This window comes from Lissotriton helveticus, chromosome 8, assembly GCF_964261635.1.
Source record: "Lissotriton helveticus chromosome 8, aLisHel1.1, whole genome shotgun sequence".
Lineage (NCBI taxonomy): Eukaryota > Metazoa > Chordata > Amphibia > Caudata > Salamandridae > Lissotriton > Lissotriton helveticus.
In genome coordinates this window covers 1,577,220,194-1,577,292,282 of record NC_136069.1, presented here as the reverse complement: position 1 = coordinate 1,577,292,282, position 72,089 = coordinate 1,577,220,194, and the positions used below count along the sequence as shown (strand labels likewise).

The window sequence follows — 72,089 nt, the reverse complement described above, 5'->3', positions numbered from 1 at the left end:
CAAAGCCATCGTCATGGCATTTAAAATCCTTAAAACCGGGAGACTGGTTTTACTGCGCCCACTGTTGACCTGGTACCTTCCCCGCCGTAGCTTGCGCTCATTGGGGCAGCACCTGGTGATGGTACCACGAACCAAACTATGCCGCATGGGAGGTCGCTCCTTCCGGGTGTTAGCGGCTAAATTATGGAACTCCTTGCCGGTCCACAACCGTGGAATGGAGAACCTGTTGGCTTTTCGGAAAGCCATTAAAACCATCCTTTTCTCACTTTCATAGGCTCTCGTCATTGCCTGGCTATCCTCGAGTACCTGTCTCTTTGATTTAGCAGCGCCGGGACGCCTCTTTGCTGGGGCAGCTGTTGCGCTCTACCAAACCCCTAACATAACATAACATAACCTGTACACGTTTTGAGCTGGAGGAGTGGCAGTTGGCAGTTGGAGCTCTGCTTGGAGGGACTGGAGCATTGTGTTTGTCTGCAGTTGAAGGGGAAATGGCCTCAGAGAATGCTGGAGAAGACCTGCAGGCCAGGAAAAGAAAAATTTAATTTAGTGACCAGGAGCTGGAAATAGTGATTGAGGAGGTCACCATGAGGCAGGACCAGCTTTTTGGGAAGCTGTCTTGAAGGTGCCTGAGGCAGTGAAGAGGAAGCTGTGGCTTGCTATACAAGCCAAGGTGAATGCTGTGGGGGTGGCCCACCGTGACATTAATAATTTGCAAAAAAGGTGGTATGACCTGCGCAGTCGAGCAAAGGAAAGAATTGCAAACCGGATCAAGGCTGCAAAAAAGACTGGTGGTGGAACCCCCATGGATAGACCAAATACTCCCCTTGAGGACATGGTGGAAGGAACCCTTGCAACTGAAGCAGTAATTGGAGTAATATAAATTGACACCTCAGAGCAAGCTGGCCCATCTAAAGGTAAGCTTTCATACATGTGTTTGTTTTTAGAATGTGAGTGAAAGAGACCCCTAATGATGTCCAAGCTACTTAAATAAAAGCCCTCTCATGTAGTACTTTGAAATTTGAATGTAGCAGTACATATAAACACTTTTAATGAAAGAAGCAATGCATCATGGGACTTGTAGTCCATGCATCATTGCAGTTTGAAATAGTTAGACAATGAGAAGTAAAATGAAAATAACACATCAAAACTGTTATATTAGGAGACTAGCCATGCTACATCTGCTTTTCATTGTAAATGTGTTTTAATATATGCAGCAAAAAGTGCAAAATATAATAGTAACATACTGCTTGCACTATTTTATTCATAGATGCAGAACAGGACATTTTTACAAATGAATGGTCCGAGTCACAAACTCAGGAACTACAAAACACAAATGATTCAAATTCAGTCACTTCATCACCCACTATTCAGTCAAGAAGTCAAAGGAACAGAGTGCGCCAACTCCAGCACAGTGATAAAGAAGCAAATGCCAATGTCCAAGACCAACAGACTGCTCAAATACCAGCAACCCTTAATACAAATCAGAACAGTTTTATAGGCGCAGGGCACGTGCTTCACAAAGTAGGCTAGCAGTAGAAGATGACAGCAACGCCAGTGTTGTAGAGTTAAAGCTCCTGAAAGTGCAGCGTCTACAAGGCAGAGATATACGTGTTATGAAAGGCAAACTTGGTCACATTAGTCATGATATCAGTGCTATCCACAACAGTCTGAAGCACATGACAAATGTAATTGAGAAAGCTCAAACAGCCTCATCTGAGAAGCTTGACCGTATTGCTACAGCAATGGAAACAATGTGTTTAGCAATGCATGATCAGCAAGTAGGAAGTGCCAGTAGGCATAATAGGGCAATGATCATTATGCAGGGGTACACAAGGGCAATGAATCGTCTTTCCAGCAGTACTGCTCTACTAACCAAGCACACATTTTCCATGCAAAAGGAGATGACACAATGTTGTGGAGAAATTGCAAAAGGAATGATGACACTCAAGACTGTTGTTGATATTAGTCAAAATGATAAAGCAACTGGAAGCCAACTGCATGTTGTGAGTAGTGATGGAAGTTCTAATGACAGTAGCCTCCTGGCACCAGCAGTACCTGGAGGACGCCGTAGCTCCAGAAAGCAAGACATTGAAAGCAGCATAACCAAGGGCGATGGAAGAGTGTCATCCAAAGCATTAGGGGTGCGAGGTCGCAGGAAATAGTATGTAACTCCTGAAAGCACATAGCTGAGATTTGACGGATGTCTGAAGATAAAAGCATTGCTATGAGAGACAAATGTGATTGTCAAATTGATTACTCTTAGAGAAATGCATGCAGAAAGATGATCTGAGTGCCCTGAGTCCATGAACAAGAATGAAAAATAAATTGATTACAGTTATGCACAAGAATGTGTTGTGTGCTTCTTACCTCTATTAAAAGTAATGTTGAGTTATCTCTGCCCTTCTTCTCCTTCCCTCTGCTGCGTCTGGTCCATGTAATCTTGGTTTGGGTTGTTGAGGATGGTTGTCAATGTGAGGTAGTACATCCTCAACCTCCAGTTCTAGGCTTCTTCTAGTGGCTAAGTTGTGCAACATGGCACATGCTGCAACTATTTTACAGCAAATATCTGGACGATATTGTAATGCTCCGCCTGTCTTATGTAATATGCGAAACCTAGATTTCATAACACCAAATGTTCTCTCTATTACATTGCGGGTTGCTATGTGCGCATGGTTGTACTGCTGTTCTTTACGGGTTGCTGGATTAAGATAGGGTGTGAGGATGAATGACCTCACAGCGTATGCACTATCACCTATGGAATGGGTGATTGGAAGATAAAAATATTTAGTAAAATGGGGCAGCATGGTACAGAGATTAGTAGCAATGGAATAAAATATATTTACCAAGCAAATATCCATCTCCAAAGTCTCCAGCAAGCAGTCTTGTGTGGATGGCACTATGTCTAAAAATATAGGAATCATTGGCACATGCAGAATAACTTGCAACTAAGTCAGTGATGATAGTCTTTGAATTGCAAATAGCTTGAATGTTCAGAGAATGGTAACATTTCCTGTTGCGGTAAATGTACTCATTTTCAGAGGGGGGACAAATGGGAACATGTGTGCCATGTACACAGCCAATCACATGGGGAAAATGTGCCATGTTGTGGAAATCTAACTTTGTTTGTAGCAATTCCTGATGAGTGCTTGGAAATGTAATGTGATGCCTTATCCTTTGCAATATGGCATTAAGGAAAGCATTAAAAAAGGGAAAGTGAACTCTGGGACACTCCACCAGCAATGGCTATGACACCCTGGAAGGACCCTGAAGCAAGGAGGTGTAGGGAACACAATTCCTGTACATGTGTAGGTATGGCTTGTGTCCTGTGTGTCTGTCTTTGCAAGATAGGGTCCAATTCATCTATCAAATCTAAAATTGAGTCAGCATTTAGCCAATACTTATCATAGATTTCTGCCTCTGTCTGCCCTAGTAAGGTGACGCGCACTCTGAAGATTCTCTCCTGTACCATCCTTCTCCTCCTTGCTGCTGCTCTCAACCTCAACCTACGGGCCATGACAAACATTGCTGCCATTGTGGAACAGTCCTTGATGCATTCTGGAGCCCCTTAAATGCACTCATAATGAGTTTCACCTGCATTGAATTTTTTGAAAAAATGTACCACCTGGTCTGACTTCTTCTAAAAATAAGAATTCCAAATAGCGATTTTTTAAGGATTCGCTAATTGCGAATTTTCTTGCATGCTATTTTTTTCCATTTTTCAGCGATTCCTTAAATTTGCGATTTTTTTAAGGAATCGCAAAACGGTTTGCGATTCCTTATATTGCGAAAAAAACACTTTTCCATGATGCATCCCAGAAATTGAAATTGCATTCGCAAATTGCCAAAAATTGCGATTCGCACCGTTTGCGAATGCAATTTCCTTTGCATGTGCCCATAAATGTATAAATGATGTCTTAATATATCTGCTCATTTCTCTCAAAGCATGTTTGTCTTTTGTTGGCATCTTTTCCTTTTTATCATCTCCTCTAGATGTGATGTAGTAGTCAAGATGTATGCTATGAAACTGGGAGATCTGCATTTTAATGCTAGCTGTCTGACATGTGCAAAAGTGTGATACTTGGCAAATAGGTCACATTTATAAAATATGCCAAAATGGCTAGATGCAATTGAGAGTACAGCGCGTGCTAGTGCAATCATTCTCTCAGTACTCATAATGGCCATGGATTCTTTTCTTTACCAACATTTGGGCACAAACACTGCATCTTTCTTTAAATCCTTCCTTTTCTCCCTGATCTGCAATTGTCAAGGGTGCACATTCGACCTGGAGTGGTACCACTGAACCGATGCTGGCGGTTGCATTTGCATTACTCGCGAGACTACTAGGATGTGTTTGGGTTGTTTGCCTTACTACCAGGATCTACTATGTTCTACCCATGCCAAGTTCACCGTGCCTTCCCCAGGCCAGTGTCTTTGTGGGGGCTGTCTCAGAGCTACCGGCATTCCAGAGGCAATGTTCCTTTGGACTGTCACATACTTGTCTATAAATTTCACCCTCATCCATTCTGCCCATTTGAAGTCTCCCTTCCACAGGCCGTGCCAGTAGAAGACTGGCCCAGGAGTTACCGTCAGTATTGAAGTGACACACAGAGTATCACATCATTCTATTTCTTCTTTTAGAGTGCCATGGGGGAAACACCTACCCTAGACACGGTTACCCATCAGAGTCACTGCATGGTGCCTTACTCACATGAAGCACTTGCCATGTCCTTTGTGAACAAATATGCCTCCTTCTAACAGCGCTGTTACTACTTCTCGTTTCAAACTTCTAAACAACATTGTGAAATGATGGTGCCAGTTGCTCATTATCACATGCTGTCCTTGATGTTCATTGGTTTCTGACTATACCAGAATTCTGCATATTCGTCAACAATTCACAAGCAGCACTGACTTGGAGTTCCACCATTACAGGCACTGCACCCGAGGTCACATAACAGGAGCATGAAGCTCTTTAGGACCTCGAACAACATCCCAAAGCACTAACCAATGGGGCATGAGAAACTAAAGAAGAAGAGGTATAGGGTGCAACTGAACTCTTAGCACCCTCCAACATACACCTCTGAAACAGAACTGACCATAATGGCAAAACTAGTCAAGTTAATTTTATTAGTTGCATTAGTTGCAGAGATCATGTTGTAATATTCTGCTTTATAATTATGGTTCTGTAAACTAAAACATCAAGGACAATTAATTGATAACTATGCACATTTTGAAAATAAGGGGGAACTGTATTGAATATTTCTCATCGTTCTCATCCACAATTTAAATAGAATATACCAGAAATTGAACGTTCTCGGGAAAAGAATATTGATATCCAAGCCAGGTTACAAATTTTAATGACCAGAGATAGCCTTGACAAAATTTAAGGGGATATTTCCAAAGAAGTGGCAGAGTGAGGCGTTAACACCTCACTCCACGACTTCAGAAACGCAAGCCTGCACCATATTTACAAGGATATGGTGCAGCCTTGCATTTCCCCATGCGCTGGCGCTACACTTAGCAGTGAGACGCCAATGCAGGCACCCTTGCTCCATGGTGCAAGGATGTCTGCGTACAGAGGAAGATTGTTTATGTATAGGTAGGTCCCCTTTCCTGCACGTAAACAATCTTGAAATGCAATTTTGTCACTTCTATGTGTGCTGCTTAACACAGCACTCATGGAAGTTACAAACTTTCATTTTTTTAAAGGATTGTTTATGTGCAGTAAGGGTCACCTTCCTGAACATAAACAATCCAATGGCTTTTGCCTTTTCCATGTGTGCTGCACAAGACAGCACACATGGAAAAAGCAAAAACAAGGAGAAATAAAGCTTTTCTCCTCTTTTCGCCAAGTTAAGACCAGGTTTTCCCTAGTCTCAATTTTGGCACTACCTCCTATAAAGCTGCCCTTCTAAATAGGGGCAGTGTCTAAATGAATGGGTGTTGCTGTGGAACGCCCACTGCCCACCAAGCTAAGCATAGTGTGAAAGAGGGCCTTAATTACAAGTCAGTGTTAAGCTATGTTAAGTGACTTAAGGCTGCCTTGTAAATAAGGCGTAAATAATCCTAATTGTGTCATTACGTTGACCTGTTCAGACTGTACAGATCGTGCAATAAAAGAGTTTTGTCGGGTGGAGTCAGAGGATACATGACCCAGACTCAATACACCTTTATTAATCAGCAACACAAGTCCTTCAGTAGATATAGTCAGGTGCCTGAATCTAGGGGTTCCCCAACTATGAGACATCCTAGTCACATGTAGCTCACCATTGTGTGTTCACAGAAGATGCTCTCACCAATAAAAAGATATTCTTTTTTTTATTTTTTATTTTTTTATTGCCAACAGGAGATCAAGCAAGCAAAAAAAAGAAAGAAATACAATATACATTTCACAAAATACGATACGCGAGAAATTAAAGCCAGAAATAACAGAAACAGTTTAAATAAGCAATTAAATCCGGCCTTTTAGGTCGTTACAAGACACATATAGCTAAATCATAAATAATTCTAATTCTCTAAGTAATCTTTTAATACGCCCCATATCAATATTCCAATCCTTTTTTTCCTTGTCCCTTTTAAAGCAAATAAGTTCCATTCTAATTCAAATATGTTCAATAATTTCCTTTTCCAAAATTCAAAAGAAGGTGCTTGAGGTTGTAACCATTCAGTAGCTATACATAATCTCGCAACTATCATTGCTACAAATAAAAAATATTTATATTTAGACAAGTATGTATTTTCATTAGTATATTGAGTCCTTCCTAATAACATCAATGCCGGTGATATCTTCATAGGATAGTGAGTAATTTCTAACAAGAACTTTTCTATACTTAAGATAAAGGGACTCAATTTAGAACATTCATAGAAGATATGAAGTAAATCTGCTTCTTCTTCTCCACACCTAAAACATTTTCCATCATATTGTGACCCCCATGAAGACATTAGTTTAGGTGTGTAGTATAGTCTAAATATCGTTTTATATACTTGTGCTTTCATATTAGCTGAAATACTGATATCTTTAGTCATAAGAATGGTGTCTACAATATTCAATTCATTGTCTTCCAGCTGATTTTGCCAATATATATTATATTTATTCAAGTCATCCAGTCTGTATTCCAGCAGTATTTGATATATCTGCCCTATCTTTCTATTTTGTTGTATCGCTTCAATTAAGCTATTAGATGTCGGATTAGTTATTTTCTTTAAACAAAAATCCCTAATTTGTAGATACTTAAAGAAGCTAGAATGCTGGATGTTAAATATATTAGTTAGTTCGGAGAAAGCTTTAAAGGTTCCATCCTTCTGATATAGGTCTCCAATTCTTGCCATCCCTTGCAGACTCCATGCCTTAGTCACCTGATCCCTAAATATTGGTGGAAGGATTTTTTTCTCTGCTGAAAATGGGGTATGAAAAATGATTTTATCTAGTTTCAATATCTTTTTGACTTTCCTCCATACTTTATATGCTGCATTAATCACCTTAAACCGGGTGTGTTTATAGTAATTGCCTTCAAGTTCTTTCAGTAGACAACCCTTTGAATATTCTCCCAATAATAGATAAAATATTGAGGGGGACTCTGCCGGGTCCTCTATTCGGTCTCCTGTTAAACGAATTCGCATTCTCTGTAAGAAGCATACATAATAATAAAACAAAAAGTCCGGGATCCCCCGCCCCCCCCCCTCTCTTCCGGCAAGGTTAGCCATTTCATTGCTCTTCTGGTTTTCCTGGGTGCCCAAAAGAATTTCGTACATAGTATTTGTATTTTGTTTATGTAGTTTTGAGGAATTTCTAAAGGAATGCTGCGGTATATATATATATTATATTTTAGGTATTATATTCATCTTAATAATATTACCTCTTCCTATTATGGAAAGTTGAAGTCTCCCCCATCTGTCTAATGATTGTTTAATTTGTGATGTTATCTTAGTCAAATTAGCTGCCACTATCTCCCGAGTATGTGATTTTACAGTTATTCCTAAATATGTTACTTCTGAGACTACCCTGTTGTCATTATATTGAAGATTATCTGTACAAAGTACCTGCGTTTTTGCAGCATTAAGTTTATAACCCGAGCTATGTCCGAAATTAATAGCTAGTTGTTCAATCTCTATGATTGCTTGTCTGGGATCTATGGTAATAACAGCTATGTCGTCCGCATATGCAAATATTGAGAAAGGTATATTAGATACGATAAATGGTTTGATACATACTGACTCCTGTAACTTAATTAAAAAAGGATTAATAAACAACGCAAAAAGAAGTGGAGAGCAAGGGCATCCCTGTCGGGTACCCCTCGTGATAATTATACTATCTGATGTTTGCCCCATAACTACAATTCTCGCATTAGGTGACCGATATAGTACCTTAATGGCTGTTAAGATTTTTTTACCAAATCCCATTCTATCCATAACTTCCCATAAATAATCCCATTCTACGCGATCAAACGCCTTCTCGGCGTCCAGTAATATCAGGGCCAGATCTCTCTTCTCAGTTTCCGCAATATCAATTAAAGTGATCACTTTATTAATATGTGATACAGTTCCTCTTTTGGGAATGAAGCCATGTTGGTTTAATGATACTAAAGGTGTTATAATCTTAGGAATACGATTAGCTAGCATCTTTGAATACATTTTGCTATCACAATTTAACAATGATATAGGTCTGTATGAGGCAGGCTCTTCTGGGGGTTTCCCTTTTTTAGCAAAAATTATTATCGAGGCGTCATCCCAAGATTGTGGGGCTTTCCCTATTTGAGCTCTTCTAAATGTCTCTAACATAAGATTCTTTAGAGAATCGAAGAAGCATTTATAAACCTCGCTTGGGATGAGGTCAGGACCGGCTGCCTTACCATTGGATATATTTTTTATTGCACTTTCCAGCTCTTCCATAGTGAAAGGTTGATCTAACACATCTTTCTCTGATTGAGTAAGTTTATTAAGTGTAGCTTCCCGCAAAAACAATTCAATATCTAAATTAGGTTGTTTCGTATATTATTCTGTGTAAAATTGATAAAATATTTCCAACATCTTTTGGGGATCCTCAGAGATTAGACCATTTTTATCTTTTAATCTCGCAATTTGGCGAGAGGATTCTTTCATTTTTAATTTTAATGCCAAAGCTCTACCTACAGCTTCCCCATATTCATGCATATGACTCTTATATACTAAATATTTCCGAGCGATCTCCTGAGACCAGATTCCTGTAATGTTTGCACGACATTTAGCTATAAGGGCCTCAGATTCCTGGATTTTGGTTGTATTATTAAGTCCGTTTCTAATTTCGATGATTAGCTTTTCTTCTGCTTTGGCAAGCTGATCATAAAGATCTCTCATTTTACCCAGTTGTAGATTTTGAGCATGAAAGCCATAGCTCATTGTTTCTCCTCTGAAACATGCCTTCCATGTATCCCATATTACATCAATATCAGCCGATCCCATATTGTTCTGAATAAATTCCGTAATCCATTTCACCATAGCCTCTCTATATTGTGAGTCTAAACATAGCTTCCTGTCAAATGTGAAATTCCAAGTCTGTTTTACTTCTCCTATATAAGCGATCTCTATAAGCAATGGTGAATGATCCGATGTTACTCTCGGAAATATCTGAATTTTTATTTTAGATTGTAGACTAATTGAAGTAAAAAAATAATCCTAACGGACTAGTTTCTTATGCGGGGAGGAATAAAAAGTATATCCTGGGGCAGAAGGGTGATTCCTACACCAAGTATCAACCATTGCATGATCCTTCACTAAATTGTATAGAGCTTTAAAGACCCGAGGTTTTCTCCCCTTATAATTCTCTATACCGGCATCTAATTCGCCTGCACTCAAATTTATATTAAAATCTCCACATAGTACTAAAGGAGTTCTCCAGTTAGCCAATTCAAGATTTAAATATTCAAATATTTCTCCCTTATCCAAATTGGATCTGTAAATTGAACATATTGTTAGATACATAGTTCCTATACTTAGCATAGCTATCACCCATCTGCTCCATTTATCCGATAGGCTTCTTACCAATGTACCCAACCGTGGTTTAATCAAAATCATTACCCCTCTAATCATGCTTGTTTGACGGGATGTTACCAGTAAAGTATATCCTAACTCAGATGCAAGACCTCTTTTCTCCCATGGTAAATGTGTTTCTTGGAGACATAATATATCCGGTTTCAAAAAATGAATTTCTGCAGCAATCCTCTTTCTTTTATTTATATTATTGAGACCAGAAACATTAAAAGAACATATTTTCATTTTCTTAACCATTGTAGATTTTCCCAATCATGTTTCTAACTTCCGAAATTAGATTAAAGTATATTGTTTTGATCTTAGCATTTCCTTCAAAACTGTCTCCATTCCTCTTAATTAGTTCCAAAAAAACGTTTGACCTCCAAGTGGCTTTAAAAAAAAGATATTTAAAGATACATGTCAGGCATGCTTCTCCACACTGGTAAAAAGAGTTAGCTAGTTTGGGGCTTATTTGTGAGGGCCACATAAAATGGTACATACATGACACAGGCCTCCCATTTCAGTGTATGAAGCCATATAAAGCCACCCTGCATTGCTTTGAGATGCCTCATAACTCAAGAGTAAGGCGACACAACGCAAAGAGCTGCACCACCTTACTCTGTAGCCCAGGAGGCATTCCATGGGCATTTCGGTGGGTTTTCCCATGCAATACCCAGGGAATTTGATGCTGCTCCAGATTTACAAAGTCGTGTCAATCTGGAGAAGAACCAAATCCATCCACCTTTTCCATCACCACCCCCTTTTGTACCGCTTTGTTCGCCATAAGTTGGCAGGGTATGCTCGGACGTGAGTCCCTTGCTCACTTTGCCACTGGATTCAAGCAAGCCTGGCTGAAGACGGCTGGAATGCCAGAAACCGGTCCGAGGAAGCTTGATTCTGGTCCTGGGAAGGCATGGCTTGGCAGTTCGGGCTGGACTGTTCCCATGAGGCACAGGGTCAGACTGATTTGCATATGGCAATGTCTGAACTGGGGTGGCAGAGTGGGCTAAAGAATGGTGATGGATTAAACCCAGATCTGTTGACTGGGTGTGAGTGTTTGATTGGTTCAGATGCTACATCCATCTCCACCCCCTTTTGTACCATTTTGAGGTGAGGCATACCAAAGAGAAATATGTTAATTTCACCTTGTTTTTTCCTCTTTCTTTGTGGGCTGCATCTTGCAGTACACAAAGAAAGAGGGAAAAGCCTCTTAGGAATGGTTTCCTGCAGAAAGGTGTCCCTTTGAGCACGAAAACAATCCTGCATGCAATGGAGACACCCTCGCACCATGGTACAAGGGTGCCTACATTGTCAGTAGGCTGCCCGAAACAGCACCAGTGCAGGGAGAAGGGACAGGAATTCACTGTATTCCTTAAATAAGATGATTTCCTGCCCATTCACTTTGGCGTAATGCAGTGCAGCAAGGTGCCTTGCTACACTGTCCTAAGCCCAATTCCCATGAATAAGCCACTTGGTTTCGTTGTAATAGTGGTTGGAATAGTGTTTTAAGGGCTACACAAATGGGCCCCTGCTGACAGTTGTCTCTTTTCATACCTACTCTACTGCCATGCTGCATGAAGACATATTGAACATTTCTCCTGACCTGTTATTGTAAATTGTTCAAAAAGCAGTTGACAACATAGAACTTACAAAACAAACACATACTAACAAGGGACATGCCAACACCCCCTACTAGTTTCAACACTGCTCAGAAAGTACTCATGCCGCATTTGACAGACCGATTAAAAGGGTGACACACATCCTCACACCTGATTAGTAAGAGAGCTGATTGTAGTGGGGTGCATAGACATTGAATAGTTACCAATGTGGACATGCTATATGTACAGGCAGGAAACACATTCTCTTTTTATATGATGATGTTGAGATAGCTAATTCACAGAATAAATATGTATTCAACATTATATTTGTATTGAGAGCTATATTCATTTAAATAATGTGCACAACAAAAAATGTGCACAAGTTTCCCTCTCTGTAAAACATAACAATATCATTAATTAATTTTCATTTGATGTTCTTGCTCATCTATGTATGTTATACTTTTCAATTCTGAAGGCAGTGGCCTGGTGGCAGAATAGAATCTTTCATTGTCTATTGTAAAGTCTTGTTCACTATGATATGTGCAGAAATGAAGGTGCAGGGAATCAATCAATGCAATTCATTTTAAAGTAATTATTTTGATTGTGTGGTAAATATTATTTGAATAATGAATGCTTGCACTTGTAGACATAACATAATTTTAATTGAATGCATAATGGACAGTAAGTCAGAGAAATGTATGAAATTTGATGTAAAACCTTGTTTCCTAAGTTCATTGCTAACAGAAAGTTATGTTTTTAAAGTGCCACAACAGTTGTCTGGATAACGTGTATTGATTAGAAATTATAAAAGGGGCTTGGACTTTTTGTCAAGAGTTCTGTTACTTCTTTCTTCTCAGATTACTGTGGATCTGCAACTGTTGTTTTTATTTGAAACATTTCATTTTTGTGCATTTACTTATATATTTCGACATCTGCTTTACTATTGCTTAATATAAATTTTCTGTTGTGCCTTACAGTTTTCCTGTGTACAATGCTAATTTAACTTTAAATACATTAGCAATCAATATAATGATAAAAAATAAGGGTAGGGGCGTGGTTTTATTGCCGATCCAAGATGGTGGGACCACACTGAACTCTGACTGGGGCGCCTTTCTGCTGTTGAAGACCACCCCAGCAAATGCCGAGGGTAAATACATTAAGGCATCTCTCTCTCGTGATATGGTGAGTTGCTGGACATATGACTCCTTCTTCTGTATTTTTTTGGGCCATAACGGCCCAGGGGATTTCTCCTCACTAACAAGGTTGTGCTCACCATTTTGAACGGCCAGCTCCTTCCTTTCCTTCATGAGGTGTCTAAAATATACAGCGCTTGACTAGTATTATGCCTTAAATTTCATGGTCTTCATATTTTTTCTTCATTTCATTTTGACATGACCCTTCATAAAAAAAGTTTTACTCTTTGTGTCTCAGGAGCCTTTTCACCTCAGCAACTTGTCTCTGTGGATTATCTTTCTTCAGTGTATAACTGTTATGTTAACGGCACCCCATACATAGGCTCTAGGCACCATCTTTGAACTTTCAATTTTACTATTTGAGACGAAGGTTGATCCTGTGTTTTCTATATATTCTTATGTGCTTCCGTTTTTAGATCTGTGGTTTACTGCATTTTATTGTGTGACTGAAATTGCCTTGTGTCATTGAAGGTTCTACAATTGTTTTGCAACGTCTGCAGTAATCTACATAACCTCCTTTTCTCTTATGTGGGGAAATTAAGGAATTCTAAGCTCTCACTTTCCTCCAAACATACTACACACTCAAATTCAGACTCTATTTGCAACAACATGGAAGACCATTCTCCCCACAAATCTGAATATTTACCAGGTGCTATTCCAAAATCGCTGTTCTCAAGCAAGATGCCTGTGGGTTCCACTAAACAACCAAAAAAGATCCCCTGTCTCCAGTGTAAACCTCATCAGCTAAATGAATAAGACATTACAACACCTGGAAGACAAACGGTCTACTTTGGAATCGCAAGTTTTGATTGTGGAACAAAAAACTGAATCTTTTCGGTCTGCATGGTCTCATATTTTTTTTATGTTGACAGAAATAACTCCTCTCAAAAAGCACACTGAAGACCTGGAGTATCGAACGTGCAGGAATAACCGCCACATATACGGACTTCCTGAAAGCATGGAGGGTTCTGGCCCGACAGTCTACTTTCATAACTTTTTGCTCAAGCTTCTGGATATGTCAACTATTACCCCACTTAACATACAATGGGCTCACAGACTGGGTCCTAGAGTTTCAATAAAACCATGTGGTGTCATCTTGTTTTTCTTGCAATACACTGAACTGTTCCAATCATGTCAGCTGTGAAATCGCAAAAAACAAATCAATTGGGCTGTTCATCAACTGTTCTTTTCCCAGGATGTAGCTAAGGCCACTGCAGATCGCCGGAATCAAATCCTTGATCTCTGTCCTCGACTAAGAAATAGAAACGCCACAATTGGCCTAATACACCTTTGCCTTTTTAAGGTAACTTACAAAGAGAAGAGAACGACATATGAAGAGCCGGCTGCACTACCGAAATTTCTCCAACAACATAGAGCAGATGTCATGGATACTTCAAAGTCTACTTGATTGTTATTTTGTTATTTTCTGACTCCTTTCCTTTCTGTATAACTCACTGATGTTTGTTTCATTCTTGTTTACTCTTTGTGTTGTGCTTTCTATTTTCTTTTTCAAATTTGTATTCATATTTTCTCTCTTTTTTATAATACAGGTGTATTTTCATGCTTCCTGTTTGCTATATGGTCTCCTCTGTATGTTGATGTCCTCATTCAATGCAAGGCTGCCCTGACATTTGGTGTAGTTCAGGTGCTGTTGCCGTCGTCATCTTTTGCTGCCACCCCCCTTTTGTCTTTGTGTTCAGTAGGTATGTTCTTCAATCGTCATTTGTATGACTTGTAATGTCTCTTTGTTTCTTATTTTATTTCCCCTTTCCTGGAGTTTCCTTATGTGGTTCTTTTCTAACATTTTCTCCTACCCATTATCTATTATATCATTATTTTTTTCTTTCTTCTTCTCATCAAGCAAAAGTTCTATTTTTATTCCTTTTCCTTTCCATATTTGTTTTATCTTGATCTCAATATAGCTACTGTAGGCATATTGATTGTCCATGTTATTATTTCTGTGTTGCATTCTAGGTTAATACTTTGAATATTAAAGGGTTAGTCAACCCTATTAAAAGGCAACAGGTGTGAGCACACTTAGTTAAATTAAAAACTGATATTGCATTGCTTCAAGAATTGCATCTTTTTAATCCTGAGGCTTCCAAGCAGGCGAAATATTGGGTAGGTAATGTGTTTACTTCTCCTGCTTTAGGTAAGAAACATGGGGTCCTACTTCTTTGCCATAAAAAACTGCATGTTTCCATTGTTCATCAGGAATCTGACTCTGAAGGTTGTTGAGTTATTGTTAAACTCCTTAATGATAATGTGGGCATTAAGCAATTTTTATAATGTCTATGGTCCAGTCTCCGTTGATACGGTTTTCTGGACAAAAATATCTGATAAACTGATGATGATTACATTATGTTTGCCGGTGACTGCAATCAAAATCATGATCCCATACTAGACAGGCATTCAAATTGTTAATTGATATTTGCTGACTCTGCCACCCAGATCTTCAGGAGTATAATTTTTATGCAGCTCCACACCACTCACAATGCCGTATTGACTACCTTTTTCTGAGTCAATCCTTAAATTCTTCAATCTAAATTAAATTCTTCAATCTAAAATAGGATCAATTTTAATAATAGATCATGCTCAAGTTTAAATTGTTCTTGACCTTATACCCTTTTCAAAACAGGCTGGTAGATGGCATTTTAGTAATTCCTTTCTCTTAGACCCTAAAGTTACTAGGTGTTGTATAATTAATTTTGTTTCAGAAAAGAAAAATCTATAGATGCCCAATCTACTGAACTACTTAACAAAATTAAACAGCAAGAATATACTTACTATCACTCCAATAATGAGGCTTTCTTGAAAATCCTATTGACGCCAAACTCACTTTTAGCAGATTATCTAAGGATGCTGCATCCTCTTATTTACTGAAATGTAGTCCTCGTTACTATGGGGGTCAAAATAAAATGGGAGAATTTGTTGGCTAATTATTTAAAAATAAGAAGAGGCAGAACTAGAATAGAATCCTTACAAAGTCACGCTTGGGCTCTTCTTTTTAAAAACAACTATATTTTAAATGAATTTGTTTCTTTTTATAAACATTGATATTTTCCAGAAACATGCCCAGTGCAATCAGATTATCCACTTATAGTGAATCCATTGCTGCTCCTCCCTCCCAGCATATTGATTTTGACTTTTCGGGAGCTGATATTTCCTTAGCGGAAATTTTCTTGCTGTCTCGGTGTTACACCAAGGGAAGGCTCTGGGCCTAATGCTTTACTGTTGAATTTTATGACCATTTTGCAAACCTCCTCCTTACCAATCATTTACTTTTACGTAATTCTTTTATTATTAAAGAAACATCTTAGGCCACTTTCCAGGAAGCCATGATATGTTTAATTCCAAAAGATAATAAAGATCTTCACCCTAGGTAAGAATTATCGACAAACCTCATTAGTCAATACTGACTACAAGATCTTTGCCAATATATTGTCATTACATATTGACCCTGTCCTGCCTGATATTATAGACCCTGAACAATCCAGCTTTGTTAAGGAATGACTAGACTCTGACAGCTCTCGTGTTTTTTTTATTGTCCTCAGCAAGGCCTCTTCTTTGGATCATCCTATTGCTGCTATTGCTTTGGACGCAGAAAAAACTTTTGAAAGGATTAGATGGGATTTTATGTTTTATGCATTAAGGTGGATTGATTCTCTAACCAAACTAACTACTGTATTCCCCTATTATATTCAGGTCACAAAGCCTCAATTTTTGTTAATGGTAACATTTCAGATTACTTTATTTTTCTTAGAGGGGTATAGCAAGGGTGTCCTTTATCACCGCTTTTGTTTATAATTGCGTTGGAACACTTTTTAACCAAAATCAGACAGGATACTCATTTCAGGTTTCCAATTTGGTCCTCTTCAGGTTAAAATGTCAGTTATAGCTGATGACATTCTCCTATATTGTTCTAACCCTGTAACCTCTCTTCCTCGTTTCCTTCAAGAAGTTGCTACATTTTCTGAGTTATCTGGTTATCAGCGTAATACAGATAAGTGTGAAATATTACCTTTAAATGTTTCATGCCATAAGCATATTTTTGTTCATAAGGTTTTTCATGGAAACTCTCTAAACTAAAGTATCTGGACTTGTGGCTTTCTCCGACAAACTCTGAGACATTAAAATGAAATTTTGATCACATAAAAACATTGAATGATACTATTGCACACTATCATCCACTTTTCCGATCCTGGTGGGCCAAATTTGTCCTGTTAAAACGATTCCCTCCTCCCTGATATTATACATTATCTCCATGATTTCTGTTCACATTCCAGGGTATTATTTTAAGAAAATTGATTCTCTTTTAACAAACTTTTCTGGAAGGACGAGGCCACCCGCATAGCTTTGTCCTCTTTAAAAACTTAGTAAGCTAAAGGAGGTCTGAGGATTTTCAATGTCAATTCTTATCACTCTTCCTTTTTCCCTAATACATATTGCCCGTTGGCTCACCACTGAGCTCCCTGTGCATCCTCTATTGTGTATACAAATAGAGAAATTTCTTATTCCCCCCTTTGACTTTCAAGAAATTCTTGCTTTCACAACTACTATTTCATTTATGCGTTCTCCAATTATTTCCCACTCATGCAAACTTTTGGCTCCTCTTTTACCATCATCATATTGCTCAGTTACCTCCTATCACCAGCAACCCATTTGGGATAATAAATCACTGCAAATTAACAATCGTACTACATATTGAAAGACTTGGCGATTTGCGTTGGATATCTCAAATTTCAGTTGACCAGCAACCCTTATCATTTAGTGATATCCAAACAACATTTTCATTACCAGCTACCTTTAGTTCACAATATGGCCTTCTACGTTCCTTACTCAACCATCATCTTCTTACATTACCAAGAACTTCCAGTCCCCCTTCAAAGTGCACTACACTTTCTCTATTATTAGACACTTCTCATTCTGCATCCACTATAAAAAAATACTTACAATTGCCCTCAGATAGACTCAAATCGAAGGCTGAATTGGCCTGAGAAAAAAGACTTATTACAATGTTAATTAAGTTATGGCTTAAGCTTCACAAAACCTCATGAGCTGCAAACACTACACAGACTTTTATTTTGGTTTATCAGCATTTGTTACTTTCTCCAGTGACTTTAGTATATTTTTCATCAACTATGTCATCTACATGTTGGTCCGGTTCCAGATTTAAAACTCTTGTTATTTGAGTGCTCCCCTATGTGCCAGTTTAGCCAGTTGGTTTGGACCCAAATCAAGAAGATTTTCAGAGTTAATGTTCCTTATTCTTTAATCAATATATTCTTAGGCAAATTGTCAGCCTAGTGGCCTCAGACGGCATCACATTTTAAGGTGTTACATTTTCTGTTAGCTGTTACTTTTCACTTTATAACCTCAAACTGGAAACAAGCCGATAAAGTTACTTTTAGATCCTGGTGAAATGCTGTGTGTTTTAATCATAGATTAGACACCAAATATGTTTCTTCTATATCTCTGGTGATTAAGAGGGATCACTTGTGGCTCCAATTAACTACGTAATTATCTCTTTCTGCCTCCTCTGCTGCTAAAGGTATTACTGTATCAGATGAAGTAGGGAGCCACCTTAATTTCACCCTATTGTGTTTTCTTTAGATTATTAGAGGATATTTATGCCTTTATATGTATAACTATGTTATTTAGGTTACTTACTATTATGCTTACAGTGTTTAATCATTTACCATATGTTCTACTCTTAATATTATGAAGCAATTGTACACTGTCCCCTCCCCAGCTCATTCCATTTATCATTTTATATTTTGTATATTTTTATTTGCACACTGCATGATAGTTATAGCCTTCAGATATATGTGCTTTCCCTATAATCTTTATGTTAAGTAGGACTACTTATATTCATTGTATTGCTGTTCTTTTTCTTGTTGTTCTTAATAAACTCAAACTTAAAAGAAAAAAGACTAAGGGATGCATTATGATGTCAGTGGGACCGCTGACATCCAGGCCATCGGTCTAACCACTGTATAAAGATGCAGACGATCAGACCGCTGCGGTCTGGGGAACAGACCTTCACCTCCAACAGGATCAAGGATCCCATTGGGGTGGCAGTCAGAATCCTATCACTATTATGAGGGTGATGCCTGCACAGGCACTGCCACAGGGATTGGGATGTCGCTTTCCGACTGCCTTTTCATGGTTGTCTAACCTCCATGGAAAGGCAGCTGGAAAGGGTATTTGAGGGTCCCAAGCAGGGGCTCCGTCCTATGTGAGCCACTGATAAATGGCAGGAGGGCACATGTAGTACCTCCACACACATCCATGCACCATGTGCAAGGCACCACATGGTGCCTGGCACACGGTACATAGATGTGCACTGAGGGCCCAAATATGAGCTTGGTGGTGCGGGAGTGGACGGCCACGCCAGTGGCCTTCTCTTGCACCGCCAACCCATGTGCCCACCGCCTACCAGATTACAAGTTCCCTACTGTCTGGTTGGCCATTTTGGCTGTGCCTCTGAAAATGTGCATAACACTGGGTAAACCCAAAAAGTTCCTGCATAGAATGGACTGTAAAGTCCATGCCATGCAGGAGCGGGGGTGCATACACACAGTGGGGCACATGGTGTTCCCTCCTGTATGCAATTCCATGTGACTGGGCAACAAATGGCCCAGTCGGACCCCCTTTGTTTCAGTATCACTAGCCTTTGTATGGAGGAGCTACCTCCATGACATTGTTGGTGGTCCTGAAACTCGTAATATGTATGGTGGTGTCTAGTGGTGGTGTACACTGTCCTGAGGTACAATGTCATGAGGCATGCTGTCTTGAGATGCTGTCCTGAGGTTCTGTACTGAGGTTCACTGTTCTGTAAAGAGGTGATTCGGTTTTAGATTGGTAAGCATGAGTATATTTTGATGTGAGAGACAGAAGCGTGTCTAGCACAGTTTGGGGTTGTGTTATTGTGTTTCACATTGTTGGTTGTACTTGTAATATTATTGTAATGCTGTTGTAGTGATAATGTCATTGTTGTTACATATACGTTGACTATATATATTTTATGTGCTAAATGTTTTGGTATTGGTGAAATCGGAAGTCAAGGTACAGAGTCAAGCAATCAGGTATACTATCTGTAAAAGATTAACTGTGCAGCATGCCAAATCCCCTTGTGTTTAGTTTATGATGTCCTTAATGGCCAAGATGTGACTGTGTATGGATTTATTACTGAAAAGTGGTAGTAGTTTATTTGTGCAAAAAGAATTTACAATTCAAGGCCCTGAGTGGGCTGCTGCTGGTCGAGGCCTAGCTCTTAGGGAGATGGTGTGGTGCTTCGAAAAATAAGTGTACTTGTGGTGATTTTGAATTTCCTTCCTGCTTCCCAGCAATTACACACAATAATTTCTTTTACACTGGATATTTTATTGTACAACACATTATTTTTCTGTTGATACGTAGTTGTTGTATTAGTTTGAAATTTGTTTGTGGTTTTGATTTTAACATTGCATACAAAGTCTGAGAAATGTGAGAAGTTTCAAAATGAGACACAACCATCTCACCCCACTGGGAATCTCAGTTCATGAAATTAATATTAAGGTTTGAATGCCCACATTTTTGTGGTTGAAGCAGTGGCATAAGGCCACTGAGAGTGATAAAATCCTTCAGTTTTCTGAAATGTGCTTTCTGAGATGTTGTTTGTTTGATAGGAGACACCAGCCAAAGCCAGCACAGTTTGAAGTGTGAAATAATGTAACACTCAAGCAAATAAAAATGCAAATTAGAGTTGCATTAAGGAGCATGTTAGCAGGGCTATTCAGAATTGAATGAATACTGGATCTCAGTAGAGAGATTTCCTTTGGATCAATTCCCCCATCTGAAAAATAAGTGTTGACAGTCGATATATTGAAATAATTAGTTTAGTCTGCCCAAGTGGGATAAAATTATTATATAAGGAGTATAAAAAATGAATATCATTGTTGTTGGTTGGTAAATATTATTTTTTTTTTTTTTATTTGCTTATTGCTTTTCACATTATGTGTAAAATACACAACCGTTCAGGTGTCACAAAACTTTGTAGGGGTTCCTTGTTCCTCTCGCAATTTTACTTAAATGCTTTACATAAAAAAACAGTCTGAGCGGTTGTACATATCAATGTTTGTCCATGAGAACAAAAATTTGTTTTCTTGATAACAGCTTGCAACAGAACATGACTGCAAACAAGGTGTGTAACTTCTCATGTCAATAAGTGAAGGTCTGTAGGTTGGTGGTGCCACACTGCATCCTCCTAACTACTGGTTGTTGGTCTGCACGCATGTATAATGGACATATCTGTGCTGTGCGCTTCTGCCAATCTATGCATAGCTGTGTTAAAATGTTATTCTGCTACATGTTATTGTATCTGGATGTGTGTCTGCGGGGGGCGAAGGGACAGCATGGGGAGCCTCATAATACTGTTACACAGCGCACAGGACTGTGTCTGTATCCTGTGTGCATGCTTGTTATGCTACGTCTGTTTGTCAACTACTCAGACTTAGTAATGTAGCATCTGAGTCCCTGGAAGCACTCTGACATTGGGCACTGAAGTCTGACAGGACAGTGCCCCACTCCACCGCCATCGGCTTCTTCCTAATGCCCATCTTGTTTTCTCGCCGTAGAGCTATACTCTCAGCTTGCGCCCAACATACTAACGATTGGTACCAGGATTTCACTGGGGCCTCCGGGGACTTCCACCTCCTTGTGAGTAGGCGTTTGGACACTATTAGGCCTAGGACAATGGACCTCTTGTACAATCCCAGGATACACACCTCCCATGACCAGTTAAGCGTGCGTTCTGTGCACTGCGCCAACTCTATGGTGACTGCTTCCCATTTATTTTTAGCTTGGGTCAAGTATGCCCTATGGACTATGTAGTATTGTATAAGTCGGAATTTGGCGTTGCGTGTGATGCAAGTAGGGCTTCTAAGAATATTTTCCCATTCACGGTCGGTGCTGGGTAGCTGCCAGTCCGAATCCCAGTGGGCACTTAGGGATCACAGATGTGGTATTGTGTCTGTGCGTAAGGACTCTACAACCCATCTAACCAAGTGACAGCCCGCACACAGAGCTCATGTAGATATTGGACGATCAGGTGTGTTGCCGGCTCCTCAGCAATCTCACCCCATGCTTCTCACATCACATGTGTTACCGACGCGTGTAACAAAAACTGACCTCGAGGAAGGCCTGTGTCCTCTGCTAGAGTTTCATGCGGCAGGAGCTGCCCATCGCTTTAGAGGTCCCGCAGGGTCAGAATACCCACTTCTTCCCTCTGGGGAAGCTCCGCGCTGGTAATGGGTTGGTGCCTTCAAGGCATACCAAGAATGGGGAGGGACGGCGCATATGCGGTCTCGTAACGTGTGAGTCTCAGACTGTGACAAAAGCAGTAATGGGACAACTCCACTAATAACTGAGCTATAGGTCCTCACCTTCTGATAGGGTGAAACAACCCTACCACCAGTGGGTGAGTGAGCCCTGGAGCGCAGGTCGCTGTGTCCTCCAGATGGCGCGTGTCGAGCCATCTCCCCACCCACTGGAGCTGCGCTGCCAGATAACACTGCTCCATGTGGGGAAGCGAGAGGCTTCGCTAGCTGATGAAGGGCATATTTTGACCAGCGCCACCCTACTACGCGACCCACCCCAGATGAATCTTCGGACGTCCAGTTCTAAGTTTTTGAACAGTGTTGGCTTGAGACTTAGGGGGACGTTCACAAAATGGTACAGTAGCCGTGGAAGCACCACTATTTTAAGTACTGCAATACTCATGAAGACCGTCAGGGGGAGAGTACCCCAGAAGGTCATCTGCGCACGTATCGCCATGATGGCTCGTATCAGATTGCCTTCGAGAAGGTCAGCAGCCTCCCTGTAGATAAGTATTCCCAAATATTGTAATGCCAACTCCTGCCAATGAATTGGCTTGTCACTGAGGGCCCGATTCACAGAACTAACATAAAACAAAATCCTAAACTTACTACTTTTGGTATTCACAGAAGGCATTTAGTAGTCTTAAATGTGGTTGTCTTAAGTAGGGATTTTCTCCTAAGTTAGGATTTTGTCTTAAGTTAGGATTTTGTCCTTTATTAGGATTTTGTCTTAAATTAGGATTTTGGGATTTTGTCTTAAATTAGGATTTTGACCTAAATTAGGATTTTGTCTTAAATTGGGATTTTGTCTAGCTGTATCAGGCTGAGGAATTCTTGTGGGTTGTAAATTATTATGTTTCTACTTTGTACAACTTACAACAGGAAATACCTGGTATTTACATGTTTAAAGATGGCTGCCGTGAAAAAACTAAATGCAGATTCATTTTGAACTGTTCTCTGTTTCATTGAATAACCCTGATTCAGTTTGTTAACATTAGTTAAATGAATTGTTTGTCTATGAAGGTAATTGACATTGAGGAAGGCAACCATCTCAAAATGCGTCTATCATACCTGTATGTACTGTGAAATAAATTAAATACAATTTCAAGCTCCAGAGTGCACTCTATCTGCGTAGCGGCAGAGAATTTTAGAAAATGATTGTGACTCACCACCACAGAGAGCGGCACCTGCAGCGTTTGGTGCGCTGGCTGGCGAAACCAGGTGCAGGACGATACGTTGCCATCAGCCCTGCAGAGCAAAAACTGCTGAGAGAAAGCGGTGTCCAAGTGGATGACAACAGAGGGTGAGACAGGGTCATTCCAAAGCCCTAGCCGACGCATAGAACCTCGAGCCGAAGGACCCATGGAAACCAAAGTGAAGCCGGTGACTGCCCCACACAATGTATTGCATATTGGCAGCTGCGCTAAAGCTCTTCAATGTGACAATAATTTTTTTCACCTCGCATATAATCAGGAATGTCCAGTGATACCGAAAGAGTGGAGGCTGCTACAGCAATTATTAGAAGAGATGCACAAAATGTGACAAATGTGCTCTAAGGCGGAAGAGGAGGTAAAGCAACTCAGAATACGCTGAGGACTCTCTATAATAGTTTGGAGAAGACCTATGAAAAAGAGATCCAAAAATGCTGGAAAGACACAAGATTATAGAAATATCTGGATGTAAATCGAATTCCAAGGGGCCTGCGTATATACATTGTACCCTCGTACGAGAATCCAGACCCGGCCTTTATGCAAGAGTGGGCAGATTATACCACAAAAGTAGCAAAGGGAATGGTCGAAATCCCAATCAAATATGCATGGAGTGATCGAGACGAACTTCTTGGAAGAAATAAAGAAATTGGAAACTTTAAACAAACAAGACAAATACGTCACCTTGAGTGAAAAAGTAAGACAACAATGAAAAATCACCTTGAGTGAAGAACTAAGACAACGATGAAGAAACGTCTGATCGACTATGAAGGTTCAATCAAACACAGGAAACAAACTACATTTCTGAGAGATGGGAGCAAGTATGATTCTGACCATATCCTGGCATTTGCTAAAAAGTTTGACGCACCAAGGAAACAATTGAATCAGGCCTCAAATCATGCCACAGCAGCGATCAGAGAAACATCAGAATCAGAAGTGGAGACATCTGAAGGAGAACAAATAGCAAATGTAGGTGAACGGGATTCAACAGCAAAACCTACTTGTTTTCAAGAGTACAGACTTACAAGAGAAACCCACCAACAACCATTGCCATGCACACATCTCCCAGAAAGAAGGGAAGGAAGACAATAAGGGGGAGATGGGACAGGGGGACTCTACAACACAACGAGTAACACGGAGCAAACGTGGAGGCAAATGGAAAAAGAGCAAATGAAAACAACTGTGATTAACCTATCAAATAGAATTTTAACATTAGAGGAGACTAGAGTACTGGAATTGGGATTGACATTTTGTCCAACTATGCAATTCAACTACACACAAACACAGATCAGCTTGACCAAGTACATCAGGAAGTTGAAATTGATGAAAATACATCTCCAACATCCTAGGAAGCAGGACTAGCAGGTTTTGGAACCCAGAGAGGTAAAAGATCTGTTTACAGGAGCAAACTCTCCTGTTAATGCAGGAACTAGGGGAAGGCTGTGATCCTCAACTATGAGAAGGAGGAGAAGAAAATGTAATAGACCTGCTAGAACAAGCATGGGTTTCACAAAAGAGTTGCATTAGTAATCCAATGAAATCCAAATTCATTCCACAAACTACACATGATAGTATTATCAATACCTTCAAGAAATTGTGATTGAGGAATTAAAAAAATGACAAGGAGAACATATTGAAGGGCTGAGAAACAACATTACTAAAAATCAGTGGAAAGCAATTCTGGATTTGAAACAGAATGACTAAATAACCATTAAGCCTCCAGACAAGGGAGGAAACATCATCCTACTAAATGAAGATCAATACTGATCGAGAAACCCAATTAGCAACTAGCAATGAGTGAATGCTATGAACAGATTTCAAAAGTAAAGTATGAAGAAAGTGTTCACATTTTCAATGTACTCCTGGATAAATGGCGAGATAGAAGAGTACTAGAACAATGTGATAATCAATTTGTGCGCTGCAAATATCCTGAATTACCAACTTCCTATCATCTGCCTAAAGTGCATAAAGATGAAACAAATACCAGAGGCCGCTCTAAAGTTTCTTAAAAATATTGCCTATTGGAGAACACCTCGGCATATATAGGCTGTTTTCTGTCTCCCCTAGTAAATGACTTAAATTCCTACATAAGGGACACCAAAGACTTCCTTAGGTATACAGTGGGAAGATAATATGTTGCTTATCACGTTGGACATCACGTGCCTGTACAAGAGCATAACACATGAGAATGGTCTTCATGCTATTAAAATATCACGGCCATAACCAGATGCTTCTTGAATTGATTTAATTTTGTCTGCATAACAAGATCTTTACTTCAGCAGACTGACCATATTTACAAAAGCAGGGGACTGCCATGGGCACTTGCTTCACCCCCTGCCATGCAAACTTGTTCATGGGCTGGTGGGAGAAGCACGTGGCCAAGGCAGGGGACATAGAACACTGGATGGAGAATGTGGACTTATGGGTCCGCTATATAGATGATTTATTTATCATCTGGGGAGGCTCCCAAAGTGATGCAGTGGAATACATATCATCCCTAAATGAGAATGATTTGAATTTACCTTTTACTAGTATCATCAGTGACACTCACGTAGTCTATCTAGATCTAACAGTGTACGTAGAAAGTGGCACACTACAGAGAACACTGTATCGCAAAGCGACAACAGGGAACTCCATACTCCACGCTGGAAGTTGCCATCCTCGAAGTGTAGTTGACAACATTCCCTATGGGGAGTTATTGCTCCTAAAATGCAATTACTCTGCACTCAGTGAATACAACAAAGCAAAAGAGAAGGTAATAGGAAGGTTTCGTGAGAGAGGATACACGAAGGTGTATTAGCGAAAGCAGAAAAAAGACTGAACTTACACCTAGGGGACAGTTACTCCAAGACAGGGAACCCAAGGACCAGCACAAAGGATTGGAAACTAGGAGTATTGCAAGAATGATAACCAACTACACAGAAAGCGCATCAGAGATTTACCAAATTTTTAGGAGAAATTGGCGTCTCTTAAAGTCGGATAATATTGCAAAGACTTACCTGATACAGCAGAGATCACTTATAGAAGAGGCTCATCTCTAAAAGATCATTTGATACTGAGCCATTACATAGACAAAGCTAGAAAAAAGGATCCAGTTATGGGATTCTTTCCCTGTACACATTGGAAAGCTTGCAAGAATAGCCGGAAGGCACGAGAATATACAGTTCGAGGGAAGAAATTGCATGTGCAAATTAATACGTTTCTCACTTACAATTCGAATTCACAGTATATTGCATAATCTGTCCCTATGTTATATGTTATATGTTATGTTATATGTTATATGCAGTTTTATAGCTCGCTCAATTACTACCAGAGTATCCTGGCACGTAAAGAAGAAAGAAATCAAAGGGCCATAACAAGAGAAAAGAGCAGCCTAGAATGCAAGTTTGAACAGATAAGTTTTCAAAGCTTTCTTAAAGAGAGCAAAATTCGGATTGGGCCGAAGAGTCAAAGGAAGATCATTCCAAGCAATCGCAGCTTTCACCGTAATTGACTGGCCCCCCAGCCGAGAGCGCCGAAATCGTGGAACCATCAGTAGATGTTGGGAGGCAGAGCGCAAAGACCGGTTGGGGAGATACCGGGTGAAGCGTTTCATTAAATAAGTGGGGCCTTGGCCATAAATGGCTTTGTGAGCAAAGGTAAGTGTTTTAAGATGATACGCTGCATCACAGGGAGCCAATGCAGGTTCCGCAAGTGGCCCCGGACGCTCGTTCGCCTGGAGATGTTGCATAAAAGCCTCGCTGTCGCATTTTGAATTATCTGGAGACGCCCAAGCAGATAGGCCGGGGAGCCACACAGCAGAGCATTGGCATAGTCAAGACGCGAGAGAATCAATGCTCTAGCCACTGTCTCTCTAGCTGCATTTGGAAGATAGGGAAAAAACTTCCGCAGAGCTTTGAGGGTGCCGAAACACCCACCGGACAGTTTCATGATATGGGCCTCAAATAAAAGATCTTCCCCAAACCAAACTCCCAGATTCTTAGCTGGGATGTTCACAGAACAGGGCAATGGAAAGCCGGCCAGCCATAACGATTCTCTGAACCGAGGAGGAAACTGACCATAGAGAAAAATTTCCGTTTTATCCTCATTACATTTCAGCTGGGCAGATGCCAGCCAGTTGAAAACTGAGGACAAACAGGACCGAATCATATCTGTGTCCAGGTCAGCGCCGGGCCAAGTAAACAACAACTGTGTGTCGTCCGCATAAGCTATTATTTTGGCCCCTAGCTGTTCAACCAGCGTGATCAAAGGGGTCAGATACACATTAAACAACAACAGACTTAGCGTTGACCTCTGAGGGACCCCCGTCGAAAGAGGCTTGGCTGAAGATGAAAAAGGGGGTAGCCAGACCTGCTGAGACCGAGATGAAAGGAAGGAGCCAAGCCAATCAAGAGCCAAGCCAGTGACGCCGATGGCTGCCAGGCGTGACAGTAGGAGCTGATGGGGTACCGTGTCGAACGCGGCAGAGAGGTCCAATAAAATCAGAGCCTCCCTGCCGCCGTTGTCCAAGCAGTCCCTAATGGCCTCGGAAGAGCTGATTCCGTGCTATGTGCGGCACGGAATCCAGACTGGGCTGGATGTAAAGCCACAGATGTTTCCACAAAAGCGTTTAATTGTCGGAAGGCCATTTTTTGGCAACCTTTGCCATAGCTGGTAGAAGTGATATTGGCCGATAGTTAGCTGGAAGCGACAGGTCTAACCCGGCCTTTTTTAGTAGAGGCAAAAGCTTGGCCTGCTTCCAGTCGACCGGAACAGTAGCCGAACTGAAAAAAAGGCTGATGATTTGTGTGATCTCCTGACTAACCACCTCAGCGACACCACCAAGAAGCCGCGCAGGACAAGGGTCGGTGGGTGATCCAGATTTCAGGGATTTTACGACCGCAAGGGTATCGTCAACAGACGGTGAGATAAACTCCTCAAAAGTAAAGGAAGAGGACTCGAAAGATGCTAGAGAGGAGTGCATAGTGGCTGCAGGGCTCATACTATGACTGGTGGTCCGAAGGCTGGCTTGAATCCGCGCTATCTTTTGCTCGAAAAACGAGGATAAACCCTCACACCAGACTGCCGAAGATGGCACGGTAGGTTGCTCGGCACAAGGGGAGAGAAAGCTATTAACAATAGAAACAATTTCCCGACTGTTGTTGTTAGCCTTATCAATCCTATCCACAAAGTACTCACTCTTCGCTTTTCTAATACAAGCGTAGTAATTCATCTGAGCAGCCGGCAGGGCCTCCTTAGCAGTGGGACAATATGAAAGACACCAGAGCCTTTCAAGTTTTTTACAGGCAAGTTTGAGCTCATGCAGGTAAGATGAGAACCAAGGTTTGGAAGGGGTTGAGCGGGTTTTGGGTCTAGCATTCCCCTTGGAGCACCCGAGGCGCGGACGGGCGCAGATGGGGAGACCTTTGGCTTACCTTCGGCGCGCCAGCGGCGCGCCCGCAGCACGCGACCGCTACGCGTTCAAAAGGGCATGTTCAATTTATGGCAGAAGCTCCCTCCCCCAGCTAGAACGCTGCCACTGGTTCAGCCGGGGTCCAGGACTACACGTAAGATAGCCGCCCGCCCTCCACTCAATCGGCACACCAGCCGCGGTGGAACGGGGAAGGGAAGGCACACCTCACCCTCAAACAATGACCCAGGTAGGTCGATCACCCCCCAAAATGCTTTTAAATGAATCAAAGTGTCAGGAAATAAAAATACACAGGCTCCGTAGCGCGAACCTCGAGGACATGAAAATGTATAAAATCGTTTTTTAAAATCAGCAAGATTTCTATGGGAAGCAATATATTGGAAGCATGATACACCCTGCTAAAAAGAGAATATTAGAAATCATGAGAGCGATGTCAATGAAGATCAGACATATCCAGTGGCACATCACTGTGAACAGGAACACAGAAGTAATAGCAGTCTCCTTTGATTTTAGTGCATAGTTGAAGTGAGAAAAGAGGAAAGGGGGGGCCGAGTGAGGAAATTAAGAACACTGGAGTCTAGCTCCATCACCCTTGGTTACTAAGTGATGATGTGAAGCATCACATTGTGGATGGTTGCTGATGTTGGAACTAGGAGTGTTGAGAAAATCAGTTGGACCTGAACTGAAGGTTGGGTGAGATCTCTGTAGCTGTTTCGCCTAATAAAGATCTCTAATCATCAACCTGGATGAGATATCCTTCATTCATTATTAGGACTTATCACATCAACAGCCTTGCTCTGCCTTACTGATGGGATGATCCTAGATTATTGCAAGAATTTCATTGAAACAATGCACTCTACATTTCTCACCAAACACAGCTTGCCACCCCATCTGTACCCTCAGTATCATGTCATGATCTGCAGCCATGAGACTGGATACTTTTAGGAAGCATGTAAGAAGGCATTGCCAACATAAAAGGTGGTGTGGACCTCTTGAGATTGAATCCAAGAAGGAAGAACCTAACGCTTCAGAGCGTAACAAATGTGGCTCTGCATTGCAAAGTTTTGCCTTTTTGGATACATGCATCACATACTCAGCGAGTGTGTGTCCAGAAAGACTGATAGCTATATGTTCTTGGTCATTGACCCGGGCTCAAAAATTCAGCTGTTCAAAACCACACTGAAGCAAAGCAAGTTCAAACTGACGGTGAGATTTTGCAAGGAAGAGTGTGGTCCATATATTAGCTAATGAATTCCGTGTTTTCAATTAAATGTGTAGTTACCAAATCTAAGCAACCTCCGCTAGCGAAGAGGAGTTCATTGCCCATGTTTAGTTAAAGTCATATACCAAACATATGCCAAATGGATTGGTATTCTCATTTTGCAAATCTCTTAGAGTTGTAATATAATCAAAGAGACTTAGGAAGTTGGTGTTGGGCCTTCAGTGGAAATCGTTATAGAAATGTATCCGGTATAGGGTCATACCCGTTTATATCTCATGACCTGAAGATGGGTAGATATGGCCTTAAGGCAACCTCCCTCTGCAATATTTACCCTTATGGCCAAACCACCAGAGCCACAACCCATTTTAGATGATATTGCAAGAATGTTATGACACTCAAACCCATCAAGATGTATGTCATTAGAGCCCAGAGTTCCTAAAACATTAAAATGTCATATTGGCTGACAAGTAGTAGTCAGTCAGGTAATGTTATCCTTGTTTGAAGACCGGCCAAGTTACAGCTAAGCATTTACAGGACCCCTTCCGCACCCAAGTGATCATCTATCGGGGGATCATATGGTGAACCTAACGGTGGCAGTTCGACCTCATCAGTTGTTTTTAGACTCAGCCAGTCCAAGTCCTCAAGGTTGGTCAGCACTGCAAATGTATTCTGGTCAGCTAGAGTAAATAAGTCTGATGTAGCTCCCCCTAAAGATGCTTTATAAAAGTAACCAAGGGTAAGTGCCAACATTTTAGTATTCCTACAATCAGGGATCCCAATCTGGTTCAGTATGGCCCTAACTAGAGATGGTCTATGAAAATGTATTACAATGCAATCACCTTCGATGTTTCTAACAGATGCGCAAACCCAACCCACTTTTCGTACCATGATGATGTCATTCATATTCATAATGTTGAACTGTTTGATCTTACACAGCCATTCAGCACATTTGTTGTGCAGCTCTCCCTATGATTCATTATGGTCATCTTTGATTGGGGGCACACCTGCTGGGGGCAAATTTAGCATAACCTTGTTACTTTTGAAATCAGTACCAATTACGGAACGATGAGTCGCAAACTTAGAATTAACAATCTCACTGATTATTTAAGATGTAGCTTTAGGTGCAGTGATAGATTTAGATTTAGGATTTAGAGTTGTGGCCAAGCCATTCGATGCTAGTGCAGGCTGGTCTCCACTGCTTACAGGATTGTGTACTGCCCTGGTGTTTAACAGCTGCCGGTCACTCCGTTGAGTACAACTATTCAAATGAGATGCAGTTCTTTGTGATGAGGTACCCTGCAGTGGACTATGTAGAACTGCAACACTTGTCAGGTGTTCACTTACCTCCATGAGTGGCACAAGTATCCATGGCCACAACATGATGGTGAATCCTGCCTATGAGGCCCTCTATGTGTTCCAAATGCTCAAACAGGGTTTTAAGTTTGCCATCTATTATGTCCCCAACCCCAGAGCAAAGTGCCTCAAAGAGGGGCATTTCTCCATCTGATATGGCTTCAGTCTGAGAATAAAAAGATTGAGTGGCATTAGTCATAGATGGTTGGACCAGAGGTTGTAATACGGATTGGGGCTCTATCCAAGATTTTCCGTTCCTCCGGGGTGTACCAGTATGTGGGGGCTGTTTCCTTTTACAGAGAGGCTTTCCCATCAGTCTTTTCCATTTCTTAGCCACAGCGGGGACAGTGGCAGACACATGCTGTGGATCGGGGTAGGAGCACACCCTGAACTAAAAACTTTGCCCGTAGGAGATTTGGGTTTAATCACAGTATGCAAGTGGTCACCCCCATCATTCATCAAAACAGGCCTAGGATCACAACCAGGTAGGGCTTGTATCACTGCACCTTCCAAGGACAGTATACGCTTCCTTAGTTCAATTTCGTTGACAATGTCAACCACCCTCTCTAACATAAAGTCAATAGAGACAGAAGGACAAGTGACAGTTGTAGGAACTGTTCATTTCCTCATATTGAACAAAAAGGCTAAAACAATTCTCACCTCAAACTTCAGCTGCTCCAGTTGGAAGAGGAGTGGCCCAGCCCAGCCTTTTCTGGACACAGACTGGCGCTGGTGGTTCCGCTCTTGGCCCGGACTTCACCCGGGCATGCACCCACATGCATACCGCTCTGAAGGAAACCTGGTCCTAATTTGAATAGCGCCCCCAGTTGTGGCGATGGCCGCGTTGCTGCCTGGGGTTTGTGGTCTGCCCCTCTGCAGCATTCAAAGGACTGAGAGGGATGTAAATGTACATTTTTTGTGACTGCAGATATTTGTTTATACTTAAGTGCTCAAATATTTGTATCCGCAATGGACAATCAAACAGTTAACAAGGATTCCCTTGTGTTCTTTAGGGAGGGGTTACATCTTTTGACAGTGCAGTTGTACTTTAGGGGTGAGGAAAATGGATTTCTTGCTCATAAAGCTATATTTTATCTTCTTGGAGTGTGTGCTCACTAGCTGTGATTAACCACTTTTTAAGCTTTTGTATTATTAAGTCCTAGATCCATTCTCATCTTTTATCAATTTTTACTACCTAGCTAGCCATTGCACTATGAGGTTCTATATCGGACATTGTGCTTAATGTGCTGTTGATTCCTGTATGAAATATGTATAGTGGTATGTATTATGTACCTACGGAAATGAAAGCAAACTTAAAGTAGTAGCATCATAAGGATTTCTTACATGAATAGCCTGAATATCAAACATGGAACCAGGTCTCCTTGACATTGCTCTCCTACACACGTAAACATGTTCTAAAACTTAAGGTGCATTAATTCCAAAGGAAATTACGAGTGTATTTCTGAGACAATATGTGAATGGAGTGCAAACAGGATGAAAAAAAAGCATTATGAACCTCACAGGCAAAATGGTAAAACATTGCCTATTGTCTATAAGAAATGCAGACAAATTGAGGTCAAGCTACACCAGTTAGTGAATATATCCCTTATTATGAAAAGGGGTGTGCAAAATAAATTATAACTGCTTGGTTGTTGGCATTTTCTGTACAAAAAGAGCATGTGGTTCATGGTCGGAACTCAAAGTCGGCACACCAAACTCATCCAATGACCTGCTCTACCTTAAGTATGAAGCATCACTGATGATGTTTTAGCCAAAACATGATTGGCAGATGTCTCTATAATTTGCAAATCCAAGGTGGCTTTCTTAGGTAGTAAAGGTGATTTTGGCCAATGTCTGAAGTCTTGGCCTGTGTGGCCAGGGCCCAATTGTCCATTAGGGCTTCACCTTCCTCTCACTGGGGCTTCTTGGACCTGGTCAACCCAGAGGAGCAGCAGATTTCTTCCTGATTAGTTTCCACTGTGCCCTGGCTAGGAAAGATTGCTCTCGCTAATGCCTAGAGCCCAAGCCCACAGAGTTGCAATACTCATTATGGGGGTGGAGAGACACTGGTGATCCCTAGGACTTCCCATCTGACACAAAGCTGGTCACAGCACACTGCAACAGAGGAAATGTTACATGCAGGGCAAAGGTGCCCCCAGCCAGAGTTTTCTGTTGTTGTAGGCGATCCACCCTACCAGGTGATGGACATTACTGTTGTTTTGAATCCTCTGGGTGGACTGCATACACCCCACTCATTTACCTCCCAATGGTTTCACACCCTCTTGAACTCCCTCTTCAAACTTCTTTTCAACACTACCTTATCTGTCTTGTCTTTATGTTGAACCTTAGATGGAGTTTACCACAGGCTTTGGGCTGCATTTCCAACCTATCTGACTCTGAGATTATCTGATACGGGTGCACAAGGAACCTCTTCTAAATTCCCACCCACTGCATGGTGAGCCTCGATTAGAATCATTTTGGCTTCTTGAGCAACAACGGGGAGTTGGTCTTCTGTAGGCCATGTTTCCTACATCACATCTGATTTGAGGTCATGGATGGATTCTAAAGCTTGGGAGCCAGACCGCTCCCTGGTTGTAGGTAGGATCCTTGGAGAGTGGGTTACTTTTATGCAAGGCCGCAACAGTGTGCTCTTTCTCAGATTAGGAATCAAGATCATAGTAGGCCTGAGTTGAGGCTGGCATCCATGAGCAGCAGTATGGCCTAACGGTGTTGGTCACAGAAGTGCGCTAGCAGCTGTTGGACACCACAGACAGCCACAGATGGAAATCAACCAGGCACCTAGGGGTTTCATGCCTGAGACTTTCAGGATACCTCCCTGATCCCACAAGTTAAGCTCCAATCAGCCCCATCTGCTCTGTTCTGACCACTAGTGGGCAAACTGCTAGGTGCTAGACCTTTAATCTGCTAGGTGGGAAGGCCATCTGGGAGGGCCTCCCTGAATGGTACACCCTCAGTTTGGATGGTCCCAAGTGTGGTGGAACATCTATGCTTGAAATAACAGTCAAATCCGACCAAGAAGTCCATCCCTAAATAGACCAAGTATGCAATATCAATCACAATACAGTGCTGCTTAAACCATCCATTAGTAGTCTGCTCTGACTGGGATGTATGCTTTGTACCCCTCCTTGCTCTTTCTCAAGTCAGACTCATTGAAGATTCTCATGAGGGACAGTATAGGGTGGTTGTGGCCTTTGCACTGTCTTGGTAGAACAATCAGATGAAAATCAGGTCATGCATAACCTCATACTCCTATTCCAGACAAATGCCACTAGCTTTTCTTGTAACCAGTGCAAAGTGGGAGATAGAGAAAGAGGTTTCAGTGAATGTATATGACCTTCAGGAGCCCTGATTGTACTTGAAGCTTCAAATAAACCCTTATTAGCGCTTCTAGGGCAGATTGGCTATCAGATTGCTCTGTGCATTCCTATGGTGTGTTCAACTAGAATACCAAAATAAGACAATAGCCTTCTTGCCATACAATGGCTTCCAAGGCAATATGCTGCTTGCCATTCAGGTGGACCAAGTGGCATGTAGGGACACTGCAGGGTGGCAGCTGGAGCCTGCACATGGGATTAGGACCTGGACAGCCATAAGGACCAGATCTCTGACAAGGGCCCAGCCAGATGTTTGAGTCTGCCGAAGTCGGCAAGCTCTTCATTGGCCAATGCTACTCACACCTGTGCAGTTTGTGACCCCACAGGTAGGCAGATGGCTGCCCGGAGCTTCAGCTCCGTGGAAACCCCACGCACAACATCCTAACGCGGCCCTCCAGGCCCCACTAAATTATCTGTAAGTGCTAAATTAAAAAATTGGATGATCTGGAGCGTCTGTCGCTGGGGCCGCGGATATTTCCAGCAGCTACTCTGCCGTGATATCGGCAATATCCACCCCTGGCGATAACACCTCAAGATGGCGCCCGAGATGAAACTGAGGTAGAAGTGCGGGGGCCGCGGTGAAACGGACCCACGTTAGGAGGTAACAATGCGGGGGCCGCGACATCAGGAGCGGGCCCATTGCTGCCCTTTCATCTTCCCTTCCCTTCCCTTTCACCCACAGCTGGTGCAGCCCGTGATCACCGGATCTGCAGCCTCCATCCGCCTGTGTGGCCGGACCGCAGTGTGTGGATACGGGCCCATGGCCACAGTATACGGGCAGGACAGGTTACACGACTGGGAGAGGATTTTAATTACAGCGCTCACCCCCTACATATGACAAAGCCGCTAACGCCCCCTGGGAGAGCCATCAGCTTTTTGTCCCGCATAAAATCTGGGTGGAGACCTGGGGGTTTGATTTACCACCCCTCCAGCTAATGACACGGGTGGACTGTGGTGCCCAGTACAGGAGCATGGGACCATTTAGACCAGGGGTCATGTGGGTGCAGCAGTGGTGAAAGGAGGTGCAAATACTGAAGATGCTCCTCATTTAGACTGTATGGATCCTTTCCCCCTCTTGTTCTTCCTCCGTTGGGTCGGCTCCCTGGTTTTCTTTGGACTTGGCCCTCGTAACTTTTGGACCGGAACTCGTGTGTGCCCTGCCATTTTGGAACCATCTCCTGTTGTCGCTCCTGCCCTGGATGCATCTTGCCATGTTGAGATGGTTTCCATCGATGCCCACGACCCGGGTCCGCCATTTTGTGGATTCTAGACCTTTTCTTTGGTCCATTGGATTCCATCCTGCCGACCTTCAGTCATTTTTCTTTTGCTGGACTGCCTTATCTCTTTCTCCCCCTCAGGTCCCCCTCTCTCCTCTCACCAATCTCAGCCTCCAACTCTTCTCCCCCACATACCACTCTCTACCCCTTTTTATTTTATTTTATTTTTATTTTTTTTATTTGTCTTTCCACTCTGTAAATATGTGATATATACTTGTCCAAGCCGAATCGCTGGTAAAATGGAATCCTGAGAAAATCTACTATTTGTATATATATATATATAGAGATAACTCTAACCACGAGTATATGTAGTAGACCTTTGTACTCACTAACATTCCTATGTGATTCTTAGAGTTTATACATTTGTATTTCTTCCTCGAGTGACTTTACAACTTGTACATTTGCAATTTTTTCTATTTGTATCTCTTCCCTGTGTGACTTTACAACTTGTACATTTGCAAATTTTTTTCCTGTATGTATCTTTTATGTAACTCATGTAATCCTTAGTCCTCATGTATCTCAACTGGTTCTTTTGTAAAGCGCTCTGACACCTTTGGGTAATGTTCGGGCTATAGAAAATCGCATTAAATAAAAAATTAAAAAAATTAAAAATAAATAAATAAAATAGGCCCGGAGGCATTTTGTGGGCCTGTTGGACCTCTTACTGAAAGCCCAGTCGGAACATTCCACCTGAAGTAAAGAAGACCACAGGCGTGTGGACAGAGGCCAGACACACTACTATTTGTCTGAGGAGCTTGCTGGAGCCCAGTGAAGCAGGGGAGCCCTCCAGGAGTCTGTGGAACTCTGCTCATGGCACTTTGTGACACCACAGGCTAATGCAGAGATGGCTCCTCAGTTGGAACGGAGGAGCGGTGCCCCAATTAAATGCCCCCAAGGCCCCCGGAGATAAAAAATAAAATGGTAATTGATAACCATTTTATTTTTCATCATACTGTCCTGGACCGAGTGTCAGAATGGGGCAGGGCCTGCTGAGTGACGGCAGTCAAGACTGGTGCTGCCTTGCACCAGGCTCTTTGGCCAGCCGTCTTTGGACAGCCAGCCAGACTTGCGCATTTGAAACATCTCAACCCAGCTGTCTTAAGTCAGCTGAATTGAAAGTAAGTGCAGGCCTGTCACAGTGCTGTGGAGCTCTGAGTGAGGCCACCCCCCAAATCAGGGTGCTGCTCACATTCTGCATGTGAGCAGCACCAGATTTAAGAAAAGGAGTTTGCTTGTGCCAATAGCCCTACACTGAAGAAAAAAGAGGTCTGGCAGCAAGCAGGACATGTAAGATGTGTTTCTTTTTATAAAATGTGATTTTAGTTGCCCGTGCACCCTCCCCTCCGCCCCGTAAATGCAAGCCGCCACTGGACTAGTGATTGGTTCCCAGCCCTGCAACCTGGGCTTTGCACTTGAGCCCTGATGAGTTTCCTGGTCAGAGTTTTCAACCCAGTACTGAGAAAGGGCGGTGTATCTTGGGTAGCCTAGCACAACAATTGAAGGTGCCTGGGGTCTTGGTTGTTTCGCTGCTGTGACTGGGACCTGTCAATACTTTTAGAAGCTGGGGAGAAATACAAGGCACGTATTTTGCCTTCGTGGACATGGAAGGATGCCTGTGTTAGGTGTGATGGAGCAAGGTTGCATATGTAAAGCGACTTGCTCGAAATCAACCCTCTCTAATAACACATAATGTACTAACCAACATGTTTTGTCTTATTAATATTGCATTACACAACTTACTGTTCATCTAGGGGAAGCTTGCCTATGTGTTTTAGTAACTGTAATCTGCTTGCATTAACATGGCTGCTGCTACGCAGGGTTTTCTATTGCGCATGCGTCAGTCACACTCACGTGACATGACGTACTCTCAGCTTTGGTGGGAAACTTTTGCTTCTGCGCACTAAAACTAAGATGGCTGCTCTGTGTCCTCACATGCAAGAAGCTCGCACTGCTGCTTTTGCTAAGCTGTTCGTTCTGCCTAATTATTAATGTAATAGTTAAAATAAAGTAATGGGAATAGAGTAGAGATAAGTGGTATACAGTGCATTAATTTATTCTTGTTCTAAAACGGTTTCTTTACTATTTTTTCATGTAACGATAATCTTGGGCACGGGAGGCATTATTACTCCATCTTGAAAAATCATACTGCGCATGTCAAACTCCAGAAGGAGCTGAAGTCATTTGTCATTGAATCAGAGCCAAGGACAGTCTCAGCCAAGATGCGCCTGAGAAAGTCAACTAATGACCCCACGAGAGGAAGACCAACTGTACAAATGTTAATACATTGTATTCGATATTAAGTCAATCCATTGTTGGGTGGAATAAAGATGCATGGGAAATAAAAATTAATGGGCGGGAATGTTAATTTAAATAACCTATGAGAAAAGTTTCATTTTAGTATGGTGTGATGACCTCTCCTCATTCTTTTGTCCAATCAAAATTGGGGATCCTTATACTTGGAACATTGGGGGGTAGTACACTGCCCTGGAAAATGGTATAACTAGAGTAGGCTTAGCTAGTAAAATTGTCCGACTTGTCCGAATAGCTGACCTGTCACTGACCCAACGCACTCAATAGGTGATTCTGGAGCAGAGGTGCTGGCGGAGCCCTCTGTCAGAAGATTCGAGAACCCAATCGGGGTTCGGGAGCTGAAGTGCTGGCGAAGCACTTTGTCAGGGAATTCGATAACCCAATCGGGGTTCTGGCTGTTAGCTGCAGAGAGGGAGTAGCGCAGGTGTTGCAACTTTAACTGCGGGTGCCGGTCTTAGCCTTTGGTGGTCCTGTCCTGATCCAAATTACCTGTCCTGATTCTGATCTGCACCTGCTTGCCTACTGGCGACTGCATTTTTGGGGTTTCTGTCCTTTGCCCAGCCCATGGCCAGGGTTGGTCTATGCACCATTCTAGGTAAATATAAATAAGTGCGGGTTCGTCATTGTATTTGTTTCCTTCTTTTTACCCTCCCCATTCGTTAAATGCTTAAACATAATCATATAAAATCTTTGCATATTTTCATTCTAATCATTATTTTCTTGCTTGACAATTATCTGCTTGCTAATGTTTTTATTATGACATTTAAGAATTTTCATAGATAAAGGATTAAAACTTTTTCCCGAGTTTGTGGTCATTTCATACAAGAAATGCATTGCATGCATGCATTGCAAAAACGCTACTACATCTACCAGAAAAACAGCAGGACGTCCCAGATGTTCAAACCCACTGTGACAACCTGGCTGACTTTTTCGATCAATAAATAGAAAAAATCTACACATCTTTCTACCAACCTCTGAATGATACTAAAACTCCTTTACAACCAGAGCCCCAACCCCACACCACACTTGCCCACTTACCTTCCTTGGATGCGAGTACTCTAGAACTTATTATGCATCAGGTGAAATCTGGCTCTCCTAATGATCCAGCACCTCCTCGTGTCTTACTCTCAGTTGACACCCACATCATACCCACCATCTTGGAATTACTGAATAATTCCCTCTCCTTGGGCATTGTCCCTCTCCCATGGAAGTAAGCCATGGTGAAAGCCCTCTTAAAAAAACAAATTTGGACCAAGATAACCCGGCCAACTACCGACCAATTTCCCTGCTGCAGTGGATGAGCAAAATCCTTGAAAAACACATAAACACTGTGATAACGAACTACCTGGAGACTAATAACATTCTAGACCCCACCAAGAACGGCTTCCGTCCCCTTCATGGGACCGAGACTGCCCTGGTTGCCGTAACAGAGGAGGCTAGGAAGATCTTGGATAATGGATGCTCCGCCGCCAGTATCCTCCTTGACTTAAGTGCCACCTTCGACACAGTGAATCATAACATCTTATTGCACACACTCAGCAGCAGGGGAATTACGGGCCTGGCACTAACCTGGATTAAATCATTCCTGTCCAATCGCTCTTTCCGGGTTTTTGAGGGTAACAATACATCATCCAGCAAACCCCTTGGTTGTGGCGTACCGCAGGGCTCTTCCCTGAGCCCTACGTTATTTAATATTTACATGAGCCCCCTAGCTGAGATCGTCCGCCCTTTTGGCGTAAAAATCATCACTTACGCAGACGATACTCAGCTAGTGGTGGCTCTCAACCCTCCACAAGACGCACATAACAAACTCAAGGAATGTCTGGAAGCAGTCCACAGTTGGATGACCTCCTCTTGCCTCAAACTGAACAAGGAAAAAACAGAGCTGATGCTCCTGGGCACTCTCACGAATAACACCATCGATTCACTCTGGCCCCCATGCGTAGGAGCTGCCCCCGTACCGAAGGATAAAATTAAAAGCCTAGGAAGTTGGCTTGATAAGCCCCTAAATGTTAACTGTATGGTGGCCAAGCTCTCCACCACCTCCTTTGGCCTGTTAAGTCTCTTGCGTAAAATCCTCCCCCTTCTACCTTTTCACGCAAGATGGGCTATGGTCCAGGGCCTAATCCTGTCCCGTCCGGATTTTGGAAACGCCCTGTATCTGGGTTCACCCCAGACTACCCTAAATAAATTGCAAATCATTCAAAACTGAGCCGCAAGAACCCTCCTTCAAATCCCCCGTCGTTCCTCTGTCAAAACCAGACTCAGGGACCTACACTGGCTCCCAATCAGGGAAAGGATCCAGTTCAAAGCAATGTGCATTGCGCATCGATCCTTTTGGGGGACAGGTGCCACCATCAACCAACCCCTGATGACCGCCTACCACCCAACTGGACAGCTCAGATCAAGTTCGGACTTTCTGGCCCTAATACCTAAGATAAAGAGGGACAGAGGTGGAGGTCACTCCTTCCCTTACAACATGGCCGGGCTCTGGAACTCCATTCCCCTCCAACTTAGATCAGAGCCCAAACTGCTTATTTTTCGCAAACTTCTGAAAACCTGGCTGTTTAATAAATCTGACTAGCTTGTGACTGCTGCTAACCAAGTGTGATGTCTGGAGCGCTAGGACGCCTGAGGGTAGGTACCGCGCTATATAAATGGTCTTTTCATTTAATTTAATTTCATGTTATTGTGCTACCTATCTTCCTTGTAACACCCTGATCCAATAGGTTTACAGGTACCAGCGACAAGGATTGGTAAGTCATTGGTATAGGACCTAGTAGGTAATCACAAATTGGTAGCGTGTGCAAGGTTAGTCTGACTATGGTAAATGTTTAATTGTTTATGGGCCCAGGTGAGTATGGTACATGAGCAGGTTGACCCTTGCGCTCTATCAGGTGGATGAACTTGGCAGCCCTCATCAAGGCTAACGTCAACGTTGTCTCATCCTGTTGACTTGAGGAAGCAAGTGGTAGGTGCAGTAGTCACTCTCTCTCCTAACAAAAATATATGTGGGGAAGGTTATTAGGCTTTTTTTGTAATCTGGCCACACGGGGCGGCAGACAGAGACCTTCTGAGCAGCGTCATTCAACCTCATTGAGCCTAAGGTGTGAGAAATTTTCAAATGTACGTTTATCAAGACTTCTATGGCGGTTCAGAATTCTGAATTTGGAATAATGTTGATGAATCAAATGTAATTACCAGGAGCACACACGTAATTAAAAATGTGATTTTCACTAAAGAAAAAAGTTGTCTGTGAAGGTCTAATCTTGTACTAGAAAAGGAAATGAGCGATTTACTAGGCCCCAATAGACTCACAACACATTTGGCTTTTATAATGCATTATATTCTTTGCTATGTGTTTTCCAGGTGTTCCCAATATCTTTGAAATGGCAGGATACAATGAAAGCCAGGGAACAACTGACTTCATCCTCACTGGATTCCTATCACTTCAGAATTTCCAAATACCACTTTTCATCTTCTTTTTGTTTTTGTACCTACTAATCCTAATTGGCAATATAATGATCCTCTCAACTGTGTTGCTGGATCGGACCCTACACAAGCCAATGTATTTCTTCTTATCAAATCTCTCTGTTCTGGACATCGTGTGCACCACCACTACTGTGCCGAAGATGCTTGCCATGTTCCTTTTCGAGGCCAACACTATTTCTTTCAGTGGCTGCTTTCTACAGATGTACTTTTTTCACTCATTTACTGTAAATGAATCTTTTTTACTTGTGGTGATGGCGTATGACCGCTACGTGGCCATATGCAGTCCCTTGCATTATGCAACTAAAATGACAAAAAGGAAGAATGTTCTGATTGCTACCAGTTCCTGGATAAGTGCCTTCATAGTGCCAGTGCCTGCTGTTATCCAGACATCACAGCTACATTTCTGTGGCTCCACCCATGTTGAACACTGCTTCTGTGATCATTTGTCTGTTGTTCAAGCAGCCTGTTCTGATGCCACCTTCCAAACCTTCTTGGGGTTTTCTATTGCTATGGTGGTTTCCATAGTTCCCCTGATGCTTGTATCCCTATCCTATCTAAATATCATCATTAGTGTATTAAAGCTCAATTCTAAAGAAAGCCAGAAGAGGGCATTTTCTACCTGTAGTGCGCACCTCATCGTTGTCACCACTTTCTATGCATCTATGGCTATATCATACATTTCTTACAGGGCAGACATGACACGAAATATTCATGTAATGGGAAGCATTGCTTTTGCCATTTTGACTCCCATGGTGAACCCAATCATTTACACATTACGAAACAAGGAAGTGAAGGATGCAATGGTAAAACATATCCATTTGATGAGAAGCAAAGGAAAGATGTGAAAAACAGAATACTCTATATAGTACCTCAAACCAGTGCTTCATTTGTTAAACAATAGTTGCCAGAGTCCTACTTAGGAGGCCACTGCAGCTTGTTCCACCCCCTGCCTCTGCCAGCACCACCAATGACAATACCACAACAACAACAACAACAGGCTGGTTGATGAAATTCTTGAGTTGATCTCAGCCACTGGTAGTCGCTCGGCCTCATTCCAATCCATAATTTTTTTTCCACCATGCCACCTCAGTTTGCACCCAACAGTACGCAAATCAGCCTTTACCCTGTTCCTCATGGGAAAAGTGTAACCCAAACTGCCAAGCCAGGTCCTCCCTGAACTGGAATACAAGCAAACTAGTATGTCACCCTAAGTGGGACAGGTATGCCCAGAAATGAGTCCTGTGCACACTGTGTCACTGGATCCAAGCTATACCTGGCTGATGAGCCCATAAATAGGGCAAAACTGTTCTCAGGTTGATTGTGTTCAGCTCAGGAAGGACTTGTCTTGGCAGTTTGGGCAGGTCTGTTTCTGTGGGATGAGGGAGAAAAGTAGTTCACACTCTCAGAGTTGGGGTGTATTGTTGATCACTTATACTCTTGGAGTAGAGTCCTGGCCCGAAGCAAATGGAGAAGGGGGAGGCAGTTGCACCCCTCCACTTGAGGGGGCCAGGTCCCCGCTCCCTGTCCACATGTCTGGTGGAAGCAGAGCCGCCACTGTAAAAGGCTGAACCCTGCCCGGGAGAGAAATGATGCCGTATCCTACATCCACATGAGTAGGTGTGGGTTACTAGGGAGCCAGCGGTACAGCCAGGAGTGGGTTCCATGAACTGCTCTAGATGAAGAAGGCTTGCTGGGTGCTTGGTTGGAACCAGGCACCCCCAGGATAAAAAGAGAACAAAAAAAAGGAAAGGCAGCGACAAGAACAACTAAATGGAAAGACACTCGGGCTACTGGCACAGTAAGAGACCCGCTGTAATAATATTCATGGCTCCCAAAGGAGCACTTAGTAAAACAGCAAGGGGGACAATGAGGGCTTGATAACGGTCCACCTTACTTGCCCTGGGTAGAACTAGAATACAAGAGAGGTACAGTGTTCTTGGGTGGCAAGTTGGCCACCTGGTGAGTACTCAGAGTGGTGGGGAGGTGGGGAATACCTCATTTTGGAGCTAGGACCCTCACACACACAGCAAGCTAGGTGTCATGCTTCATCATATGGGTCTGCTCCTCATCGAGCCGGCGCTGCAATGCTCTACCGGCACCCATAAAGGGGCTCTTTATCGGAGATCTTTTGTTCCTTGCCGTATAGGTGCCGTGGGTGTGAGGGGCCTGATAAGATGTAGATGTGATGTGTGGGTTAAAACAGGTAAGGGAATCCTCTAAAATTATTTTTATTCTGGAGAGGTCACAACCTGATTAAAAAGTAAAAAGAAGAAGGAAGGCAACAATTTTGTTTTAATCTGACAAAAAGTACGCTCTACCCCTTAGTGGTCAACATGTTTCTCGCCTATAAAATGTCTCTAATAGATCAGTTGGCAATTCCACAGGACCTAGTGACTAAATGAAAACTATCTACAGTGTGTGGTGTGGTTCTACATACCACTTCTTCTCTCGGTAGGACGCTGCCCCGGAGAAAAGCAGCCAACCTAGAGTGCAAACAAAAAGGATCAAAAAACCAAATGGAGATATTGGTACATGGTCCTATTAATTCCAGTGGGTGTGTTTCACCGTACACAACCTCTTTGAATCTATACAAGTGATAAAAACAACGTGACTTCATGCATATCACGTTCTAAGTGTGCCTTCATTTGTATTTAGAATATTAAAACCTCTGTGTAACCAGTTAGAGTAATTGAAAACCATGGTGAGTGTGTATCAGCTCACCTCTTAAGGATTCAAGTGCTGCTTCATCAGACCGCAGCGGAGTATATGGACACTCAACGTAGTGTCGCTGTTTATTAAAAGGAAAACACAAATGACAAAATATGCTGGGTGTGTGTTTGTAAGCACAACGTTTAGTTGCTATGGCCATGACTCTAGAGCATTAAAAAGTGAAAGTGGGCATGGTTCAGGTTAAAGAAAGCCCATAGTTGTGAACTTGGTATCATTCACAAGGTTATTTAACAGACTCAAAAGTGCCCCAGAGCTGCTTGCGTAGCTGCTGGCGCCTTCACCATGCACTCCGACATTATGCCGATCATGCGGTGTGTTAAGAGCGCCTACAGTGCCCAAGCTATGTCTTAGTGCAGAGCCTTAGAGAACATCAGAGTCAGCGTACCCTTCCCAAAGACCAGCGGTAACTTGACAGCAATTCCCAGCACCTCTTACCTCTCTTAAAACCTTGTGACCAGGCATAGTCTCAACGCTTAATATAGTTCCGAAAGGAGGTATTCCCCACCTCCCCACCACTCTGAGTACTCACCAGGTGGCCAACTTGCCACCCAGGAACACAGTACCTCTTTTGTCTTCCCAAAGGAGCACACCATGATACGCTGCGGGCTTTGTTATTTGGATATTTTGCTGCTTGTGGTGGGTCCGAAAATGGGCAGGTGAGACCAACAATGTTAAAAAGAAGGCCTGCATTCCCAAGGCTGGAGCACTTGCTCTACAGCTGGGAAATTGTAAGTCTTCTAGAGACTTATTGTATGGTTGCAATTATTGTGGCCTTAGTATGTCTAAAAAAGGTACAGGGCTTGAAGCGCCCACAACAGGCTAAGTCTTTGTTTGCATGTTAATTTAAGCAAAATGTGATGCCTTCTAGAGATGTTTTTTATAGCTACATTTTTATGGTTGGAAAATCTATTTAAAAAAATGCACAAACACATGTTTTGCTCAATTTAAATGCAATATCGATTTAATAATGTTCACAATGATTATTGAATAACGTGAATAAACTTTATGAATAATTCCATTTACACATGATTCTTATTTTTTTATGATTGCATTTAAGTATAAAATGATTTTAACTACTTTTGACCCTTGACCAAGCCAGCAGCTCTTTCTTGATATGTGTGTAGTAGACTTTCTTGATATGTGTGTATGACCCCTTTAGAGTGGTCAATGGTGATTATGTGATGTCATCCATGGTATTTTCCATCTGCCAATGTACATATTTGCAAATGACTGCATAGTATTTATTAATGTGTGTATAATAAATATACTTCTCCTTTTTCTAAAGACAAAAATACTGAATGGAGAATCAAGTATTGAGTGTTACTGTTGTGTCCCAGTGAACAGTGATTACAAGCCCACCCCACTTCCCCTGAGCAGGCCTTGGACTGCTCTGTCTCGCTACCCTGAGAGAGTCAAGCGCTAAAATGGGTGGGCTTTGTTGCCAGTATGGACAATTGTGGACCTATTACGTTTGCATGCCACACAACTAACAACCCAATTTCCTACAGCAAGAGCATCTGCGTTAAGAGCAGGATAGTTTTTGTGCAGGATGGCACACTTTTCTGCACCAAACTATTTTTTGAGGCTAAATCCTTCTTGCATGTTTAATGCCGAATGAAGCACGAATGCAAAGAGAAAATAAAGAGAAAATATAAATATATATCTCCTTTTTTATGCCAGCCTCAGGCAGGCGCACCGTTTTGTCACAAATGAATATCTGCATGACTTTGTAGATATGGTTGTGTGTCAAACTCCATGGTTGGATAAATGGGAATGCCCATGCACCACCATGGAACGCTTCCCTGATGCAAACTAAAGCAATTCAGCAACAAATAACTATTTACATTGCACTATAAATACCTAAACTGATTTAAGAGACACAAACCCCACACAAAATCTTTGAAAATCCTGCCCAAGTGAGTAAAACCCTCTCAGTTGTACTTGGGCAGATAAAAGAAAGAGTCATGCTTTTCTGCAATTCGAGAGTTCTTACCCTTGTATGCAGAGACGTTTCAAGGCATGGGCAAAGTTGGCTCTGGCCCAGGGTCCCCAACTTCAATTTCAGGACAGCTTCTACACTGTCTAGAGTTTAAAAAACAACCAGTTTCTCGTATTACTTTGTTTTTTGAGCTAGCCCAGGCTGTTTGGCCAGTCGAGCTCCTGCCTCAGAGAAACGCACTTAAACAAAATACCTATTTTATTCTGGCTTCATTGAGCAAGCATGCTAAACTTTCCAAGTGCGTAGTTATGTTATGTTGTATTGATTTGTAAAGTGCACTAATCAGTGGAGAGGGTATCCAGGCAAAGCCTTGCAGCACTGGCAGCACTGGCATTCAGCATGTGGACTTTTTGGGTCAGATTTACCAACCTGTTATGCAAATCAGAAGGACAACGTGTTGCTCTGCAGGAAAGAAAGAGGGCAAGAAGGTGCCATATTTACCAATGTATGGTAGAAATTCATGTTCTCTCTCTGTGCTGGCACACTGAGTGCTGACTAGTGCCAACACAGGCCCCCTTGCACCAGAGTGCAAGGGTGCTTGTTTTACAGGCAGGATTGTTTTGTGCAGGAAGAACATATTTCTCGACAAAAACAATCCTTAGAGACTTTTACCTCTTTCTCTGTGTGCTGCAGAATACAGCACACTGAGAAAGAGGAAAAACAAGGAAAATGAAGATATTTCTCCTCGTTGTGCCTCTGTTGGGAAGTGAATAATTTTGAAGCATTCCCAGGTTAACTATTCTTACTTAATCTGGGAAGGTGCAAAAAGCATGGGTGAATGTATGGGTACACCCACTCATGACCCGTGCAATGCCTTCCTGATGGAGAATACCGCAAAGCAGCGACTTGCGCTTGTGTCTTTGCGGATCCTTTCCAGTTTGTAAATGAGTTACCGCCTCCTCCATGAACTCAGTAAATTATTAATGTTTTCCGACTGCATTTCTGTCGCAAAACATTCATAAATACCAATGCTTTTCGGGATTAGGAAGGGATGTCCTAAACACAGCCCTTCCTAATACCAAATCGCAAAAGGAAAATGCGACTCAGTAATAAGTTACAGAGTCACATTTTGCCTTTTGTACATGGCAAAATGCATTTTATTGCTCGCAAACAGCACTGGTAAAATAGTTTATACATGTGGCCCCATATGCGGACTCTGCCTTTTGTTTCATTACATGAAAATATTTCATGTAATTATGTCAATGCAAAATACATGCATTTCACCCCCCCCCCCACTCTTATTGAAGGCCTAAGCAGATAAAAAGCAAATGGCATATTTATGTGAAAGTCACGCAATGCAGTAAGTCACCTTGCTGCACTGCGTGACAGGGATAGGGCAGGAATGTACTTTATTTAAAAGAATGTGGTGCATTCTTGCTTTTGTCCCTGCGCCGGTAGAGTTTTGGCAGCCTTGCGTCAATGCAGGCACCTTTGCACCATGGCGCAAGGGTGTCTGTGTTGCATATAGGATTGTTTTTGTGTGGGTAGGGGCACCTTCCAGCACAAAAAACAATTCTGATAGGTGTAATCCTCTTTCTATGTGTGATGCAGAATGCAACATAAATAGAATGAGGAAGTAACAAGGAGATACAAATATATTTTTCCTCGTTATGCCTCCCTAATAAGGCATCATATTTTGGTGCCAGCCCAGTTTTATCACTTTTGGCAAAGCTAGGAATACACCAAGAACTATAGGAGTTGCATGGGAACACCCACACAACGCACATGGAATACCTTTCTCAGGCAGAATAATGCAACACTTGGATTTGTGCCACATTTCATTACTAAACATTTATGAAGCCACTCAGGGACATGCCAGGTTGCCTTGTGTAGCTTCATAAATCACATTTCAGGCTTGTTTTGCGCTTCAGTGCAAGAGCAATGCATCTCCCCCCATAAATATGCGCCCAAGTAGTGAAAGAGGCAGTCATGATTTGATGCATATGAGCACCACGTGAATAGTACACAAATAAAACAATGTCAAATTAATCGAAGGTCTTGGCTTAAATTAAGATGTAGTTATGCACCAATTTCATCTGGCCTCTTGATCCCTCTTCATATGTAAAAGTTTAACAATTGCATCCTTCATTTCCTTGTTTCTTAGTGTGTAAATCATTGGGTTCACCATTGGAGTCAAAATAGCAAAAATTACATTTCCCATGATGTGGAAGTCAATTGGCATGTCTGCCTTGTAGGAGATGTAGGACACACCGATGGACGTATAGTAGGTGATGACAACTATCAGGTGGGAGGTGCATGTAGAAAATGCTTTCTGACGTCCGTCTTTGGAGTTGATCTTCAAGATGGCCAGTATAATGTTCAGGTAGGATAGAGAAACAAGCAGCAGTGGGAATGAGGAAACCACCATTGCAATAGAGAATCCTAGGATAGCCTGGGAGGTGGTATCAGAACAGGCAGCTTGAACAACAGACAAATGATCACAAAAACAGTGCACCACTTTGTATGGGCTGCAGAAGTGCAATTGTGAAGTCTGGATAACAGCAGGTAGAGGTATTAGCAAAGCAATGATCCAGGCACTGGCTGCTAGCTGAACGTTGACCATCTTAGTCATTTTTGTCGTATAGTGTAATGGTATGCAGATAGCCACATAGCGGTCATACGCCATTGTTACAAGTAAAAATGACTCAGTCACTGCAAGACCATGGAAGAAGTACATCTGTATGAAGCAGCCATGGAAGGAAATAGTCTTGGCATTTAAAAGGAACATGGCTAGCATTTTAGGAACAGTGGTAGTGGTACACAAGATGTCCAGCACCGAGAGGTTGGAGAGGAAAAAATACATGGGTTTGTGTAGTTTCTGATCTACCACAACAGCCCAAAGGATCAACAGATTGCCACTCAGGATCACAAGGTAGGAAAGCAAAAACACAAGGAACAGAGCAATCTGTAAATTATGAAGTGATGGAAATCCAACGAGAATGAAGTCTTTTGCAGCACTGCTTTGGTTATGGTCCTCCATTGTGATTAATCTGAGAATACCTATGAGAATATGAAGACAAAGATAAAGTAAAACCAATCAGAGGTGTGGTGGATCAACCAAGGCATAAATAATAATATTGTTTAGTTCATGCACTATTTTTTCACCAGAACAAAACATGGATTTTAATGACACTATCAAGCATGACACCGTTTTACTATTTTGTCAGTCAAGTACTGAAATCCTTTGCATCATGTTGCATCCCCACTGGCTAATCATTTCAAACATGTTGCTACTTGTGGGCCTAATGGCTTTCGGCAGATGCCTCAGTTTATCTCAGGTAAGAAGAAAATATATCTCTTTGCTTTCAGTTTCTAATAAAACACGTATTTTAGAAAATAATGCCACCACAGTGATGTGTATACATCAGCTTATTTGCAGCTACCAAATGGCTATGCTTCATTTATGACACTTTCATTCATATATGTATTTTCTTAGCCAACAGCATTTTTCATAAAGAATATTGCAGTTTTCCCTAGAGGAATTTAATTTTAACCCCTACCGAGCTATCGCGTTTTCCCGCTGTGTGCGGGAATTTCAAAAATGGCTTGATTGTGACAAAGCCAGCTCGTCATCATGTAACGCTGATGACGAGCTGGCTTTGTCATCAGCACCGAAGGGGTTAAACAGTAAAGGTAAGGTGCTGTGAGTCAAGACAGAATGATGTTCCAAATGTGGCACTGGGCCACTTGCAATGAGCCATGGAAAGCACCTATGGGGATTCTAGTTGGCTACTTCACGGAACAGAGTTGAGATTACTAATATAGTCAGTGGGAATGATGGTCAGGGACTGCAAAAGTTGAACACTGATCCCACAGCAGCATCAACACTGCAGTCGGTTCTTTTGCATCAGGAGAAAGCCATCCAATGACCGTGAATTTGTCTAAATAGCATTCCAGATATCACCACTCCAAGATACCACCCAAATGTTATAGTCGCCCTGGCATTTGACTCACATTATGTGAACCTACATCTGTTTTCAGCTACTGGAGATCTTTTTGTTTGCTCCTGGATGTAAACATATATGTTACTATCATTAGGGTCAATTACTGGCCTTTACCAGGCCATTGTGATTTACAGGGCACTTTTAAATAGGTGCTGGCTATAGCTAACACGTTGATTATCTACGTACTACCTTTCATTTCACATTGTCTATTCTAAATGTTTCCATCTGAGTTGTTTCTTTTTATGTTTAAAAAACATTTCATAAGGTTAATACAATATACAAACGGGTGAAAGTTTAGAAGCACTTCCCTCATTTGAAAACTTAACATAACATACAGACATCTACATAACATGTCAAAATATATCAAAAACAATTCATGCTTTGTGGGAAATTGCCTCCTCTCTGGAAATCCCTTATCATCTACTTTATGGGAACTCTAAACTATCCTAGCCTGGAGGGCCAATATATTCTATTTGTTAATGCCCACTGCTTCCAAATTTAAAATGGATTATAACAAAGTATAATCAGAATGTTAAAAAAAAAGTATTTTGGTCCGTCTCAGACAAAGCTTTATTTCTCACACTTTTCACGTATTAACAGAAATCATAAACAAAAAACATATACATATCAAAAATAATTTTTATTTTGTTTTCAAATGGAATACGAATATATACCTACAAGAAAAAGTACAAAACCCAACACATGATTGTATTGTTAATTCAACAAAGTCATTAAAAGAACAACTACTGTGATAATAATCTCCTGTCAATAAAAAACAAAGCGCCTGATTTTGATAGCGGTTAGACTGCACACAGTCAGGCTGTCTGTGGTGGTCTGACCACCTACAACCCTTTGGTCTGACCACAGCAATTCAATGGGATTCGGATATCCCTTTCCACCAGCCTGTTCAAGGCAGGAACACTGCCATATGCAGGCTGTCGGAAAGAGATTTTGGGGGCCCCAAACAGGGCCCCGTCCCCCATGGGTCATTGCTAAGTGACACTGGGGGCACTTGTAGTGCCCCACTCATCTCCATGCACCATGTGCCATGAACACAGTCCGTGAACATGCAGGAAGTGCTGCTTTTCACTGCCGCTTGTGCTGCTCAATTTCCTGGGCCGCAGCACAAGCCGCTGTAAAAAGGGACATTTCCAACCGCCAGCCCAGCAGTTGCATCATAATGCAGAGATCAGACCACTGACTGCTTACTGAGTGGTCTCCTGACCTCCGCTATAGCGATTGTCAAACCGAAAAACCGCTATCGAAATCAGGCCCTAAATGCAATTATCTTTTATTTGCTTTGATCCACTTCTCCAATGAACACCATATCTTTTTGTCTCTTTTTCGCTGTAATTTGCCTTTATGTCTACAAAGGGTGTGCTTTATATGATAAAATATCATACATTTTAAGAGCCATGCCAAACTGATCATGGTTAGAACTAAGCAAAGACAAGGAGGTGATGAACGGAGTGCTGAAACTTTTCAAACACTCACCCCCGGGTTGAATCCATGACCATTCTTTAGCTCACTTCACCACCTCAGTTCAGACACAGCTATATGCAAATCAGACTTGGCTCTGTTCCTCATGGGATCAGTTCAGCCTGACCTGCCAAGCCAGATCAGTTCAGCCTGACCTGCCAAGCTGATCTGTAAACAAGCACCCTGGGACGTGTTTCGCGGTAACACCCCTTATCAGCCAGTCTAGCTTGAATCCAGTGTCAAAGTGAGCAAGGGACCCATGTCTGGACATACACTGCCAACTAAGGGCGAAGGAAGCAAATACAAGGAAATGATGGACGGAGCACTGAAACCTTTCAGACACTCACCCCCTTCACAGATCTGGGTTAAATCCATCATCATTCTTTAGCTCACTTCGCCACCCCAGTTCAGACCCATCCAATATGCAAATCAGTCTTGCCCCTCTTCATCATGGGAACAGCCCAACCTGACCTGCAAAGCCAGGTCTTCCCTGGACTGCAAACAAGCACCCTGGGGTGGGTTTTGGGGTAACATCCCTCATCAGCCAGGCTAGCTTGATTCCAGTGGCAAAGGGAGCAAGGGACCCATATCTGGCAATACCCTGCCAACGTATGACGAACAAAGCAAACACAAGGAGATGATGTATGAAGAGCAATGAAACTTTTCAAACTCTCACCCCCAGTCACAGATCTGTGTTGAATCCATCACCATTCTTTAGCTCACTTCGCCACCTCATTTCAGACCCAAACATATGCACATCAGACTTGGCCCTGTTCCTCATCGGAACAGTCCAGCCTGAACTGCCATGCCAGATATTGCCTGGACTGGAAACAAGCATCCTGGACCTGTTTTGGGGTAACACCCCTCATCAGCCAGGCTAGCCTGAAACCAGTGGCAAAATGAGCTAGGGACCAACGTCTGGGCATACCCAGCCAACTTAGGGTGAACAAAGCAAACACAAGGAGATGGTGGACGGAGAGCTGGAACTTTTCAGATACTCACTCCCAGTCACCCATCTGGGTTGAACCCATCATCATTCTTAAGCTCACTTCACCACACCAGTTCAGACCCATTCATATACAAATCAGTCTTGGCCCTGTTGCTCATGGAAACAGTCCAGCTCAAACTGCCAAGCCAGGTCTTCCCTAGGCTGGAAACAAGCATCCTGGAACTGGTTTCGGGGTAACAGCCCTCATCAGCCTGGCTAGCTTAAATCCAGTGGCAAAGTGAGCAAGGGACCCTTGTCTGGGCATACCCTGCCAACTTAGAGTGAACAAAGCAAACACAAGGAGATGATATACAGAGTGCTGAAACTTTATAGACATTCATCCCCAGTCAAAGATCTGGGTTGATCCTTCATCATTCTTTAGCTCACTTTGCCGCCCCAGTTCAGACCCAGCCATATGCAAATCAGTCTTTCCTCTGTTCCTTATGGGAACAGTCCAGCCTGAACTGCCGAGCCAGGTCTTCCCTGGACTGGAAACAAGCATCCAGGGACCGGTTTTGGGGTAACACCCCTCATCAGTCAGGCTAGTTTGACCCCAGTGCCAAAGTGAGCAAGGGACCCATACAATGTCAACTTATGGCAAACAAAGCAAGCACACAAGAAGATGATCGACGGAGCGCAGAAACTTTTCAGTCACTCACCCCCAGTCACAGAGCTGGGTTAAATCCATCATCATTCTTTAGCTCACTTTGCCACCAGATCTATGACTCGGGGTGAGTGTCTAAAACGTTTCAGCGCTCCGTCCATCATCTCCTTTTGTTTGCATTGTTCGCCCTAAGTTGGCAGGTTATGCCCAGAAGTGGATACTTGTACGGATGCCTGAATTGGTATGTAAGTATTTGTGTCGGTGTATGAGTGAGTTTGGGTACTTTTTGAGAGGATGTATGGGTGAGTGAGTGGGTGTCTGAGTGACTGAGCAGGTAAACAAGTGTGTATGTATGAGGAGCTATATGGGTGAGTGTGTGACTATGTGACTGATTATATGGGTGAGTCACTGGTTGTATGAGTGGCTATATGGGTGAGTGAATGGTTGTGTGTGTGGCTGTACAAGTGAGTGAGTGGGTGTGTGAGTGGCTCTATGGAGGAGTGAGTAAGTGTGTGAGTACTGGTATGGGTCTGTGAATAGGTATGTGTGTGGTTGTATCAGTGTGTGAGTGGGAATACAAAAGGCTTGTTAGGTGTGTGAATAGGTTTGTGAGAGGTTCTGTTGAATGTGGCATTTGTTATTTATTCAGTGATGTCATACCCTGAATACCCTTCATAACATTCTTACAAACCTACAGTGCTGTGAATGGTACCTGAGCTTCTGTGCGCCTCTGACTTGCGCAGACGCATTCATCCCACTCACCTCGAAGTACAATATGTTTCATCCCATCCCAAGATGGCGCCTAGACTGATACGATGACGGACACACGCCGTCATCCTCACACGCTAGACCCCTGCGCCTGCATGAGGACGTGTCGCTTAGTTACTGACAATACCGACACGCCCCCATAACAACCAGCAACTTCGAGTTAAAAGTGCGCCAAGAAGCGTCTCGCACTGCCAGCTGCTTTACGACCGAGCAGCGCCGGTCATGGGGACCTAGGTACTGAGGTAACCTCCTCACGCCATCAAGGTAAGGGGGTTAATTGGGCTGGATGCAGCCTCTAGTTCTTGGAGGTCGGCTGGTTACTGACAGACCGTGTCTATTGACTACGGATTTTCTGCCGGCGGGGAAACAACAAGGGGGAGTGTCCCACAATTGAGCTGTCAGTGCCGCGCCGGGGCCGCCGAGCTAGGGTGCTTGGGCTCCTGGCCGCCACGGCCCCTATCCCTGTGGGCCGTTTTGGACTAGCTACCCGATACCTACACCTACTCACTTCTGAGACTCTGGTGTTGGGTTTAGTCGGTCTGCTTGGGCGTGCCACCCCGAGGGCACCACGGACCCCACCCGGGGAGGCGCTGTGGATGCTGCGACCACCCGGATATCATCCTGCGGGGCTCCGAGCTGGGCTACAACTCACACTGAACGGGATACTTCCGTCGCTGTTACCGGCTGGGTAGTAAAATCACTCTAAGACCGACTGTCTGATGTGTCCGTCTTTGGCAATGAACCGCCTTGCCTTGAGCCTAACCACTGCTCCGCTTCTATCCACTTAGAATCCTCTATCTATCCCTTATCCTTCCAGATTAACAGTTGATAACACTGGTCCCGCTCGAGCAGTCTGCGGGGACCGTTAACAACTACTGAGGGTAAGTCCTAATAAGTGGTTTCTATCTCTTACTAGTGGTCTGCAAGAGACCCACCTTTGGCATACAATTCCTCAAACTGCCATCCAGCTCTAATCCCTATTTTCTACAGACTGGGAATATATATGGTGGCAATCCCACATGGCATGCTATACCAGATCACGACTCACTAAGGTCTTAAACATTACTCCACTTTTCTCCTCTTTTCTAGTTATCCACAATCCGGGTGAATGCATAACACAGCGGTTCTTACCGTGATTCTAGGATTGTATGACAACCCTTAGGAGAACAGTCATGACTATATGCTTTCTCTCCCCCATAGGGCGGACTACAACACAGGAACTCCTCCTGTTCCAGTTCCTGACCCCTCAGGTTGTATTCATTTAACTGTGCGGCCCATCTTGGGCTCCTTCCTAGTATATGAGCACTTTTAGGTCCTGATGAATTGCCGTGATGGCATGAAACATGTCGACCTGACCACTTAAGAGGGTTGAACGGGTTTCCCACACATAGCCTGGTTGATTCCCCATACCCCTCTCATTTTTAAACAAAGTAGTTAGCTACAAGAATAAAAATGCCCAGAGTAGACTACACTAACTTTTTTTAACCACACCCCACGCTCACTACTTGTTCACTTGGGCCCCTCATACTCACTCACACATCGGCCAGGAATAAAAGATCTCCGCAAAAGAGTAGCACCCTGTGCTACCCGTCAGGCATTGCAGCGCCGGCCTGACGTAGGAGCAGGAAGCCGATGATGACACAAAACAATCGGTTGGTAATATGACAGTAGCCGTAGAACCGACCTGTTGTGTGAGGTTTCCCTAATTCCGATAAGGGACAACTGTCCCTGTCTCCCACATACAACCACCCCTGGAGAGAGGTAGATAGATCACTCACACACATACACCCCCTAGGGGAACTTTGTGCATCGGTGTTGAACAGTATCTTATGGGACGTGCACACTGGACCCCTCTAAATATTGTCCCCCAACCCCTGTCCCTCTACGTTGGTTATTGATTTGCGTGGGTTACCCCCACGGGACTTTTAAGGTTACCAACAGTGAAACTATTTCACTGTACTGGCCCAACTTCTAACCGCACATAAAAACAATCACCTGTGGTTTTTCTTCATCCTCCCCCTACCCGCACATTCCCGATATTCCTCTGAATACCATGGAGGATGTACCGGGTCTGAGTTTTGATGAGGATGCCATTGCCGAAGCCTTAAGATCAGCCCCTCCACTATTGAATAATCCTGCTGCCTCCACCTCAGGTACATCCAATGAGGATTGGACTACCCTCACGGAATTAAAAAAAGAACTGATAAGGATCACCATACATGGGGTGATGATGACAGAATATTTAAGGAACAACATAGCCCCACGTGGACTAATTGTGAACCTCATACCAAGACTCTTCTTGGAAGACAAGCAATTCAAGACGGACTGGTGCCAAGTGTCTTGGAAATGCACAAAAGATCTGCATTTCCTAGTCACCCAAACGGCGAAACGTCTCGCAGATGCCCTGTTGGACAAAATATCAAGTATAGAGGCCACAATGAAGTCTGCCGTCAATAAAAACAACAAGACCTCCTTCACCACGAAACTGGCAGATATCAACAAGGAGATGGCAGATCACCATGACTACCTGTTGAAGCAAAAAACGGAAAAATTACAGAAGGATATCTCTAAATTCGAGAAAGAAAAGGTCTACCCCTACCTGAAGGATGACTTCAAGAGCAAAAAGAACAACTACTCCTCGGACAATAATTCAGATGATAACAACAGACGAGGGTCTGCAAGCAGTGACTCCAGTGGAGGACAAGCTCCCAGGAACAACCGGATGCAATATCATCCCCATTGGCAGCAAGGATACCATCAAGGACCAAGGTTTGAGGGACCTCCCCAGATGGCACCCCCATGGCAGTATCCCTTTTTTCCACAAGGTCCACCACAATTCTACCCTCTTAATCCGCCACCTTTTCAAGGCAGAGGTTGGGGCAGAGGAAGAGGGCGAAAAAGAGGAGGACAGAAGGGAGTACAGTGGTCCGACCAATCGGTACCACCAACCATGATGTCAACTCGGAGCTCCACCACCAGAGGGAGAAAAGTTTAATTGTCAATCTCTCCTCGAGAACCTTGACCCCTGTGGAAACCAATGTATTGGAAAAAGGACTAGGATTTGTCCCCACACCCATCCCGGACAGTTTCCAAGAAATGATTGAGATTAAGAATCTCTTCAGAAAAATACGGTTACGAGCCTTCTTCGATGGTAAACCTGAACCGATCAACCAAGATACCGGCCTGAAGAAACCGTCCACCTTTACCCCAACGGATGGCATGGTTCCCCCTGAGGTACTCACTTTCGAGCGAGCAGTCCTGTCGAGTTTGAAAAAGAAACCCAACATCAAACAATTTAACAACCTTTCAACTGTTGAGAGACAAGCCACGGACGCACTGAGCAATGATACCACGATTGTGATCAAACAAGCAGACAAGGGAGGCGCCACGGTCATACAGGATCGGTGTGACTATGATCTCGAGTGTAGACGGCAACTCTCCAACACCACCCATTACAGGCCCCTACCTGTGGATCCCACCAAGCGCCTGACCACCACCATCATGAGCCTGGTGATTGAAGCCAAAACCAATGAGTGGATTACTAGGAAGGAGGCCGACTTTCTTATCACTCCAGAACCCATCACACCGTACTTCTACACCCTTCCAAAGATCCACAAGGGCACCACTCCAGTCCCAGGCAGACCAATTGTCTCCGGCATCGGATCCCTCTTGGAACCCCTGTCCCAGTTTTGTGATGTCTTCCTACAACCAGTAGTGAAAAAGATTCCCTCCTACCTCCAGGATACTAGGGATGTCCTCCGTTTGATAAACGACGTGGACGGAAGAACAGATGTTGATCTCCTACTAACGTTGGACGTGGAAGCTCTTTACACGAACATTCCCCAACTGGCAACCCTGGAGGCAGTGGAATCCACCCTGAGACTGGAAGAATGGACATCCCCCACCCCGGTCTCCTTTATCATGGAGTTAGCCAACATAGCCCTCACAGAAAACTTTTTCAAGTACGAATCAGAACTATTCCACCAGATTCGTGGAACTTCTATGGGGTCTACCTTCGCGCCAAGTGTAGCATGTATCTACATGGCTGCCTTCGAAAAAACCTATATCTACCCTCCAGAACACAACCCCTTTCGTGAGAACCTCACCCTGTGGCGTCGTTACATAGACGACATCCTGATTTTTTGGAAAGGCGATCGGACCAGTTGTGACGCGTTCTGTACATGGATCAACCACCAAGATCCTTATCTGAAATTCACAGGTACTATCTCGCATCATTCTATACCTTTCTTGGATCTTTCCATTATACTGGGCCCTTCAGAGATTTCGACCACCCTCTACAAAAAGGAGACGGACAGAAACAGCCTGTTGCTCTATAACAGTCACCATACCAGAGCACTGAGGGATAATCTCTCTTTTGGACAATTTCTTAGGCTCCGTAGGAACTGTACCACCACTTCCGACTACCAACAGGAAGCAAACCTTCTACAACATAAACTCCAGGAGAGGGGATATCCAACAAAACTACTGCGACGCTCAGCAAAAAGAGCCCTGAACAACAACAGGGAATCCCTGCTAGAAACTAACACAAAAGAGAAGGAGGATCTGATCACTTGCGTAACATCTTACACAAAGAATTCCTCCTTTATCAAGAAAACAGTGAACTCTCATTGGGGCATACTGAACTCAGTTAATCTAGACATCCCCCGCCCACGTTTTGCGTTCAAAAGAACCTCTAATCTGAAGGATCAATTGGTCCACACCCGTCCAAAAAAGACAAGCACCCGACCTCAAAACACACTTTGGGATTTGCCCCCAGTGACGGGGCACTACCGCTGTGGCAATTGTGTTGTTTGCCCTCAAACCACCCAGACCAAAACTGTTCAACTCTCAGATACATTTATTTGGCACCTAAACAGACATACGAACTGCAACAGCAGCAAGTGCATTTGCATGTTGACATGCCCCTGTGATCTGAAATATATCGGAATGACGACACGCACAGTGAAGACCCGCATCATGGAACATAACAGCAATATCCGCTGCCATAAGACTCATACCCGCCTGTATGAGCACTGTAAACAACGGAGCCATGTGGCAGAGGACATGCGGTGGGTAGTACTGGAGTGGCATCCTTCATCAAATCAACAGGCCCTGTTCAAAATTGAACAGAGATGGGTGCATCGCTTGCATCTTGATACTGAGGGACTGAATGATTCCGTCCCTTGGAACACACTTACTCGATAAGTCCCTACTTTGTTACCTGACCTGTTTGACTGGTACTCTAGAGATTCTGCCACCCTGGCTGCATTAGACGTATCTTTCTCACATATGTTCGAATTGGAACACCTTAACATCCCACACCCAGATGGCGCCCAGACTGTTTTGATGACGGATATACTCCGGCATCCCCACAAACTGGGCCACGGCGCCTTTTCGGAAACGTGACGCTCAGCCACTAGCAAACTGACACTTCACTATTGTAAATGTCCAGCCTGAAATTGCGCCCCTTCTAATACCCTGAATACCCTTCATAACATTCTTACAAACCTACAGTGCTGTGAATGGTACCTGAGCTTCTGTGCGCCTCTGACTTGCGCAGACGCATTCATCCCACTCACCTCGAAGTACAATATGTTTCATCCCATCCCAAGATGGCGCCTAGACTGATACGATGACGGACACACGCCGTCATCCTCACACGCTAGACCCCTGCGCCTGCATGAGGACGTGTCGCTTAGTTACTGACAATACCGACACGCCCCCATAACAACCAGCAACTTCGAGTTAAAAGTGCGCCAAGAAGCGTCTCGCACTGCCAGCTGCTTTACGACCGAGCAGCGCCGGTCATGCGGACCTAGGTACTGAGGTAACCTCCTCACGCCATCAAGGTAAGGGGGTTAATTGGGCTGGATGCAGCCTCTAGTTCTTGGAGGTCGGCTGGTTACTGACAGACCGTGTCTATTGACTACGGATTTTCTGCCGGCGGGGAAACAACAAGGGGGAGTGTCCCACAATTGAGCTGTCAGTGCCGCGCCGGGGCCGCCGAGCTAGGGTGCTTGGGCTCCTGGCCGCCACGGCCGCTATCCCCGTGGGCCGTTTTGGACTAGCTACCCGATACCTACACCTACTCACTTCTGAGACTCTGGTGTTGGGTTTAGTCGGTCTGCTTGGGCGTGTCACCCCGAGGGCACCGCGGACCCCACCCGGGGAGGCGCTGTGGATGCTGCGACCACCCGGATATCATCCTGCGGGGCTCCGAGCTGGGCTACAACTCACACTGAACGGGATACTTCCGTCGCTGTTACCGGCTGAGTAGTAAAATCACTCTAAGACCGACTGTCTGATGTGTCCGTCTTTGGCAATGAACCGCCTTGCCTTGAGCCTAACCACTGCTCCGCATCTATCCACTTAGAATCCTCCATCTATCCCTTATCCTTCCAGATTAACAGTTGATAACACTGGTCCCGCTCGAGCAGTCAGCGGGGACCGTTAACAACTACTGAGGGTAAGTCCTAATAAGTGGTTTCTATCTCTTACTAGTGGTCTGCAAGAGACCCACCTTTGGCATACAATTCCTCAAACTGCCATCCAGCTCTAATCCCTATTTTCTACAGACTGAGAATATATATGGTGGCAATCCCACATGGCATGCTATACCAGATCACGACTCACTAAGGTCTTAAACATTACTCCACTTCTCTCCTCTTTTCTAGTTATCCACAATCCGGGTGAATGCATAACACAGCGGTTCTTACCGTGATTCTAGGATTGTATGACAACCCTTAGGAGAACAGTCATGACTATATGCTTTCTCTCCCCCATAGGGCGGACTACAACACAGGAACTCCTCCTGTTCCAGTTCCTGACCCCTCAGGTTGTATTCATTTAACTGTGCGGCCCATCTTGGGCTCCTTCCTAGTATATGAGCACTTTTAGGTCCTGATGAATTGCCGTGATGGCATGAAACATGTCGACCTGACCACTTAAGAGGGTTGAACGGGTTTCCCACACATAGCCTGGTTGATTCCCCATACCCCTCTCATTTTTAAACAAAGTAGTTAGCTACAAGAATAAAAATGCCCAGAGTAGACTACACTAACTTTTTTTAACCACACCCCACGCTCACTACTTGTTCACTTGGGCCCCTCATACTCACTCACACATCGGCCAGGAATAAAAGATCTCCGCAAAAGAGTAGCACCCTGTGCTACCCGTCAGGCATTGCAGCGCCGGCCTGACGCAGGAGCAGGAAGCCGATGATGACACGAAACAATCGGTTGGTAATATGACAGTAGCCGTAGAACCGACCTGTTGTGTGAGGTTTCCCTAATTCCGATAAGGGACAACTGTCCCTGTCTCCCACATACAACCACCCCTGGAGAGAGGTAGATAGATCACTCACACACATACACCCCCTAGGGGAACTTTGTGCATCGGTGTTGAACAGTATCTTATGGGACGTGCACACTGGACCCCTCTAAATATTGTCCCCCAACCCCTGTCCCTCTACGTTGGTTATTGATTTGCGTGGGTTACCCCCACGGGACTTTTAAGGTTACCAACAGTGAAACTATTTCACTGTACTGGCCCAACTTCTAACCGCACATAAAAACAATCACCTGTGGTTTTTCTTCATCCTCCCCCTACCCGCACATTCCCGATATTCCTCTGAATACCATGGAGGATGTACCGGGTCTGAGTTTTGATGAGGATGCCATTGCCGAAGCCTTAAGATCAGCCCCTCCACTATTGAATAATCCTGCTGCCTCCACCTCAGGTACATCCAATGAGGATTGGACTACCCTCACGGAATTAAAAAAAGAACTGATAAGGATCACCATACATGGGGTGATGATGACAGAATATTTAAGGAACAACATAGCCCCACGTGGACTAATTGTGAACCTCATACCAAGACTCTTCTTGGAAGACAAGCAATTCAAGACGGACTGGTGCCAAGTGTCTTGGAAATGCACAAAAGATCTGCATTTCCTAGTCACCCAAACGGCGAAACGTCTTGCAGATGCCCTGTTGGACAAAATATCAAGTATAGAGGCCACAATGAAGTCTGCCGTCAATAAAAACAACAAGACCTCCTTCACCACGAAACTGGCAGATATCAACAAGGAGATGGCAGATCACCATGACTACCTGTTGAAGCAAAAAACGGACAAATTACAGAAGGATATCTCTAAATTCGAGAAAGAAAAGGTCTACCCCTACCTGAAGGATGACTTCAAGAGCAAAAAGAACAACTACTCCTCGGACGATAATTCAGATGATAACAACAGACGAGGGTCTGCAAGCAGTGACTCCAGTGGAGGACAAGCTCCCAGGAACAACCGGATGCAATATCATCCCCATTGGCAGCAAGGATACCATCAAGGACCAAGGTTTGAGGGACCTCCCCAGATGGCACCCCCATGGCAGTATCCCTTTTTTCCACAAGGTCCACCACAATTCTACCCTCTTAATCCGCCACCTTTTCAAGGCAGAGGTTGGGGCAGAGGAAGAGGGCGAAAAAGAGGAGGACAGAAGGGAGTACAGTGGTCCGACCAATCGGTACCACCAACCATGATGTCAACTCGGAGCTCCACCACCAGAGGGAGAAAAGTTTAATTGTCAATCTCTCCTCGAGAACCTTGACCCCTGTGGAAACCAATGTATTGGAAAAAGGACTAGGATTTGTCCCCACACCCATCCCGGACAGTTTCCAAGAAATGATTGAGATTAAGAATCTCTTCAGAAAAATACGGTTACGAGCCTTCTTCGATGGTAAACCTGAACCGATCAACCAAGATACCGGCCTGAAGAAACCGTCCACCTTTACCCCAACGGATGGCATGGTTCCCCCTGAGGTACTCACTTTCGAGCGAGCAGTCCTGTCGAGTTTGAAAAAGAAACCCAACATCAAACAATTTAACAACCTTTCAACTGTTGAGAGACAAGCCACGGACGCACTGAGCAATGATACCACGATTGTGATCAAACAAGCAGACAAGGGAGGTGCCACGGTCATACAGGATCGGTGTGACTATGATCTCGAGTGTAGACGGCAACTCTCCAACACCACCCATTACAGGCCCCTACCTGTGGATCCCACCAAGCGCCTGACCACCACCATCATGAGCCTGGTGATTGAAGCCGAAACCAATGAGTGGATTACTAGGAAGGAGGCCGACTTTCTTATCCCTCCAGAACCCATCACACCGTACTTCTACACCCTTCCAAAGATCCACAAGGGCACCACTCCAGTCCCAGGCAGACCAATTGTCTCCGGCATCGGATCCCTCTTGGAACCCCTGTCCCAGTTTTGTGATGTCTTCCTACAACCAGTAGTGAAAAAGATTCCCTCCTACCTCCAGGATACTAGGGATGTCCTCCGTTTGATAAACGACGTGGACGGAAGAACAGATGTTGATCTCCTACTAACGTTGGACGTGGAAGCTCTTTACACGAACATTCCCCAACTGGCAACCCTGGAGGCAGTGGAATCCACCCTGAGACTGGAAGAATGGACATCCCCCACCCCGGTCTCCTTTATCATGGAGTTAGCCAACATAGCCCTCACAGAAAACTTTTTCAAGTACGAATCCGAACTATTCCACCAGATTCGTGGAACTTCTATGGGGTCTACCTTCGCGCCAAGTGTAGCATGTATCTACATGGCTGCCTTCGAAAAAACCTATATCTACCCTCCAGAACACAACCCCTTTCGTGAGAACCTCACCCTGTGGCGTCGTTACATAGACGACATCCTGATTTTTTGGAAAGGCGATCGGACCAGTTGTGACGCGTTCTGTACATGGATCAACCACCAAGATCCTTATCTGAAATTCACAGGTACTATCTCGCATCATTCTATACCTTTCTTGGATCTTTCCATTATACTGGGCCCTTCAGAGATTTCGACCACCCTCTACAAAAAGGAGACGGACAGAAACAACCTGTTGCTCTATAACAGTCACCATACCAGAGCACTGAGGGATAATCTCTCTTTTGGACAATTTCTTAGGCTCCGTAGGAACTGTACCGCCACTTCCGACTACCAACAGGAAGCAAACCTTCTACAACATAAACTCCAGGAGAGGGGATATCCAACAAAACTACTGCGACGCTCAGCAAAAAGAGCCCTGAACAACAACAGGGAATCCCTGCTAGAAACTAACACAAAAGAGAAGGAGGATCTGATCACTTGCGTAACATCTTACACAAAGAATTCCTCCTTTATCAAGAAAACAGTGAACTCTCATTGGGGCATACTGAACTCAGTTAATCTAGACATCCCCCGCCCACGTTTTGCGTTCAAAAGAACCTCTAATCTGAAGGATCAATTGGTCCACACCCGTCCAAAAAAGACAAGCACCCGACCTCAAAACACACTTTGGGATTTGCCCCCAGTGACGGGGCACTACCGCTGTGGCAATTGTGTTGTTTGCCCTCAAACCACCCAGACCAAAACTGTTCAACTCTCAGATACATTTATTTGGCACCTAAACAGACATACGAACTGCAACAGCAGCAAGTGCATTTGCATGTTGACATGCCCCTGTGATCTGAAATATATCGGAATGACGACACGCACAGTGAAGACCCGCATCATGGAACATAACAGCAATATCCGCTGCCATAAGACTCATACCCGCCTGTATGAGCACTGTAAACAACGGAGCCATGTGGCAGAGGACATGCGGTGGGTAGTACTGGAGTGGCATCCTTCATCAAATCAACAGGCCCTGTTCAAAATTGAACAGAGATGGGTGCATCGCTTGCATCTTGATACTGAGGGACTGAATGATTCCGTCCCTTGGAACACACTTACTCGATAAGTCCCTACTTTGTTACCTGACCTGTTTGACTGGTACTCTAGAGATTCTGCCACCCTGGCTGCATTAGACGTATCTTTCTCACATATGTTCGAATTGGAACACCTTAACATCCCACACCCAGATGGCGCCCAGACTGTTTTGATGACGGATATACTCCGGCATCCCCACAAACTGGGCCACGGCGCCTTTTCGGAAACGTGACGCTCAGCCACTAGCAAACTGACACTTCACTATTGTAAATGTCCAGCCTGAAATTGCGCCCCTTCTAATACCCTGAATACCCTTCATAACATTCTTACAAACCTACAGTGCTGTGAATGGTACCTGACCTTCTGTGCGCCTCTGACTTGCGCAGACGCATTCATCCCACTCACCTCGAAGTACAATATGTTTCATCCCATCCCAAGATGGCGCCTAGACTGATACGATGACGGACACACGCCGTCATCCTCACACGCTAGACCCCTGCGCCTGCATGAGGACGTGTCGCTTAGTTACTGACAATACCGACACGCCCCCATAACAACCAGCAACTTCGAGTTAAAAGTGCGCCAAGAAGCGTCTCGCACTGCCAGCTGCTTTACGACCGAGCAGCGCCGGTCATGCGGACCTAGGTACTGAGGTAACCTCCTCACGCCATCAAGGTAAGGGGGTTAATTGGGCTGGATGCAGCCTCTAGTTCTTGGAGGTCGGCTGGTTACTGACAGACCGTGTCTATTGACTACGGATTTTCTGCCGGCGGGGAAACAACAAGGGGGAGTGTCCCACAATTGAGCTGTCAGTGCCGCGCCGGGGCCGCCGAGCTAGGGTGCTTGGGCTCCTGACCGCCACGGCCGCTATCCCCGTGGGCCGTTTTGGACTAGCTACCCGATACCTACACCTACTCACTTCTGAGACTCTGGTGTTGGGTTTAGTCGGTCTGCTTGGGCGTGTCACCCCGAGGGCACCGCGGACCCCACCCGGGGAGGCGCTGTGGATGCTGCGACCACCCGGATATCATCCTGCGGGGCTCCGAGCTGGGCTACAACTCACACTGAACGGGATACTTCCGTCTCTGTTACCGGCTGAGTAGTAAAATCACTCTAAGACCGACTGTCTGATGTGTCCGTCTTTTGCAATGAACCGCCTTGCCTTGAGCCTAACCACTGCTCCGCATCTATCCACTTAGAATCCTCTATCTATCCCTTATCCTTCCAGATTAACAGTTGATAACACTGGTCCCGCTCGAGCAGTCAGCGGGGACCGTTAACAACTACTGAGGGTAAGTCCTAATAAGTGGTTTCTATCTCTTACTAGTGGTCTGCAAGAGACCCACCTTTGGCATACAATTCCTCAAACTGCCATCCAGCTCTAATCCCTATTTTCTACAGACTGAGAATATATATGGTGGCAATCCCACATGGCATGCTATACCAGATCACGACTCACTAAGGTCTTAAACATTACTCCACTTCTCTCCTCTTTTCTAGTTATCCACAATCCGGGTGAATGCATAACACAGCGGTTCTTACCGTGATTCTAGGATTGTATGACAACCCTTAGGAGAACAGTCATGACTATATGCTTTCTCTCCCCCATAGGGCGGACTACAACACAGGAACTCCTCCTGATCCAGTTCCTGACCCCTCAGGTTGTATTCATTTAACTGTGCGGCCCATCTTGGGCTCCTTCCTAGTATATGAGCACTTTTAGGTCCTGATGAATTGCCGTGATGGCATGAAACATGTCGACCTGACCACTTAAGAGGGTTGAACGGGTTTCCCACACATAGCCTGGTTGATTCCCTATACCTCTCTCATTTTTAAACAAAGTAGTTAGCTACAAGAATAAAAATGCCCAGAGTAGACTACACTAACTTTTTTTAACCACACCCCACGCTCACTACTTGTTCACTTGGGCCCCTCATACTCACTCACACATCGGCCAGGAATAAAAGATCTCCGCAAAAGAGTAGCACCCTGTGCTACCCGTCAGGCATTGCAGCGCCGGCCTGACGTAGGAGCAGGAAGCCGATGATGACACGAAACAATCGGTTGGTAATATGACAGTAGCCGTAGAACCGACCTGTTGTGTGAGGTTTCCCTAATTCCGATAAGGGACAACTGTCCCTGTCTCCCACATACAACCACCCCTGGAGAGAGGTAGATAGATCACTCACACACATACACCCCCTAGGGGAACTTTGTGCATCGGTGTTGAACAATGTCATTTGAGATGTCATCAATGATTTCACCAGTGATGTCATGAGTGATGTAAAAGGTGAGATAATAAGCAGTGCATTGCAGGGGCATAAGTTATAGTTAGCTGGTTTTGTATGAGTGAAATGTGAGCCTAACTATAACGTCCTTTTAACCTTAGTTTTCTTCACTGAATTTCTAAGGTTTCTTAAAATCTATTCTCTAACTATAATTTCCCCATAACCTTTGCTTTTTAGTGAAGTTCTAAGTTTTTTTAATGCTATTTCCTAACTTTATTGTCTCTGGACCTTTGTTTTTTTAAGTAAATATCTACAGTTTTTTTCAATGATGTGGTAGATTGTTTATAGGACTTGCAGTACTACCAGGTTCAGTGGGCAACCTGTTGCATTGGTCACATTTCACAATGTTTAAAAAACATTATGAATTGGAAGTTTCAAAATATGGGAAAAAGGAGAACACAATCACATGTTGGCAAAAAAGAAAGTATTGTAAATACTAAAAAACAGCAAGGTGAAAGCAGTGACAATAAAGGCAAAATATATACACTGAAAATAAATTTCGGTAAATAATACCATTGTACAGTATTATTAATATAGACAATACAATTATGATTGTATTTTCTTTTAAAAAACATTTAAGTATCCTTCTATTTCCCGCAGACCTATAGATTTCCCTTGGTTCCTACTGTATGTTTTTTGCTCTGATCACGTGACAGTAACAAATCTACTGAGCCGCTTTCTGGATTTGCAAATTCCCCAAAAATTATATTAGGGATACAGGAGCCTTTAAATTAAATTATTCTATAAGAGTAAACTTATTTCAAACGTATTCTTTTTGTTTTTTCCTGTACACATGAAGTGTTTCATCATTGCGCGCATCCGAGGATCTGCGGCGCGATCCGCAGACTCACTCGATGTCAAAATTTAAAGCTTCATTGTTATCGGTCCTTCCATTACTACACCCAATTTTTGGAAACACCTCACCCTAAGCAGTCACTTTTATGCTGGCTGTTGCTGTTGCTGCAGCTCGGTTGAAAGCTCATTGCTGGGAAATATCATAGCAGAAGCTAATGTTCTATGTGGTTCTCTTGCACCAGAGAAGCAATTCATCAGAACTAGCTGCTTCTACATGAAAGGAGAGTGATGTATGGATGTGGGTCTCTGTACCATCAGGAGAAAAGAAGGCCTGTGCAAAGTACAAGGAATGTAAGTTCTGTGGGAAACAACTTTCATGAGGCACCATGAAAAAGTGCAGTTATGGCACCTCAAAAGAAACAATGAGTGTGTTTATTTAAGAAAGCTGAGAGATGAGGCAACTTACTCAACTCAAACAGGAGCATCAAAATATACCATCGGCCAGCCTACTGCAGACATTTATATTCCACCAACCTGCACTGAGCTGAAAGAAATGGTCATTCACTCTAGTAAATGCCAACAGCTTGTGCTTAAAAAAACAGGAAACAACCTTTACACCAAGGTTTTTACCTCGTTGTGACTTTACCATGCATTTTTTTAGCACACATATTTTTACTGTGAATATGCATTTAAAACGCATGCCAATACCATGCATTTAAGGTAAGTCGGGGTGGGTTTTAAATCTAAAAACAATTGATGGTATTGGCATGCGTTGTAAATGCAGATTCAAGGTAAAAACGTGTGAGCTAAAAAAAAAGCCTGGCAAAGTAATTACCTGCGTTGTGCCGCCGTACAACCCCACAAACTGACATTATCACCAAGTTGCCAAAGTCACCATTGTTAAATTTATTTTTATTTTTTTATTGTTTTAAAGCAGAAAAAACATTTGAGTATGCAACTGTTTTGCGTCCAATTTAATTCTTGGCAGTTTTACTATTCAATATGGTTCATTTTTGTTTAAGAAAAATAAATAAATGGTTCTAAAAAAGGGTTTTATTAAATCTGTCATTTTTTCCTTATTATTTTCTGTCTATCTATATTACTTGGTAGTGAGTACATGGATGTATTAATCTACAAATCAGTGTGTCTTTGGGTGTATCACTATATCTATGAGTGTGTGCATGAGTTGATTAGTCTATGCATGAGTGTCTGGCTGGGTGTATTTTTCGATCTATAACTGTGTCTTTAGTTATGTTAACTTATGCATTACTATGTACCTGGTTGTCTCATTGTATGCATGTGTGTATGTCTGGGTGTGTTAGCATATGAATCCATGTGTGCGTGGGTGTATTAGTGTATGTATTATCATGTGCCTGGGTGTGTTAGTGTCTGCATTAGTGTGTGCTTGTTTTGTCAGCATATGCATTAGTATGTACCTAAATGTGTTAGTGTATGCATAGCTGTTTGGCTGGGTGTGTCAGCACATGCATTTGTGTGTCTATAGGTGTATCAGTTTATGCATGAGTGTGTAACTTGGTGTTAGTGTCTGCTTGGGTGTGTAAGTGTAGACTCAGTGTGTGACTGGGTTGCGACTGTATGTATTACTATGTGCCTGGGTGCATCAGTGTATGCATCAGTGTGTGCCTGTGTGTGTTAGTGTATGAATCAATGCATGCCTTGGTGTGTAAGTGTAAGCATCAAAATGTGTCTTGGTGTGTTGGCATATGAATTAGTGTGTGCCTGGGTGTCAGTGTATCCATTACTATGTACTTGGGTGTCTCAGTATATGCATCAATGTGTGTCTGGGTGTGTTACTGTATGCATTGGTATGTCCCTGGGTGTGTTAGTGTCTGTATTTGAGTGTAGTTGGGTGTGTCTGTGGCCGTTAGTGTATGCACTAGTGTGTACCTGGCTGTGCCGGCATATGCATTAGTGTGTGGCTGGTTGTGTCAGCATATGCATTAGTGTATCTATAGGTGTGTCAATGTATGCATGAGTGTGTGATTGGGTGTGTCAGCATATGAATCAGTGTATGCTTGGGTGTGTAACAGTATGTATCCGTGTGTGTCTGTGCATGTCAGTATATGAATCAGTGTGTGACTGGGTATGTTAGTGTATGTAGAAGTGTAAGCCAGGATGTGCCAGTCCATGCATTAGTATGTGCCTCGGTGTGTAAGGGTCTGCATTAATGTATAGCTGGGTGTGTCAGTGTATGCATTAGTATCTACCTGGGTGTTTTAGAATATGCATCATGTCTGCATTAGTGTATAGCTGGGTGTACCAGCGCATGCATTAGTAGGCACCTAGGTGTGTTAGTGTATACGTCAATGTGTGCCTTAGTGTGTATACCTGTTTTAGTATAATTAATTATGTGTAAAAAGTATGTGTACGGATAGTGTATGCATGAATATGAATATAATTAGTTACCTATATTACTGCAAAAAACGTGGTCCTGTAATCTGTCAAAAGAGAGAAAAGATAAATAGAAGTTGAAATGTTATGTTACACATTAATCTATTAAAAGGATAATAAGCTGTAATAAAAAAGCCAGTCTTAAGAATAAAACACAACATATTCATATAATTCATAGTAATTATACATATTATTAAAATCATGCTGTATTATATCCTTCACTGTTCTCAGCTTCCATACTTTTACACTATAAATGAAGTATGTGTAAGTGCTCATCACTGAACAGTTGAGAGAAAAAAAAATATGGACTGTTAAATAAAAACCTTAAGTACAAAGCACGTTATGTCAAATTAAGATTACTATGCTTCACACTCACTAAAAACATTTATCTCACTGTTTTACCTGAATCTCTTAAAAAATATAATGTTTGTTCTAGTTTTATTATATAATTCATATGTTTAAATAATAGTGGTACATAAAAAGTCATACAAAAACACCACTCTCCATAGGTCGCCTGACATCATAAAAACTGGTAATCCATTAATCAGAAGTAGAGCATTGTAATTCTTCTTTAGTTTCCCAACTGTTCTTAAAACATATGCTCTAATTATAATATTCTGCGCATCCACTATAAGTTTTTAAAAATACATGAAATATCCAAAGTTTTTAAGATAAATAGGATAGGCAGTATTCCATTTTCTTTTTGTTACTTGTTTGTCCTGGATTGTAGATTGATAGGGGCCGATTAGGATGGCGGACGGACTTGCGTCCGTCCGCCACCCTTGAGGAGGAGGGAACGTCCGCAGGGGCTGCGGCGTTCCCTCCGTGCTGATTAGGATGTGACCGCCAGGGTGGCGGTCACATCCTCTATATTTAACATTGCGGCGGGTGCAGCTTCAAGCTGCACCCGCCGCAATGTTAAAAAAGCATGTTTTACATTTACATGCACAAAGCGGCCGGCACCGCACGGTGCCTGCTGCTTTGTGCACGCAAATGCAGGGGGGTACCATAGGTACCCCCCATGTGCACCCCCCACCCCCCATTCACCCAGGGGGCCCGCAACGGGCCCCCAAAGTGAATGTCCGTATGCTTTTCCATGGCGGAAAAGCCGCCGTGGAAAAGCATGTATTTACGAACATCCTAATATGGCGGACGGTGTCTCATAGACACCGCCTGCCATGTTATAGCTTTTCCGCCACGGTCGGAAGCCGACCGCGGCGGAAAAGCGGCGGACGGAATTCCAGACCCACCAGCCATCCTAATTTGGCGGTGGGTCTTTGGAGGCTCCGCAGCGGTTTTTCCGCATCCTCCAGGCCGGCGGACACTTCCGCCGGCCCGGAGGATGCGGAAAAACCGCCATCCTAATCGGCCCCTAAGGGCTGTGTTTCCAATTTAGTGCTATCTCTGTTATTTTTCCTGCAAGAGTAGGTACATCACATTATTTGAAATCTGTTCTAAGATATTACCCTTATTAGGTCAAATGATATCTCAATTTGTTATATTA

The 72,089-nt window shown here is 43.3% G+C and overlaps 2 protein-coding genes across 2 annotated transcripts; one reads left to right on the top strand and one right to left on the bottom strand.

The window, feature by feature from the left end:
• Nucleotides 1-24,104: 24,104 nt before the first annotated feature.
• Nucleotides 24,105-46,365, top strand: LOC144773947 (olfactory receptor 2AT4-like). Its single transcript, XM_078659001.1, has 5 exons — nucleotides 24,105-24,329; nucleotides 26,647-26,845; nucleotides 41,697-42,622; nucleotides 45,835-45,859; nucleotides 46,283-46,365. Exons 1-5 carry the CDS (start codon nucleotides 24,105-24,107, stop codon nucleotides 46,363-46,365), a joined length of 1,458 nt encoding a protein of 485 aa, XP_078515127.1.
• Nucleotides 46,366-48,580: 2,215 nt separating this feature from the next.
• LOC144772065 (olfactory receptor 2AT4-like) lies at nucleotides 48,581-49,528 on the bottom strand. Its single transcript, XM_078656253.1, has one exon. The coding sequence runs from the start codon at nucleotides 49,526-49,528 to the stop codon at nucleotides 48,581-48,583; it is 948 nt and encodes a 315-aa protein (XP_078512379.1).
• Nucleotides 49,529-72,089: the final 22,561 nt, after the last annotated feature.

What these genes read in the sequence shown, in the direction of transcription:
- LOC144772065 (XM_078656253.1), bottom strand. Translation starts at nt 49,528, where the DNA reads ATGGAGGACCATAACCAAAGCAGTGCTGCAAAAGACTTCATTCTCGTT.
- LOC144773947 (XM_078659001.1), top strand. Translation starts at nt 24,105, where the DNA reads ATGAAGAAACGTCTGATCGACTATGAAGGTTCAATCAAACACAGGAAA. An exon ending in AAGCAATCGCAGCTTTCACC is followed by an intron (nt 26,846 to 41,696) that starts GTAATTGACTGG and finishes TGTGTTTTCCAG; the next exon opens with GTGTTCCCAATATCTTTGAA. An exon ending in AATACTGAATGGAGAATCAA is followed by an intron (nt 45,860 to 46,282) that starts GTATTGAGTGTT and finishes ATGACTTTGTAG; the next exon opens with ATATGGTTGTGTGTCAAACT.